Raw genomic sequence first — 60,948 nt, forward strand, 5'->3', positions numbered from 1 at the left:
TTAATATATTAATATAACATATACTTAGTGATATTTTCTCATTTCAAACAAAATATCAATCATTTTTTAAAAAATATTATGACTTATTTTTTCTTTTTGAGCTAAAGTAACGTATTCACTTCACAAATTTATCAAATATAATTCTTAGCACTTGAAAAATTAATCTACTTTATTGTGTAACACTTTAAATTTAATTTTAACATAATAAATTTTACAAAATAAAAATAATAAATTTTTTTATTTAAATATAATTTTCCAACACAAAATTTTATTAAAGTATTTCAAAATAATAAGGGTTTACAAATTTTGATCAAGTAACTAACTGCTACAGGACTGATATGTCTCATTCACACATATTTCAATTACATACATTATTCATATTCACACACGGCACACACAGACCCACATTCATTCACATTACACGGCACATATGCCCATATTCGCCTACATCACACTTAAGCATTAAATTCTCATTAGACTTTACCACAATCAAATCACATTATTCAATCATTAATCAATGGCATGTCATAATATACAATCATCCATAATAGGTTCAACCATCTCATCACACCTCACATTGCATTCAAACACATAATAATTTTCATTAATACATATTTTCTATTCTCTATCTCAGCCACATTGCAGTATCTAGCAAAATGAACGGTAATCAAAACACAATGAGATAGGATAGAGTCCCCCTTACCTCAAATCGAAGATCTAACACAATCTAACGGTAGAAAATATTTTCCACATGAATTTTATCCCTAAAACACATGAGAAACTTCATGAGAAATCAAAGAGAACCCAGAAAACAGAGAAGAGGGACGAAAACTGAAATCTTAACCATTAAAACTCACCTCCAACCGTTCTCAACACGAATCCAACCTTTAATCTAACTCCCGAACGGCTTTTGTGGTAGTTTAATCAATAAGAATGACTTGGAAACAGAGAGAATCAAAAGGAGATGAAGTAAGAAGAGTGGGAATGTGTTTTTCAAACCCTAGACCCTTTAAATACACTTCTGGTCACGATACTCTTGCTACAATGAGACATCTCTTGCTGCAGCAATGTCCTTTGTTGCTACACCGAAAATCTCAGAAGAAACTGCACTATGATTTTCTACAGAATCTCACTACAGCAAGAAACACTTAACCTATTTCAAACAATTCAGAAAGATCAATCTTGATGCACAATTAGCATCCACATCACATTATACAAACTTACACATATTTGCACGTATATTCTCATCACCATTCAATATTCATCATTATCATATCAAAATCATTACACACTCAAGTGCACATTCCAACATCATTCACACACGCATAATAATAATAATAATAATAATAAATATTATAAAATTCAAAGCGTTACATATTGCAATTTTAATTTCATTGGAGTTAAAACTTTTTTTATTATATTAACTCAAATCCAATCTTCAAATTTAAAAATGACTTCAATATGTTTCATATTTTCTTGTTTTGCATGTTAGTTATTCTTTTTGTCAGTAATAACTCAAATATTTGCATGCAATTCTCTAATAAAATTTACTTTATGCTTACCACCTAAATTAACATATTTATTAATCAACAAAATTAAGATATTATAAAGAGTTAATGGATTAAAGCCAGTATAACTTTGAAAAGAGAACAAAAGGTAAAAGAATAAACAATTCTATTATAAAGTTAATATAATATGTGATACATTTTTTTTTCATTTTTTCAAAATTTTAAATTATATTATACCATGAAATAAATAGTATCTTATTAATACTTCAAATTATTTATTTGTTTGTAAATGTATAATACAATAAAATAAAATTTTAGTTTCTAGCTTATTGCATAAAGTTCTTTATAAGTGTGTAAATGAACCGAACTAATTATTGAAAGTTTAAGCTTGGCTTGTGTAAAAAAATGTTTAAATTTAACTCATTAATTTAATCAAGTCAAGTTAAAAACTTGAGCTTGATTTGATTTAAAATTTTGTTTGTTTTTTTTAGACAATTTTTGATTTTTTTAATATGTAACAAATATTTAATGCTAAAACTTAAAGTAAAATGTAATTTTATCTAAATAAAGATGACTTAAAGTTAAAAACAAAACATATCATGAAAATAATAATTTTATTTTTAAAAATTATAATCACTTATTTAAAATATTAACTCTTAAAATTTAAAATTAGGTAAATCATACAAATATACACAATGATCATTATAAACATCAAGTTAATATAATAGATAAAATTATAACTATCTATTTATGCATGTATGGATAAGTTATTTCATAAGTAATTAATGTTAAGCTTACAAAGCATGAGTTTGACTCATTTAAAAAATTAAGTCTATTTTTAGACTTGAGGTTATTTGTTCATTTAAATAAATAAGTTTATCTAAAAATTTAATAAACCAAGCTCAAATGATTCATAAGTAGCTTTACTTATTTATACATTCAGTTCTCCAAAAATTCCTTATAAAAGTAACATATCTATCATTGTTTGAGGTAGTTATAGGATAGTCTCTCTTATCTTCTAATGAGTAAGTAGTCTATTATTATCAATAGCCAAGTATTTTTTTTTATTTTGTTTTGTATTTATATGCTTAAATTAACAAGTATTTTCCTTATTCAATTAGGTGCATTTAGGTAGTCTAATAAAAAGAAAAGTTTCAAGTAATTGCATGAATAAATTCATAAGTGAGTATTGTTGTCTTGAATGTTGACTTGATAAAGCAAGATCATGTTTTAATGGTAATTTGGTGGCATGAAGCTTGAGTTTATGTTACTAATGGTCATAACTCTTAACAGAAATAGACACTTGTACAAGGTATGGTCGGGATACCTTTCCAATTCTTTTCTCAAAAATAATATATAAATCAAGAAACACCTTAATCTAAAATTTCACTAATAAGTGCATTAAGCCTGTGTAAACTACAACTTAAAACTGAATCTAGTCTAGTAACCAATGATAATCAACATTTTTACAATCATAACTCATGATAATTATAAATTTCTCTATACTTATTAACACAATATTAATTTTATTTTTTATGCATAAAATATTATCAGTTCTAAACAAGTCACTTGTTACATTAACCTTATTATATCCATGCTATAAAACACAAATCTAACAACTCAACCAAAGCTAATGTGTGTAAAACCTAAAATTCATCTACCCTAAACCAATAATTGGCAATTGTTAACAATTTATCAACTTTATTATCATAATTCTTGTTTAGATTAGATGCACCACTATTAATTATTAGGTATTGAGGCTTTCTACTTTTCTCTTATATTTCATTTGAATTAAAATAATATTTTTTAGTTCATTGATAATGGAAGTAATGTGAAAAGATTTATTTTGGAGGCAGTTGACATGTTAATGTTTTTACATTTAAAATTTGAATAGAATGTGGTTGTAGGTTGTTAAGTCTAAAACAATTTTTGTTGACGTTTTGATATTGATAAGTTGTCTAAACAAAAAATTAACGGTCTTAAATCTTAAGATGCTAATGTGTTAAATGACTTTGTGAAAGAAAAGCATATAAATAAAGACTGTTTGAAGGAATCTATTTAGATAAAAAAGAAAATATCATCAAAAGATTGAATAAAAGTTTTAGAATATAGTTTAAAGGTGGTAAAAATTATCACAAGTATTGAGAAGTGTTCTAAGATGCAAAGAAGGCCTTTTGAAGTATCAAAAGATCACCTTAAGCAGTGAAACAGACAAAGTTATCAGTGAAAATCTTTTAAATGATACCTTCAAATATAGAAACTTGAATAATAAAAAAGAAATTTCATTATAAAAGATCACATCAAAATTATCAATACAACAATACTCTCATGCGATTTTCTCACCTTCAAATATACGTTTTGGAGAGTTTTATAATCAATATGAGATGATTACAACTTTTGCTTAATTCCAAATTGAAAATTGTACCTCAAAAGATTAAAAAAAAGAAAAATTTAAGATGTTTTCCTGTCATTAGAAGCAAGTTATTTTCTTCAAAATGTTGTGTATTTAAATGTGTGTTGTTGAAACAAATTTCATATTATAAGACCTTACATATCTTAAGCATCTATTTTTAAAAGACATTTGACCTAAATGATTACTACAAAAGATAATTTTAATACTTCATATGATTAGCCTTTTATACTCTAAATGAAAATGGTCAAATGCCAAGGATAAAGTTTTTATAAAAACAATAATAAAGAATAAGTCAAAGTTTGTACATCTTAAAGATTCTGTATCGTATCATTTTAACTATGATTTCTTGTAAAATCTCTCAAGATTATGTTTAGACTCAAGTTTATATTAATAATCTGTGCTCAAATTATTTTTAAAATATTATATTAAAATCTTTTGCACATATTTTAAAATTTAATTTTTTGCAATATTTTATTTTAGAAAATATTAGACAAAAAATTCATTTTGAACTTCCTCTTTTTAAACTCACATCATTTTTCATAACCAATTAAGAGTGATTAAGACTGTTTTGTTTTATGAATTTGATTAGTTTTTATTATTTTTCTTAATTATATTTTGATTTGCAAATCACTTGATGGTTGATTTTTTGTATATAATCTTAAATATATATTAATATCTTCATCAATACATTTTTATATAAGAGAAAATAAGGTAGAAAAATAAATTAAAAAATTACTTTTTTTAAGTCTTCTTTAGTACATTTTTATGATTGTTAGAACTTTGTTGTATCTATTTTTCCTTTGAGAGTGTTTTTTTTTTTTTGTCCTATTATTTTGGTTTGTGAAAATGAGTTATCTCAAGAAGTGAGATGTTTTTGGGTGAGGTACCTGAAAGCTTTGCGAAAAATATTGTAGCGTTGTTTTAAGTGAAAATGTTTGGAATGAAAGCTTAAGGGAGGAATGAGGTTAATTAAGATAAATCAATTTGTATTTCTCTTATTTTTTTCTCTTTAAGTTCGTGCACTATTTATTTCTTTGTACACATTGTATATGTTTATTGTATTAAGTTTTTCTATTCCTGTTGATTTTGTTAAATATTAAGAAAAGGATGATTTCATTCCATCTACAATAGGTTACATGATAGCTTTAACTAATTAGATACATGGATATAAATAAAAGAAGCTAAAATCACATCCTTATACATAAAAAAATAGCAAGACTATATCTCTCTCAATGATATGTACAAATATTTTTTAAAATACATAATTACATAAAAAAATATTATTGATAATTTAGTAGTAATCAATTGATGCTTTGATTAATTTCATACTTAAATGTAATATTGAATACTCCTTTCAAATTGGATAATAGATGTTTGTCATGTCAAACTTGAACCTTATGCTCTCATAGGTGATGTCATGAAAAAAATGTACGTCAATTTGCTGACATGAATGAATGTACTTCAATGAGAAGAGATTTATTTGAGAATTAAGCAAAGGTGAGATAGTTGCATTAATAATTTTGAACTACTAAAATTGAAACATTATTTTTTTATATTTACTTAATAAACTGTTGATCAAGTGTTTTTTTATTATATACAAAAATTAGATTTTTTTTTTTTTATCATTTTTGAAGTGAATCACTTATAAAAATAACTTTACCTTAGTTATTTCACAAGGAAGTATTAAAGTAAGATTAATTTTTTTCTTCTTTTTAAGTGGACCTTCATTAATAGTTCAAATCAAGAGTGAGTGAGTAAAAAAGTCAACCTATAATAATATTTTTCTAAAGAATATTTTCTTAAAGAATTGCTAATGTATGCCTTTTCTTATTAATACAAATAGAGAATGTTTAAGAACATCTAAAATTATTTAAAACACAAATATGAAATCATTTATACAACAATGTGGTTAGATCAATTTAATATTTTTTTTATATAGGAAAACATATATCAACTTAAACCTAACCATTTAAAACTCTTCATATGGAAATCAATTTTAAAACCAGAAAAATGTCATTTTTTTTATCTACTTCTCCATGTATAGAAAGAAGAAGCATGAACATGTAACATATTTGCACCTTTTGTTTTACAATGCTTAATCATTAACTCACACTCTGGATCTAATAAGCCAAATGACACAGTAATTGAAACTACTTTAATCTTTGTGACACTCATAATTATGTCTAACTAAGTTTCCAATCATTGACTCAAACTCCTAATCTAATTAAACTATGTCAAAATATTGTTATAACTAAACCTTTTTCTTTATCACATGCTTAGTGACAAGTTGACTTAGGCTTCCAATGATTAAATTATGCCATCAAGATCTTGCTATTGTTGTTAAATTTTATAAAAAATTATTTAAGCTTTATTACAGGATGAGCATTATGGAGCAGAGCAATTCAAATTTTCATATGATATGTTTATGGAACACGGATGAAGATAAAAAGAAAGCTACTAACAAGTAAGAAACTTAAAAACTTTTTAGTAAAGGATGAAGATAAAATTGTTAGTATTGATCAAGATGTAATAATCTCACAATTTAATGAAATAACTTTTAATTTTGAAGATAATGTTGTTTTAATGATTGCAAAGTTATTATAAAAGTAGTCACTATCTTCTACGCAACTATCAAATTCACTAAGTATAAGTACAATATGTGAGGATTGTTACACTACGCTAAAAATGAATTTTTGGAGCGTTAACTTAGATAGCAATTAGTAAAAACTGCTTTGTAACTATATATTTAAAGAGCGGTTCTTTATTAACCGTTTTCTAAAGTATTTAAAGTTATTTATAAATGAAACACGCTCAAAGCATTTCTTCTTCTTAGTTAACAAAGTTACTCTCTTTTACTGTAAGTTCTATTCGTCTTCTCTACTCTCTTATATTCTTTTCATCTTTTTCTGTTAGTCTGCTCTCTTCGTCTTCCCTCACTAACAATTTTTTTTTTCCACATCTGTAGGTACTTCTTCATTCTCTGTTAGCTTACTCTCTTCATCTTCTCTACGCTAACAATTTGTTTTTCTTCCATATTTGTAGGTACATCTTTATTTTTTGTTAGCTTGCTCTCTTCATATTTTCTGCGCTAACAAATTGGTTTATTTTCACGTCTGTAACTACTTCTTCATTATCTCTTTCTTTCTTCTTTTTGTTAATAGTGAATCATCCATTCTCTCTTTCTTTCTTTTTTCTCTTTATTAACGTTAAAAATCATTCTATTAATTTTTTTTCTGTTTGGTTCATGCAGATAGAGACTGTTTGGTTAACACCAAACGTATAAACTTAAGATTCAATTTTGATTTGTGATAAAAATGAAGAAAACTCACAAAGAAATCAATTCCAAATTTTGATTTAAATGTAATAATAAATTAATTTTACTTTGCAGCAAAAAACTCAAAAAGAAACCAATTTCAAATTTCAGATTCACGGTCTATATTTATACTTTGAAGAGCAGTTTCACATGGAACTGCTCTCCAATCTTAACTTTTGAGAGCGGTTGTTTAACCGCTCTCTTAAATATAACACATCAGATAACGTAAGATTTTAGAACAGTTCTAAACGCTCTCTAATTTAAAATGAAACTGCTCTTAGATCTCTATTTTGGTGTAGTGTTAGCATCATTGTAAAGACCAATGGTGGATAGGGATATGTAATAGAAATCTAATGCCCTTGAACAATCCATTTATGTAAGTGTTGTTTGTTATTCTTATCGTTTGTGGGATGTAGTGGTGAAATTTTAGACATGTGAGGTTCAACTAAGAAGGATAATAATGAGTTTTATGTTTAAGGGTGAGTTGATGGAGTTTTAGAGAAAATATATTAAAAGATACATATTTTTATTTAAGGAAAAAAACTAAAAAACATCTTAACTATTTAATTTGAGGTATTCATCAAATGCATATTAATGAATATATCCTAGTTGAATCATAGCATGATTGTTGGTAAAACCAAATGTATACCCATGCTACATTACATGTGTTATTAAAAGTTTCTTCAAACCATGAAAAATGGACAGGGAGATATGCAATTGATTGTTAGCCTATATCTAACTTGCGGTGATTTAGTCAAATTGAAAACATGATATCTCACGTTCTTGTCATAAGTTCATATTACTTTTCTACTTTATAAATAGAAGGTTCAGAAATAAAGGATGATAGTTTGGGAAGACATAAAATAAAAACTTCTTTTGAGAATAAAGGAAAAGTCAAAACTTCTAAAAGTAGGGATGACAATGGGTAGGATATGGGTAGGGTACTACAGTACCCATCCTCATACCCGCGTTTTAAAAAAATACCCGTACCCGGACCCATACCAGCGTGGGTATGAACATTAATCCCCGTACCCGTACCCTCTGGGTACCCGCATACCCGTCTTGTACCCATTACCCACGTTTGTTTGAAAAAAAATATTTATAAAAAAAAATATGTTTATATAATTTCACATAAGTAGCATAATAGTTGTCGAATAAGGTACAAATATAGATAAAAAACAAATATTCAAAGATCATAAATGTTAAATGTATCTTAATATAATAATTTTCTAAACTAAAATTCTTAGAAACAATAAGTAAAACTAAACACACAAGTTATTTGTCAGTGATAATCCTATCTTGTGTGAGATTTGATTGATTGGTAATGTCAGAACAACAACGAAATAGATCTGTACAATGGTTGTCCTTTCGTGTGGGATCACTTAGTAACCTCTTGTGACGGCATTAACAACTAACTCTAATGAATAACATTTCATAGTTATTAAGTTTTAGTGAGACAGACATTGAGAATGCGAATAGAGTTAGAGTAGAGAAGTTCAATACTAACAATAGAAAGTTGATACATAAAATATTTTTTTTAACTTTTGAATTTGAAATTGTAAGAAAAATAATAGATTTAATTAAAATAATATAATATAATTAATATATATATATATATATATTAATACTAGTATTTTTTAACTCATATACTATACGAAAGTATTTTATCAAAAATATAAATTTTTGAAAAATTATTTTAGTGAATTAAATATTTATAATGTATATAAATTTTAAAAAAAATTTGAATAAAAGATAAATAGTTACAATAAAATTTTATAATAAAGAAATATACATGTATATTAAAAAAATTATACTTTTTTATCTTAAAAAAATTAACAATAATTTTTTATATTTATATCTTTTCAAAAACTTCTTTGAATGTGAATAAATAGTAAGAATAATATTATTTAGATTCAATAGATTATAGTTGTGTTTGTAATACATATGTTGCATAGAAAAATATTATTTTAAATTAAAATATGAAAATAAAATTTAAATATTATTAATAAATAATAAGTTTACGGTAATAGTAGGTGATTGTAAAATTTATAAAATATTTATAATATATTTATTATTTATCATTCACTTTATGATTTAAACATCAATATGATTTTATTAACAAAAATATTTGTGTAAAAAATATTTTATGTGTGTCATATATAAATAATATTTTAAAAAAAAGTCAATCTCATATTAACTATGTAATAATTAAATTGTGTTAACCTAATTAAATGATATAAAATAGTAAATAAATTTTCTATTAAAAATATAAACCAAAATAAATTTTTTAGTTTACTTTATTATTAAATATATTTTTATATTAATCTTATATAACTTCACGTAAGTAATATAATAATACAAAAATTCAATTCATAATTGTAGAATAAAGTTTAAGCATATATATATATATATATATATATATATATATATATATATATATATATATATGCGGGTATGGGGCGGGGTGGGTACTTAGATACCCATACCCGCACCCATCCCCATTAAAATTTGCGGGTTTTTACCCACACCCATACCCGTACCCATATAGCGGGTAAATACCCTACCCATTGTGAGTAAATTTTGCGGGTGCCCATCGGGTATTTTACCCATTGCCATCCCTATCTAAAAGTGATAGAAAAATAAGGTGCGGATAAATCATAAGATTTTTGGAAAATACTCAGGATTGAGATAATCTTTATAATTATTTGATACTGCAAAATTTAAATAGAAGCATGTCTTACTAAAAAAAAACACTATATTAAGAATCTTTTATATGGTAAGAGTGGAATTATATTGTAATTATCTCTTGACATAATGAAATATATTTTAGAGTTTGTCTCGTAATTTTTATCCTAGCATTAGAGGGCTTTTATGTTAAATATCAATGTTCATATCTACAGTAAATACAATTGCATTATAAAATTTAAATTTATTAAATTATAATTATTACTATTAATTTTCTTTTAAATTTTAACTTATACTTTTATTATGCTTAGCTTAACAATTGTGGATATTTTTACCATACCTTTCATCTAAAAAAAAATTCTAGTAGCCAATAAGATTCATTTTCACTTACTGTTAATCAATTTTCACTTAAGGTTTCCAATTTTCAAAGATACCCCATTATTAATGGTTTGTTTTAAAATTAATAATAAATATTCATTATTTAAACTATAATGACTAAAAGCAAGCTTAATATTTACATACTTTAAATATAAGTTCAAATAGTCAAAACTCATTTGAGATTACAATGTTGCTAGAATGAAGATGTAGTCTCCAAGTCTCTCAAATTCTTATGCAGTAAATTGAGACAAAATTCAATGTTATTAACTAGTGTGAAACTGCACCTAATTCATCAAACAATTTTTTTGTTACTTTTTTATTTCTCTATGTATCTTATAAAATAGTTTGAGATTCTTTATTTAATTCATTCTTAACGAGTACTTTAAGAGTTAATTTATGCTTTTATTATTTTTTTCTTCTTACCAAAATTCTTGGTTGAGCGTGTGAAGTATTTTATAAAAAAAAAAACATAAATAATTGAATTTAAATCTTAAACAAGTTGCCCAAAGAATATTACAACAATTTTTTTTTAAAAAATTATATGATATAATGAGAAAAAAATAATTGCAGTTAAATACTGAAAATAATTATTTGATTTTTTTTTTACAACATCTGATATCTGGTCACCATATTAATATTGAATATGCTATAATTTTAAGACATACTAGTAAATTCTACGTTATATTTTTTTATTGATATTTATATTATTTAATTAAGGTGTAAATTATACAATTATAACTTTTCTTTAGATCACAAACTATTGAAGTAATATAAAGATTTTACAATCGTCCTAACAATTCAATTTTTCTTTAGATAAAATTTCAAACACTTTGTTGTTATATTTTGGTATTTTATTTTCATATTTTTTAAAAAAACTAAAAATATATTAAGACGTGCGCACACATATTTGTGCGAGAGAAACATTAACATTATACTAAAATATGCAACTTCACTTAAATTCACCTCTTAAATTTTAAATGTTAGCTCTTGAAACTAACAATTATAAATCAAATTAATCATTTATGTTAAAAGATATTATAATTAAATAAGAGAGTAATAACTTAACAACTCATAAAAGTCTTTTTTGAAACGATGTTATTTTATTACTTTTAAAAAATAATTCATTTTTGTAAATAATGTTTTAAATTTTTTAGGAGTAATGCAATATTTTCTTTCTTTTTTCTTCTATGACATCTTCTATTTCAGCCATTACAATAAAGACATTCATCTCCTAATAACTCCACCAAAACTTTCACAAGTTGCTTCAACATGACATCAACTTCTTACTTCTTCTTATTTCTGCGTGATTCTTTCATCTTCTTCATTTTTATCTCCTTTTTCTCCATTTTTACTGATTCTTAGTTTCTTAAACTAATTTATTTTTTTAAAATATGAGTGCAAAAGTAATGAAAACTACTTATTTTAAATCAATCCAAAGATATTATTTTGGAGATTTTGAATGTCATTATTGCTGCAGAAAGGTGGAACATTACACGTTAGAGGTTATGCAAAGTTGTTGGGAGATTAATTTCATTGTTGAGATAGTCGAAAAAAGGGGAAAAAAAAATACATCATGTAATAAGATGGAAAAGAAGAATGAAAAAAAAAAAAGGAAGAAATGTTACTGCCTAAGAACTTAAAAAAAAAAAGAACTATTTTAAAAAAAATCCTAAAAAAAGACTGTTTTGTTTTAAAAATAAACTTTTATATGTCACTTAACATAATTAATTATCACATTCTTAGACTCTTAGTCAATTTTAACATATTTTAAAATTAAGAATTAAATTAATCGACAATTATTAATCTTAAGGAATAATATTTTAAATTTTAATTTTATTAAATAAATTTAAATAATGTTACATATTTTAAGAATTAAATTAAATATTTACTTTATTTTAAAAATATATAAAAGTAAAAATATTTTATAATATTTTTGTAGTTACGTGATTTTAACAGAATTTAATACAAATAATCAATAAAGTAATAGTTATAACTCATTAGTTAATTTAATACAATTATATTTTACATAATAATATTATTAGTATAAGAGTTAATTTTTATGCAATATACCGGTAAATTATACTTACTTTTACGTCTTTTAATAATTTTTATTAGATAATTTAATTTTAAAATTAATCATTAAAAATTAAAAGTTTAGATTAATATAAAATTATTTGATAGTTTATGTTTATGCATAAAATTTAAGATGGGTATATACAGTTATAATTTAACAAATGAAACGATAAAAATCACCATCTATATAAAATTATTGATGGTGGAAGATACATGTATTAAAACAAATATTTATATTGCAGAATTTTATCTTACATAAGGTTTTATGATGGTGACACATTATTCTTAATCGTAAGATTCTTATAGATAGAAGAATAGTTGGAGGGGTTGATAAAGAGCGTTTATGAGTTTTACTTGTAAGTTGTAACAGTTAACGTTGGAAGGGATGCGATAACTATAAGCGTTGTGAAATTGCATCAAATATGTATGATATATTACTTGCATTAAGTGTGTATCAAGTTGAGTATGAGAACAAGTTGGGTTGAGTTTGTCCAACAACAGTGAATTAGTGACCACATAACGTGATATGTCTTCAATTTGTACCCCCAATTTAGGTGTACTGTACACACCCACTAGTCACAATTATTATTTATTAACTTCTCAAATATCATTTCTATAATTCTAATTTTATTCTCTCAATAAAATAAAAAATTAAGTTTAAAAGGATACATATAAGTTTGTTAACAAGTTTGATCTTTTGAAAATAGTAACTAATTGAAGTAATAAATAATTATTAGACATCTAATGAATATTTATTTTTAAAATAACACAATAATTTTAATCAAAAGATTTTAATTTTTGAAAAATGTTCTCCTATCAATATCAAGTGATCAAATTTATTGGGAAAAAACATTAAATATTCTTTCAATAACACCACTAAAACTGAAAAAGTTAAATAGAATTTAAAGCACGAAAATAGTAGTACTTAGAAAATTAATCTCAATTGACATGGATGTTAACCTGTATTCCCTGTTAGAACTAGGCAATTGTGCATTTATATCCACCTTATCTTTATTCGTATTCTTCATCATTTGTCGACAATATAAATGATATAGTACATGAAATGATGATTATTCTAACATCTAACAAAACTTGGTCATAATTTAAAAAAATTAAATTTGGGTATAATTTTTATATTTTATGTTATTTTTAATAAAAATTTGTAAATTAATATTATAAATTATTAAAAAGAGCTCAATTTTTAATTGAAAACTGAGTAGAACATAATTATAAGGATGTAGTGAAAATCTATCCTTTTAAAAAATTTAAAATTGTTTAAACTGTTCAAAGTTATTTTGACGTTGAACTGATTTTCTTTTTTCTTTTTAATTAATTATCTTATGAGCATGGGAGATTCCATGGTTGGGTACTCCGTAGAGCGAGTGTTCAAATTTAATCTAATATGACTGCTGGCGTGGTAAGGTAGAACTATTCGAGTTCCACTTTTTCAATCTCTGCGACAAAACAATTTACTTCATCAAGTCTATTTGTTAATAAGAACAATTATAATCGATTAAAAATAGTTTAATTTTAATACAAGGTGAATTAATTAAAAATTACCCTGAAGATGATTTTAATGAAAAATACTATGACTAAAGTAAATGTCTTGTTTAAGTGAATTTTTATTTGGTCTCTTTATTTATTTTTATTCAATTTTATCTTCTAAATTTAATTTTAAGCTTTACATCACTTTTATTTTTTTTACTCAATTTCATCATCTAAGGATTTTTTTAAATGAAAAATTTTGTTCCATCGTCTTTCAATTTTTAAAAAAATTAATATAATAGGTTTGAATTTTTTTTTAAATTTTTATGCATTTTATTAAATCAGCATCTATTACTCTTAAATCACTGCAAAAAATCTGTTTACATGCATGTAAATTATTTTCATCAACAACTTTTTCCTTCGTTTAAATGCTTAGTAATTATTGTTAATTCACTGTCATTATCATATCTTGTATATTTATAATTTTTATTGTTAATTATTTTCATTATGAACTTTATTCTACATCAAACACTAAAATATTCTTTAAATAAGTAAAAAATTGAAAGATAAAGCAATGTTAAACCAAAACTTAAGCTAAAAAAAATTTGGACAATTAAATTAAATTGAAAGAAAGTTAAAAAAATAAAAGTAAAATTTAAAACACTAAATTGAATAAAAATGAGTTTAGCTAACCAAATTAAAACTTTACGTAAATTTAATGCAAAATTTTCATTCTTGTATGGTGTAAATGTTTACTTATGTGATTTAGTCGTTAATTTTATTATCATGTAGATGTGTTTATTATCGTGTAGATGAAAGAAACAATTCTAGAATAATGAAAATATTTATCTGATCAATCTGTATATTAATGAAGTTTTGTCTAAAATTTTTATTACATTTCATTTATCTTTCTTCACAAAAATCATGAATTGAAATCTTAATCAAATAAGAATAAAAAAATTATAGAAAAATAAGAATAATAAAATATAAGAATTTCGACCCCACTAATGCTTTATTTTCCAGAAAGGACATGCATTAAATACAATTTGCATGGAAAAATAAAAGTTTCAATCATGCCTGCATAACACAGATAAAAGGTTGGAAGCACGCCTATGCTTTTTTAACCATAAGTACGATAACCTTACTATCAATTAATGCTATTAAAATATATTAAAACAAAAAGTACACGAATTCAAATAAATGACTTGCCGCTGTAGTTGTTATTTTTATGTTCCGACTATATTATAGAAAAATAGAGAAATTATGGTTAGTTTGAAATTGTTTAAGATTTCAATCTAAAAGATTACAACTCAACTAAATAAATAATAATTTGATTTGAATTATAATAATAAACGAAACACAAAGGGTCTGTGAGTAAAATAATTCACTTGAAAAATGTAATAATCAGCATTATTGAGGGATTCAGCTTATAATTTTTCCCCTAACCATATCCAAATTTGGCTCTCTTACTATCTACATTCAAAAGAAAGAATTCAACAATACCTCTGTGTTTAGAGGTCTAAGAGTTTACTATTCCAGTCTTTAGAATATCAATATTAGATATTTGATTTGACAAACTTAGTTTACTCAAAATTAAATTTAATTTTTGCATCAATTTATATATATTTTATCTTAAATTTTTTATATCAATGATACGTAATATCTTTAATATGTTTTTATTATTTATTGATATAGTCTGGCAAAAGGGACTTTATTTTAATAATTACAAAATAATAATGACTAAATATGAACCATTAACATTATAAATAAAAAAATTAAAAATTAGAAGTATTATGAAACATAATTTTTAATTAGTATTAATAAAAATGAGAGGAGATTAAATTATATCAATATAAATAGCATTAAAATTATACAATTTATGAATTTTTATTAAAAATTTTATTCTAAAATAAGTCTTTATATTAAATGCTCCTTTCAAGTAAATTATATCTCTAAAATTTTAAATATTTAATACTTTATTAATATTTGTTAAATTAATGTAATATTTTTTTTTCAAATTTGTAAAAATAATGAAGATTTAGTTAAAGTAATATGTTATTCTTATTTAATAGTTAAATTTAACAAATATTTTTAAATAAATTCATTGATCATAAAATTGTTGATATAATCTACATCAATAGAATTTATCCTTCTTCTTTAAAAATGATTAAGTATTCTCCAACTTGAAACTTTAAAGAGAACTGATGTTTAGCATTCTATTTACTATGAGAGTGAATATTCACAGATTAATTTAACAACAAATTTTCTTGTGTTATACCATTGCGTATATATCTCAAAGAAATAATAATTTATTTTAATTAACAGTTAATGGCTAAATGTTAATGTTAAAATTTTTATTTCTTACCTAAATCCACGTATGTGCCATTTTTAGTGGAATATTTTCCGTTTAATATAATTATAATATGTGCATACGGCTTGTGTGAAATATCATACGATACTTGTGAATGGAAGTATGATAAATGTAAGTATTATAAATGTAAGTTCTTTTTTTGTCGTTTACCATTCTCATTATTGAGTAATACTATTATTTAACATTTTAACACGTTTTTAAATATGAAACGACCTCATGGTCACGAAGCTATTTATATGCCCACTTTAAGTTTTACTTTCTTTCTCAAAATACCCTTTTTTTTTACTTAGCCATATTAATTAATATAGTAGATAAGTAGAATAACAATTTTTTTTAATAATACTAATTTATTGTAAAAAATTATAATACCACATATGTTTTTATTTCTTATACAAAATTTTAAATGAAAAAAAGTAAATACTAGACGTTAAATTCCGTAGAGGTTATTATAAAAGATTATTTTATTCTATCAGAAGTCATTTGTTTATTTGTTATACACAGTTTGTACAATAAGATAATTAGCAATTTGGTTGTAAAAAAAAAAAAAAACCAAATCAATTTGTGATAATTATTGAATAAATAGTTGTTGGTGTACATAATATGCAGCAACATTTATATGGCATTGAAGCAACTTGTAATATTATAAACTTTTTTCTGTATATAATTAATTTGTTTTAGACTCTGTGATTTTTGGCTGTTTAATTATATGTTCGGTGTGTGTATTGTGTAAAGTTTAAGTCAGGCTATAATTGAGCCGTTATATAAGGTTTATTATTTGATAAATATTTTATCTCTTGAGTAAAATCGACGATTCTGTTTTAGTTTATTTATTCATTTTTTTTTCTTTAAAGTGTATCAATCTCATTAGATTCATATATATTCTTGATGTGCATTGTTAATATCAACTGAGGATGCATTGTTCATTTTTATTCATTTTTTATATTAATTTTTTTTCAAAACTTTCACGTAAGTTCACTCAAAATGTACTTTAGCCTTAGACATATGATAGCGTTTTTTTTTTCTCTTGAGATAATATTTTAAGAGAGAGAAATTTCTATTGTCATGAAATGTAATTTATTTATAAGAATTATCTCAAAGTTGATGGTGAGTTTGGTTTATAGAAATATTTTCTACTTGCAGCAATGAATATAAAAAAATATCTTTTTATTGTCATTTTTATATTTTGATATAAATTTTATTATTTTAGTGATGAGGTGTATAAGATGTTTTGATAGGTAGATTTCTATTTTGTGGTTGTGGACTACTACTAATTAAATTATTTTACATTTGGGTGCCAAAATTTTTTCTCTTCAACGTTGATTTTGTGTTTTTGAAATGGTGAAATTTTTAAATTTTTCTCTTTTTATTTTTATTCATTTTCAAAATTTCTTCTTCTTTTTTATTTGTTTATGTAATTTCATATTTTGAGATGGATGAACTATGCCATTCGTTTGGGGCTTTATCTTAGTTGCTTCGAAATAGGTAAGAGCATGCTTATTATTATTATTATTATTTTAAACTAACAGGTTAAATAGTTGTGTTATCATGCTTATTCAAAGTTCTTTTACACATGTTGGCTAGAATAAATATGTGCATATATCCCTTAACTAGTCAATGTTTTCACATTTGATATTCTTTATGCTTTAACTAAAGAAATCTTTTAGATGTGTACAACTTTAATTTGGATAATTAGCGATCTTTTGGGATTAGGTAACTTATATAGGTAGAATATCTATAGTGATTTAATTTGTCGGGCATGTAACTTTGAATTTGAGCTCAATTGACTTTTCTTTTTATGGCAAGCACCCCACCTTCCTCCCAAGAAAATTGAAATAAATGTTGAGGCTTAAAAAATAAAGTCAACAAACAATGATATTAGATTAAAAAAATATTTAGGGTATGTTTGTTTCCTATTTTTAAAAGAGTTCTTAATTTTTTTTTCTAAATATAGTATAAATTTATATTATATTTAGAAAAAATAAATTAAAAACTCTTTTTAAAAAAGAAATTAAACATACCCTTAATATTTTATAGTGAGAGTTGAACTTATTGCATCATAATATTGGTTTAATGCGTATAAAAACTTATTTGTAGTAATGTTTCTCACACATTGTTGATTAAAATTGAAAATTAAAAAGATAGTTTAAAAGAGTATGCAATCTTGTCATATTTTGATAAATTAGTTGATACTATTGAAGTAAATTACTTTACCCAATTTATTATTTTACTTTTTAAATACAAATAGGTTAATGCCACTACAATCATAGGGATTTGATCCTTGAAGTTCAATTTTATGAGTGTGCTCTACGTCATGAACGAAAGATATATGAATAATTATTTTCTTTTAACATTGAAGCTATGCATTTTACATAAGATGATATGGATGATGAACGAATCACATTAGGTTTTACATATAAATGATCCACTTGATGTGAATGATATAAATACGTGAAATTAGAACACTTAATTTATGTTACTTTCGTTACCTTATTTGTAAGAAATAATTATAAACAACTACATTTTATTGCATCATTTTATTTTAATTTTATATTATTATTGTAATATGTTCATTACAACTCTATTGTTATACTAGGGAAAAACACTTGAAAGTATGACACTACTTACTTCAACTAATACATATATGCTTAATCTCAATGAATTAGAGACTCTAGACTAACTTGAATTTTTACTATCCACTAAAGTTTCATTGATTCTACACAACTACTTACAAAAGATAATCAAATTGATTAATGCAATAAAAAAAAACATTCACGATAAGTATAATTAAGATTTTAATTTTTTAAGATATTTTTATTTAGATAATTTCTTGACAAATTAACAAGGAGTTAAAAAGAAACAGAAGTTAAAGTTACATAATGTGTGTGAGCTTTCTTCATGGATAGAAAGTTGAAGTACCTTTTAATTGTATACTTGTATGCTAAAGCTGTTAAAAAGACTAAAAGTAAAATACTACCCAACTTTAAATTAACTCATTCAATTTTGACCCTAAACACTAGTTAGTCCCTAAACTGATTTGTCTAAAATTTATGGTCAAGATGAGGATATCTATAATTAGCTCTAACTAAGAATAAAATACAAAATCAACAGTGGTATGTAGCAAGGCATAATTAAAAAGAGTTTAAAATTTAAAGAACCCTAATCTCCATCTTGTTTGCAATTTTTATTGTAATTATTTTTATAGTTAACGACTTCTGGTAAAATAATAAACATCATCTCGATTGCAATTTTTATTTTCAAATATGATGAACCTAACTCTTTATCTCATTTGCTATTATCCTAATATTGATGAATCTCATTCATGAATCATATTTTCTTTGTGTTTCATAATTAATTATTGTCATTTACTTGTTTATACACAAATTATTTATATGTTGATGTCAATACTTGCAACTCTTCCAATGAATTTGATTGTTCATGTAATTACTCTATTTAAGAGTTTTACACGTACAAACAATTTTTTATTTAAAACTTTAGCTTTAATTTTGATATTAAATTTTGAATAATGTGCCATCAATTTAATTCTTCACAATAGTGACACAAATTATAGAAAATGATTATGTTTTGCATAGGCCATTTATTTAATCATCACTCCATAAATAAATTGGTTCATACAATAAGTAATAATAGCATTTAAACTAATTTGATTTTATCGTATATAATAAGTTATTTATACATATTTCTAATCATCACTTAATAAATAATTTCGTTCATATAGAAGAGGATTATGTTTCCCCAAAACATATTTTGATAGCATTTAAAAGACAATTTTGTATAATTGCAAATTATTGTCTATTCTTTTACATGATTTTACACAATTCCTTCAATTTAGTTGTTGCAGCTAAGATATGTCATTAGGTTTAGTTATATTTATAGGTGAGTTTACAAGATTCTTTGAACAATGTATCACTCTTAAGATTGTTATAATATTTTGAAAGTGTTGAATTTAAAAACATAATTTTGAAGACAACACTCCGGCCGGTAAGTCTTTGGACCTTCTTGACATTTCGAGGACTTGTCGTTTCAATGATGGCTTGGCACTTGTCAGGATTTGCCCGAATCCCCCTTTCTGACAGCATAAACCCCAGGAATTTGCCCACGGCTACTCCAAACGTGCAGTTCTCAGGATTAAACCTCATCCTATGTTACGTAGCTTTGCCGAATACCTCCTTTAAATGAGCGAGATGTTGTTCCAAGGAAATAGATTTGACTACCATGTCGTCGACATAGACTTCCATGCACTTAACTATTTGCTTTTCAAAGATTTTATTCATCAACCTTTGATAATTTATCCCTGCATTCTTCAGATCGAAGGACATTACTCGGTAACAGAAATTTGTTGTGTCTATAATAAATGTTGTCTTCTCCTCATCTCGGGGGTACATCTAGATTTGATTATATCCAGAGTAGGTATCTAAAAAACTGAGTAATTTGTGGCTGGCTGCACCGTCCACTAAGGTGTCAATGTTTGGAAAGGGGTAAGCGTTCTTAGGACATGCCTTGTTAAGGTCTGTGAAGTCAGTGCACATTCGCCATTTGTCGTTGGCCTTTTTTACCATGACTACATTGGCCAAGTAGGTGAAGTATCTTACTTATCGGATAAAGCCAGCCTGTAGTAGTTTACTAGTCTCCTCTTTCACCGCTTTCGCTCTATCACAGCCGACACCCAGGTAAGTGATATGTTCAGGCTTTGGTCCAAGCTGGAAAAGTTGCTTATTTCACTAGGTTCGACCCAACATCTCTTATCAATTCTGGGATCCAGCTCAAAATCCAAGTCCTCTCCTGACTGAAGGGATACAATATTGATATCTCGTCTGTATTAATGGAATGACTTTAGACGCAGACTTGCGAAGTAGCATTCTCTAGTTGTCTTCTGGTCAGCATGAACAGTAACGATTCAGCCTCTCTTAGATGGAAACTTCATAGCTAAGTGAGGAGTGAACACTATGGCTTTCAATTTATTGAGGGATGGTCGGTCGAGTAGTATATTGTAGGAGGTATTCGCATGTACAACCAGGTAGGTGACCTTAATACGTTTACCTTTATATTCTGACCCGAATGAGGTGTATAGGTCGATACAACCACGAGTCTCTACTTGTTCCCTAGAAAAACTGACTAGTGGTTCGTGATATTCTCTGAGTTCCTCCTCTGGTATCCTCAATTGCTTGAATGTATTCCAGTAAAGGATATCGGCCGAACTTCCTTGGTCTATTAGTGTTTTTTGGATGGTGCAATTAAGGATGTCCACACTTATGACCATGAGATCATCTTGTACTGGATCCACTCATTGAAAGTTCTTATCAGTGAATGTAATGGGTGAGATTCGGATTCTACTACTCAGCGATATATTGTTGACAGAGCAAACTTGTCTCAGATGCCTCTTTCTGGTCGAATGGGTGGGTCCTCCACCTGCAAACCCATCCACTATGGTATTAATAACTCTTTTGAGATATTTCTCGCGTTCATCATATTGTTTGACAGGGGGCTCTTTTGACCGACTCTGTTGTTGTTCAAGCTTCTTATCATCGTATCTTCTTGATGATTTGGAGTAATGGTCTTTACCCTTATTGCATGACCGGTGGGGTTTGCTTGCACAAATCCTTTCAGATGACCGTCCTTAATCAGATCTTTGATTTTATCTTTCAGGGATGTGCACTCCTCTATGGTATGGCCCTTATTTCGATGGTATCGGCAAGATTTGGTTTTGTTCGCCCGAGGGGAGTGCTGGCGCGCGTAGGCATGCCCAATATTTCTGTTGCTAAAGCTTGATCAAGTACCCTAGACCGGTTAGTGTTAAGGGTTGTATATGAAGGATACTTAGGCGGCCTCTCAACATCATTCCTTTTATCTTTGTTATCTTGTCGAGACTTGAAAGCATCTCCCTTGTCAACATCTCTTGAGTTGGAACCCTGGTCCATCCGAACTTGACTTCGGTATTCGGCCAACTCCTCCATCTGCATATACTTGGCAGCCTGACTCCTTAATTCGTCTAGGTCCATGGGTAATTTTTTACATATGCTATTAACAAAAGTTCCTGGTGTAAGGGCCGTTGTGAGGTGATGCATGGCCACAACTAGTTCCAAGTTGTGGATTGAAATGGTTACTTTGCCAAAGCGTTCCATGAACGCTCTAAGTGTCTCTCTTTTCTCCTGACGAATATTGACGAGTGCCAGAGATGTCAGGGGGTGAAGTGGGCTTGTGGCGAATATTAAATTAAATCATCTGGTGAGGGTTGCGAAAGAATCAATGGACGAAGGAGGTAGTCTAGTAAACCAACTGAGGGCTGGTCCTCAAAGCGACGTGGGAAATATCCTGCACCATAAGGCATCATTTTCTGTATAGAGACCGACCTGGGTTGTGAAAATATCCAAATGCTTCCCAGGGTCAGTTGTGCCATCATACTTTTCTATTGTTAGACCTCTCCAGCTGTCAGGTAGCTTGGCCTGCAAGATATGATAAGCAAACGAGCTTCGGCTTACTACATTATCTCAATCAGTATGGGTTCCAGGTTGCTGGATCACCCTTGGCTTCTCCTGGAACGCTGAGGACTCTCCCTGTTCCTGGGCGAGAGGTGTAGTTTGAGAAAGTATGAGAGTTCTTATCTCTTCCCTTAGGTTGACATTTTCCCTTCTCAAAGCCAAAAGCTCAATAGCGTCTTTCTCCCACTCCTTCTTCATTTCCATCATCTCTACTTTGAGTTTCCTTAATACTGCAAACAGGCTTTCATCACCCCCTATCTACCAGCATCTCAAGGATTGGCTGGTTAGGTGTGGTATCTTCTTGCTGGCGAGAAGTTCCTCCATGTTGCTTTTGTCCATCTTGTTGGCTCCTTGTTAGTACCATGTTAATTGAAAAAGCGAGGCAATTCGTGCCCCACAGTGGGCACCAAAATGTTTCTGGTGGGGAAACACTAGTCTTCGGGTTTCCGCTCAAATGAGGTGACGTCCTTCTGTATCTTACTGACGTTGCCTGACGTGGGAATGATACCTGCAAAAGACACTCCGACGCTGAAGTCAAGGTTCGGTTCTAAGCAATAAATGTTATTTAATATTCAAAAGTCAACACTTTACTTGTACCTCTTACCTTCCTTTTATAGAAGATATTATGGGCTAATGGGCCTCATGAATCAGCCCTGATTACGACCTTGTATTTAAGGCAGATAATGGTCTGATTAGTACCCTTAATTAAGTTTATTACTTTTAATCCTAGCTGAGAGGGTGTTCGACCTATTTAGACTGAGAGGGTACTCGATTTTCTTTTTCTGTAAGTAAAACCAAATAGTGTCTTATCCGGTACACCTTAATTTAAGAATATCTCTATAGGATATATGTGTCCGACAATACAAGATATATGAGAGTTCTAAGTTCAAAATCAATAACTATTCATGTATTTCACGTACACACAATTATTAGCCTAAATAATATTACTATGATAAATAGTCAAGCTGAAGTTATGTTTTTTTCCCTTTTTATTTGAAAAAAATACTTTGATAGTTAAGTATCATTTCTACGTATAATTATATTTTTTTTTTATCAACAACAATTATAATTTATTAAATTAAGGTACCAGAAGTACCAAATAGTTACAAAAAAGAGAAGGTAATTAAATTATCCTTAAGGTTAGGAGATGGAGTTCTGAATTAGCTGTTGCTTGTGAAGTATGGAAAGATGGAGGAACTCTAAGACACCTTTGGGGAAATGCACCTGGTGCCATAGCTAATCGAGTAGTTCTTGAAGCATGTTTACAAGTACAGAAGGAGGGATGTGATATTGCTCGTGTAGGTAAATAAATTATCCGCGAGGCTAGGAAATGGAGTCATGAATTAGCAGTTTCTTGTAAAGTATGGAAAGACGGAGGAACTCTATGAGACCCTTGGGGAAATGCACCTTGTGCCATAACTATTCAATTAATTCTTAAAGCATGTGTACAAGTTTAGAAGGAGGGACGTGATTTTGCTCGTGAAGGCAATGAAATTATCTGTGAGGCTAGAAAATAGAGTCTTGAATTAGCTGCAGGTAGTAAAGTATGGAAAGGCGAAGCAACTTTAGGACACCCTTGGAAAAATGCACCAATTGCCATAGCTAATCGAGTAGTTCTTGTAGCATGTGTACAAGTTCAGAAGAAGAGACGTGATCTTGCTCGTGAAGGTAATGAAAGAGGCAAGGAAATGTAGTCCTTAATTAGCTGCTGCTTGTGAAGTATAGAAAGGCAGAGGAACTCTAGGACACCTTTGGGAAAATGCACCTGCTGCTATAGCTAATCGAGTAGTTCTTGAAGCATTTGTGCAAGAACAGAAGGAGGGAAGTGATCTTGCTTGTGAAGGAAACGAAATTATCCGTGAGACTAGCAAATGGAATCTTGAATTAGTTGATGCTTAATAAGTATAGAAAGGAGGAGGAATTCTAGGACACCCTTGGAGAAATGCAGCTTGTGTTATAGCTAATCGAGTAGTTCTTGAAGCATGTGTACAAGCACGGAAGAAGGGACGTGATCTTACTTGTGAAGGTAATGAAATTATCAGTGAGGCTAAGAAATAGAGTCTTGAATTAGCTACTACTTGTGAAGTATGAAAAAATGGAGGAACTCTAGGATACCTTTGGAGAAATGCACATTGTGCCAAAGCTAATCTACTAGTTCTTGAAGCATGTGTACAAGCACAGAAGGAGGGAGGTGATTTTGCTCGTGAAGGTATTGAATATATTCGTGAGGCTAGGAAAAGGAGTCTTGAATTAGTTGCTGTTTGTGAATTATAGAAAGACGGAGAAACTCTAGAACACCTTTGGGCAAATGCACCTAGTGCAATAGCTAATCTAATAGTTCTTGAAGCATGTTTACAAGCACGGAAGGAGGGACATGATCTTAATTATGAACGTAATAAAATTATCCTTAAGGCTAGTAAATGGAGTTCTGAATTAGCTGCTACTTGTAAAGTATGGAAAGGCAGAAAAACTCTAGGACACACTTGGGGAAATGCACCTGGTGCCATAACTAATCGAATAGTTCTTAAAGTACGTGTACAAGCATGGAAGGAAGGACGTGATCTTGGTCGTGCAGGTAATGAAATTATCTGTTAGGCTAGGAAATGGAGTCTCGAATTAGTTGCTGCTTGTGAAGTATGAAAAGGCAGAGGAACTGTAGGACCCCTTTGGGGAAATGCACCTAATGTCATAGCTAATCAAGTAGTTCTTGAAGCATGTTTCCAAGCACAAAAGGAGGGACATGATCTTGGTCATGAAGTTAATGAAATTATCCGTGAGGCTAGCAAATAGAGTCTTAAATTTGCTGCTGCTTGTGAAGTATAGAAAGATGGAGGAACTCTAGGATACCTTTGGAAAAATGTACCTACCATAGCTAATCGAGTAGTTCTTGAAGCATGTTTCCAAGCACGGAAGGAGGGACGTGATCTTGGTCGTGAAGGCAATGAAATTATCCATGAGGCTAGCAAATAGAGTCCTGAATTAGCTATTACTTGTGAAGTATGAAAAAATTAACAAGTTGTTTGTTATATTTTATTTTTGGACACTTGTTTTAGAGCACTAGTTGAATAGATATTTGGTATAATTAAATACTTGTAGGATTAGTGATAATTCAAGAAGAAATCAAACAATTTTTTGTAATAAGTTTAAGCTCTATTAAAATTAAGACTTTTGGTTAGGGTAATTGAATGAAAGAAGAAATGAATTTTCTTAAGTCATTCATAATAAATTAACTTGTTATAGTTTTGACAAATTATACTGTAATCTAGAGTTAATTTAGACTTATAAGAATGGAAGAAAATGTTATATTATTTTCTAATGGTTCTTGAAAGTAAAATATACTACTTCATGCTATCCAAATATTGAGGAGTGTTACTACACGCTAACAATGATTAGTAAATTAATAATTATTAATTTATTGTCAGCTTATTATTGAACCTATGATCACACAATAACGAATGTTTTAATATTTGAAAAAAGAAAAATTTTCTTATTTGATAATTAAAATTGTAAAATTTATTTTATCAAATAAACAATATTTCCTTTAAGTTAAATATTATTATATTTTTTACTAACACTAAGAATATTAATCAAAAAATATAATAATAAGACAACAACATAATATAATTTTTATTTGATAACTAAAAAATTTAATTGTTGAAAGTGCATCTATCGGTTCAAGCAATTGACTTGGTTAATAATTCGTTGACAAAAGGAGAAAAAATAAACTACCACTTATAAGATAGTGGAGCAAAAAAAAAGAAAAACTAAAAAATTGATTTTAAACGTGATTCCTGAGGGTCAGTAAAATTGTTGTCATTAGACCTGGTTCAATATAGATGGAAAAACCTATAAATTATATTTATTCACAAGAATGCCCCTGATCAAGGTGGCCAAGAGATAGACAAAGATGCTACACTATTTACAGGGTGTTCAAGAGATCCTAGACTCTCCCCAACCTTAAAATGATTATCCTTCCTATCCCTTCTATGCTATCATATTTCTTTTTATATACAATCTTTTACTAACTACCTCTAACTAGTTTTTTACTAACTACCTCAAACTAATTTAGTTAGTTGACTTCTGAATCCTCTACCCTTCTTTTAATTCTTTTAATATATACTTGCTTTATCAATGATTTGCTATCAATACTTCCTCCCAAAGCATGCACCTTGTGGTGAAAGGTAGGAAACTATTTCTGTAGAATCAACAAAGATTTCCAAGAATTTTCATAGGTTGGTAATTGTTGCCATTTGACTAAAGCTTTCACTTCAACTCGAGAATTATGGCAAAGAGCCAATAAATCTTTTGGTTGTGATTGTTGTTCTCAATCCTCAGTTAGGGCCTCTAGCAATGGTAGAGGTTGATGTGTTGCTGGTACAACCTTTTCAGCTTGTTGACATGAAAAACTAGGTGATTTTTACAAGTGACTGGTAGTTGTAATTTATATGCTACTTCCCTAATATGTTGGATAATAAGAAATATTCCATAAAACTTTGGACTAAGCTTCTCAGTCTGTTTCCTAGCTAATACCCTCAATTTGTTGGGTTGGGCTGTTAAATAAACTCAATCACTCTCCTGAAATACCAACCTTCGTCTTTACTTATCACTACTAGAAACACGCAAAATGCTGATGAATATTATAGACTGTAAATCTAATTTTTTTATTTTTTGGAAAAATTTGTCTTTGTAATTAGCCTACAATTTGGTGCGAAACATCGTAGACAAAATTTACAAACAAAAATTTCTATATGTAGTTTGAAATTGAAGCAATAGTTTTTGAACAGGAGTTACAGATAGAAAAATCCATTTATAATTTAGAAAATTTTTATTGACTCTTCATGTAGCTTGTTACAGACAAAAATAACCATTTTTAGTGGATTTACAAGTGAACATGCAAAACACTTTATTTCGTTAAACCATTTACAGACAAAAATAGAAAATGCATGTTGTAGAGTTACAATTTAGCATTTTATAAATGATTTCAGAAATTTAATTTATAATTTTGTAATTTTTATTATTTTTACAAATTTTGATAATTAGAAATAATGAAAAATAATTATACAAGTAAACAAAAAGTAAAAATAAATAAATATCACAAACGGATTGTAAACAAAAAAATCCGTTCATAACTCCTCCGAATAGAAAGTCAGAAGTCCCACAGCTTCCTTTCCTAATTCCAATCGTGACATTGGTAATACCGCATCTGAGAGAAACCTAGTCTGATTCACGTGGCAAACCTTGTCCGATTCTATTCCTGAAAACAAGCAAAGAGCCTACTCGAGAACAAGGCCCTTCGCACCTAAGACCGCTCAAAAGCAATAGGAAGTAAGTGCCATCTCTTGTTCTTGCTAAGAGGGGATTCCTTGTCCGAAAGTCCCACAGCTGATGAAATAGCAGTCCTCTATCAAGCACCGGCAAACACCAACAACGGTTACTGATTAACGTCCGACAACAGGAAAGAGAGGACGAGCCTATGATATTATACGATAGCACTCGCAAAGGCAATTGGGTGCTTCCTGCTTTAAAGGTCCCTTCCCTTTGGACAGCTTTCAAAGGCTAGATATTCCTTCTGAACCAGTTTTCCTTCGTGCAATAGGGGCTCCTCACACAAGAATGCCTCCATTTGAGAATAAGCTGCTTCAAGTATCCATTGGGTTTACTAGTAAGCATCCTGCGCCAGCAGTTAGAGATCCTCTATGTACATCTAAGGGCTCCTTGCTCATGTTTTCAACATAGATCCAACTTCCGGGTATAAGAAAGAACCAAGACCTTCCTTTTAGTAAAAGATGGGTTTGCTTTTCTACGCTTCGGTTAGAGCAAAGCCTTCTGCCCAGCTCCCCGGTTCGAGGACGGGTCAGTGCAAAGCACTTTGTTGATGATTGCAGGCGTCATGTTAAGGCTTTAGTAAAGGAGCATAGTTTACAGATTTTGATTCTTCTAGAACCGCGAAAGCGGACACCATTCTAAATAGACTTGGGTTGGATAGTAGCTTTAGAGTGGAGGCTGAGGGATTTGAAGGTGGAATATGGCTTCTATGGAAGTAAGCAAAATTTTTCCGTTCTCATCCTCCCTTGCCAAAGGGACGAAAGCTAGCTCACTGCCTCACACCACTCTTAAGAATTGGCACCGCACCCTAACCCTCTGGTCACTTCACTTGGCTTTCATGCCTGACTTGTTGTTATTTATACCCCGGTTTCTAACGGTTCACTTCGCTAGCTGCGGTCCCCTACTTCGGTGACCCTTTCCTTGCGGCTTGGCTTGCTTGCTCGCTAATCATTGGCTTTAGACAGCGATTTCTTGGATGTCTGTAGGATGAGAGTTATTGCTTCATCCGTAGTTCTGCTGATTTAGGAGTAGGTCTTGGCTCTTAAGGCTTTTCTTCTCGATGCTTTGTCCTCTAGTCCCGCTTATTCTAAGTCTATCTAAGTCTATGGTAGAGCTAGAGCCCGGGAAGGTTCTCCATGACAGACGAGAAAGGCTTTTTGGTCCCTTAGTAGTAATAGTAGTGACTCCCAGCCCCTTTCCTTTACAGAAGAACTAAAAAGTGGATTATATTATATTATATTAGTAGCATCCGAGGTTCAAAGCCCTGCTCATAGAAGGGATGGAGACAGCTACTTTTAGAATGAGAGAGGCATGGACCAATGCAATGGTGTCAAAAAAAAAGGCATTTATTTGGTCCAATCCAATCACAGCTTATTCCGCCTACACCTTCTTTGCCGAAAGCCCTTGTCTGTGGCTATCTTCTACATTCTCTGCCATCTTCCGTCATCCCCTTGATCGACTGTCCCTAAAGCAAAGAGCCAATGCCAGCTACTCTTCTAAGCCATAAAGCTATGGGCTAAGCGGGTGTCGAACTCATACCTTCTACGCTCCGTTCCTGGGATTGGCTAATGCCTTTCTCTTTCCTAGAGGATATCCCGGTTCGTGCCACTTTCACGGCGGGATTTTTTTCCATTTTCTTCGCATTCTATTTCGATAAAGGGCTAGGCTAAACCTAAGGATTTCAAACCTTACCTTAGGCTTACGACTGCTTCGAGAGCATCTAGAGCAGGCCATTCCCCTATCTGTGAATTTCTGATTCAACTCGATCAGTCACCTGAGAAAAAGAACACTATTGAAAAATAGTAAGTTAGCAACTCATGAATGGAATAAGAGAATAAAGACGAGCTGGATTGACTTACGGAAAAGCTTGGAAACGAAGTCACTTATCAATCGATAACTATATGCGTTACACAACTTCGATTTTCAACAATGGAATAAAAACCTTATAATTATAAGTCTTTAGACAAAGAATTTCGAATTGAATGAATTCGTATTCGTTACTGTCCAATTTATGTTATTTTTCGAGATTGGTCTGTAAGAACCATCGAGTCTTCGTCTCACTCGTATCAAATCCTAGCTACTCTAATGCTCGTGCAATTTAGCTTCTAAACCTCATGAATTTGTGTTCACATAAACTCATTTGTAATTGAGACATTCAAAAATTTGTCTATATTCATTTATCGACAAAAAAATTATAGATGACTTTAACTCATTTGTAAATCTGTCTATAAATTCATTTGTAATTTTTACTCTTTTTAGAAGTGTATTTGCTTGTACCTTCATCGATAAACTACTCCAGACAGCCTTTGAATGTCACCTGTTATGCCTTCCCAATAAACTACTACAGACAGCCTTTTATATGTTAATAATAATAAAAAAAAAAAAACTAGAATGACCCCTCACAATTGATGTATGAAATTTAGCTAGTAACAAAAAAATACGAGTAGAATTTTTTGGAATAATTAGTCGATTCTTATAATAAAGTCTCCCTTGCCGCAAGGCATAACCTTTATGTGAACTGGGGTCTGTTATTAAATCTTTACACAACTGCTGCAGCTTGAAATCCCTTTGAATTTCACTCTCTAATTTGTCCCACTCATCAACTCCAATAGTGGAGATGGCTGAATAAATCATTTTTCTAGATAATGAGTTATTCTAATTTGATCCACATGTTCAATAGTAACAATGAGTTATTCTAAAAATATATAGGTAAAAGAAAACATGATTATAAGTTAGAGTTGGATAATGCTAACATGGATATTTTATTGACTAGGGAAGAAATTTAAATTAAGATACCATCCAATGTTAACAAGGATCAATGGACATGTTATTTTAACTATTATTTTATTGAGAAAGCAGCAGTAATACTAAATTTAAAGATGAATGATATAACAAAATGTTACTCTATTAAATTTATATGGAGTTAGTTTTAATTAGTTAGGTTTTTACCATCCAATGTTAACACAAATCAATGGGCATGTAATGTTAACTACTGTTTTGTTGAGAAGGCAATAGTAATACTAAAATTAGCAATGAATGATATAACAAAATGTTACTTTCTATTAAGTTTATATGCGAAAAAGATAGAGTAAATTGAAAGAAATTAAAGATTATGTACACCAAAGATTCAAAAGAAACTCTATATTGTAACTCTCTAGAAGAAAGATGACACATTTGTCAGGCAGTTTTTCTTTCAATTACAATAGTTAGTCAACTATTTTTAGTAATTTAGAACATTCATATAAGAATTTGGCAACGCGTTTTCATCTTTTAGTAGTGATAGTTTCTCAAATGATTTTTAAACGTAAGAGAAGATGAGGAGTTTGGAATTTCAATTAAAATAAGCGAGACTAAAAAGAGATAAATATGCAATCAAATTTAGAAATTAAGCATGGAAGAAGAAATACGATGCCCATTTGAAAAGATCATAGTATGAAAAATACTATGCACATTTTAAAAACAAAAAATATACTTATTTTTATTTTTAAAAATAATTTTTTTAAATAAAAATAAACGTGCTCTAAATTATTAATTTTAATTCTGTAACGCTTAATTATTATTAATTTATTTATTATTTGTCCCAATGACTTTCTAGATTAATAAGCATTATAAAGAATTAGTGTCGATAATATTAGAACACAAAATAGTTAGAATTTTTTCAATTGAAAGGCATGTTTTGTTTCAGCTAAATTAAAATGCTGATATTGCTTGATTAATTTGCTTCTCTTATACTTATAAAAAAAAAAAAAGAGATCTGGTGAAAATATCTAATTTTAAAAATACATAACATGTTATAATCAAGCTTGTGGAGGAACATTAATTGTAAATATTAAGCACATACATACGCGCTGTCTCTTAACCATTTATCATATATTTATAAATTGTAATGTGTATATAAAAACATAATAAAATTTAATACGGAATAGTTAATTTATTATTACTTTTCACCTTTTTCCCTCTGTAGTAGAATAATATTATAAATTTGCTATGTAAGCATAGCACAATTCACTTCCCAAATTTCCTAGCAATTTAAATATGACCGAATAAACATGGTCCAATTTTTTGCAATGAAGATTGACACTGTCTCAAAAATTAAATGTAAGGCAGCAACATCATTTAGTGGCAATTTTAATCCCTACAAATTCCTTTCTTTTTTGTTTTGTGATTTTGGATTTTTAAATACAAGAAAAATAAAATTGAAATAATATTTTCATGTATATACATTATAATATATTAAAATTCGTCATATAAATTTTAATAAAGATTTTAAATATCTTTGAGCATAAGCTGCATTACACGGAATGAAATTTTTGATTGAATTTTGTTTAATCTATGAACTCTTTTTCACTTTGGATTATGACTTTTTCTTCGCATGATTGGCTGCATGTTCCTTGAGAATGACTACTCCATTTAAATTGTATAGTAACTTTAAGAGAAAGATCATTTTCTATCTTCCAATCACACTTTCTCTCTCACTGTCCTCAAATTTTTAAAGCAATATATACAGTGATGTGAGAATCCGTAGTTTTTGTCATGGCACCACGCATTCGGCTTTAGGACCAAGTCACTGCCGTATACGTATGTGGCACATTCTTCCCTTAAAAAAAGAATGAACATTATTATTCATTTGGTTATAATTTAATTGCCTATGATTTTCAATTTCAATTCAGTTTCTGTATCTCATAAACCGCATGAATTACTGGTCTTCAGTCCAAGTATTTGACCATATACACATCCTCATACCTTTTCCAACTTCTCACCTTCTAGATACTTTGCCCAATACATGAACCCAAATTTTTAATTTTCTTGTTCATCATTTGATCAAATCAAATAAAGAAAGCTCTCCAATCCTGTTTGAAAGAGTTGAGTCAATGATGTACCATGAAAACTGTTGATATATACTAGTCATATAATTTTATATTTTGATTGAAAAGCCAAAGTATCATCTTATTCTAATTTTATTTTTTTTATTTTTAATATTATATATGAAAGTAATACGTTTTGCATTCAAATACCATTTTATTAATACTGTTAATAGAAAAACTTATACTTTAAATTAAACACTTTGCATGAATCTTTCTAATAGAATAAAGTCTCTGTAGATGGCAGCATTATGGAAAGATCCACGTGCATATTGCGTGCACCTTGTATTAATTTTAATAAGAAATTAGCTGTCATCCTCCACCAACCTAACTATCCAAAATGTCTTTTATGTTCATATTTAATTCAGAGATATTTTTATCAACTTTTTTTTAAAAATAATAAATCCTCGGACACTTGCCTATGTCTCTCTTCTTCTTATGGTTATAGAGTCTACTTGTCTGTTTATAATTAATTTTTTTTATCTTTTATTCACGTAAATATGAAGTAATGTGCTTGGTGTCAATATATGTACACAAAATTATTCTCATCACAAAAAATTATTATTTACCAATATATAATAAAACAAATGTTAATCCTAAACCTAAATAAATTATTAAGATTTAGTATTTTTATTAAATAAAACCTTATACTGATAAAGGCAAATATACTATCGTCAAATATTTTGATCAAACCTAATTATTGTTGAGTTTATTTTAACAGAGCTCTTATTTTTATTTATTTGAGGAATATTACTTTAATTATATAAAAAATTACTAATTGTTAATTTTATCATAATTTAATGATGAAATTGATATTCCGCGGAAACAAATCAATTAAAACTTGGAATGCTCCTAAGAAACCATCCTCATAATAATAAATGGGAAGATATCTTTATCAAATGCAAAAAATAGACAAACTCACGCGCAAAAGAGAAATTGCTCTTATTGTCGACCCTAAAAATTATTTAGAATATAGTATTTTTATTTCAATTGAATCTTGGTTTATGAGGATGCCACGTGGCAGAAGAGGAAGTGATGCGCCACTAGTACCTTGGCCTAACCAACTCAACCACCTCCATTCATAATTCTCTTTTTTCCAAATATCAATAGCTCTCAAGCTTTCCCAAAATGCACAATCCAATTTCCAAATTTACCTAACCCCTTTTTGCATTCTTATACAGCCATAAGAAACACCTATGACAGGGACCCAAACACGAAATAATAATTAATATTATTTTATCATAACTTTTAATAAACATTATATATCTAACTTTATTTTTAATAAAAAATGAATATTTATTAATTTTTTAAAGATTTTTATTTCAATCAATGTTTTTAAGAAACAAAATAAAAGATAAATGCATATTATTATGAATTGTGTTAAAATAAATTAAAATCAGTTTAAAAGTATTAATAGTGATTCATATTATTAGTGCTTTTAGAATGATAATTAGAATTTATCATTCTTTAGTCAATATTTCTGAGGTATTATTTAGCAAAACTCATGATATATATCTTAGATATTAAGTAATATTTTTAAATAAATATTAACTAATATCTTGAAATATTAAAATAAAATTTTATTGAAAAGTATAATAGTATTTTTTTTATAATTTTTAGAATATTCTTATTTTTATTCTTTATAAATTTTTAATTTTTTAAGGAGGCTAAAGGAGTCTTGAAACTTGATTGGGTAAAATGCAAGTAAAATGAGTTACCAGGGGAAACGTTTTTCTTACACAAAACTTTCCCTCAACGTAACATGCAACAGTACATCAGTAATATTAAGCAAGTCCCTAATAAACTTTCTTACGTTCACACGTACCTTTTTTTTTCATACAGGTTAAAAATAAAAGGTATGTATAAAAAATATATTTAAACATATTTATGATTATTATTATTTAAAAAAAAAAAAACAAGTCCCCCTATACAGATTTAAAGTTATTGCATTCTAATTAACTTTTTAAAAATATATTTTTATGATCATATTAACAGCAACATAATTCTATAAGAACACGCATATAAAATGATAAATCTTCCTTTCGTCAACAAAACACAGTAATACTTGTCCTAATAAAAGTGAGTATTCTAAGAAAAGGAACGTTTTGAATTTCTCAATAATAACTTTGGTTAATATCATCTGAAACTTAATTTCAAACCACTATATGAAAATGAAAATGAAGTTGAAACATGTAAATTAATGTTAGTTTATTCTCCTAATCATTAAAAAATATTTTTTAAAAGATTAAATCAGTATAATATGTTTTTAAGAACTATCACATGATACTTTAATGCATAAAATAATAATTGACTCCAATAATAATATGAACAAGTGACAAAAAAATTTTTAATGCACCCATGTGATTTAACACGTTACCCTCATCCTATAAAATAAGAGTGTGAATAAGAAATTTTTTAATATATCTTTTAAAGTAATAATTTATTAAATTTTAGTAAAAATCTTAAAATTATATGTAAGATTTATTAAATATAATAATACATACATAATTTTATAAGTATATTTTAATAACAGTTTAGTGATGTTTTTTAAAAAAATACAGTTATGAAGTTAAAATTATTTAAATATACTTCATATTTAATTAAATTTAAATATAATTTTATAGATATTGTTCAGACGGATATATCAAAGTTTTTTATTTTATATATATATATATATATATATATATATATGAGGGTAAAGCGTCATTCCACAGTGATGCATTATTTTATCCAGAAAAAGCCGTCAGTTAGGCTCACAGTTCGTGTGTGTTCAGCGCCTAACAGAAAACAGCTCACTACGAATTCTGAGTGCAAAATGGTCATTTAGTTAAGTGGGCTCCATGTTTGGTGGCAACCGGGGTTTATCGGTTGTCATAGCAGAACACACTTGGCGCCGACACGAAGACACTCAACGCGCTATTCAAGGACAAGTGTTTGCACGCGCTGGAGACACCACACGAAACCCACGCTCTTTCTCAACCTTGTTAAATATGGAACTCAGCGACGGCATGTGATTGTGATTGCATAGGTCAACAACATCAACGGCTCGTGTTCGATGACTAACTAATCATCACTTTACTTTTCTTTTTAGCCTTAATTGTGTCCTGCTTTTTCTACTTTGCACGGTAAGTGCTTCTAATCTAACAAAATTTTAAATTGATTAAGTTCTTCAATTTTAAAAAAATATATTTAATTTATCCATCAATTATTTTTATTACTAATTTTAAAATTCTCATTTTTATTTAAATATTGAGAATTTAAAGTTAAAATATAAAATAATTTAAAAACATAAAAGTAAGAAATCTAGAAATAAAACCTTAATAAAATTTGATGGATTTATAAGATGTGGAATTATTATTTAAAGAATAATATTTTTATGGTATAATTTTAGTAAAATTTAATGTTTTGGTTGATGAATTTTGAACAAGTAGATATTTTAATTTATTAAAATTTTCAAGTAAAAAATTTAGCTAGAGAAAAGTTGTTGGTGAACTAAATTTACTTAATTTTAAAACTTAAATTACTTAATTAATTCAGAAATTTTGAACACCAAAACCATATGTAAATTTAATTATAGGGACAAATAATAGAATGAATTCCTTTTTTTTTCTATTATTATTAGGCAAATGTTAAACGGTATTTATAGTGTACTAAATAAAAGATTAAAAATAATTTTTTTATGAAAAAAATTAGTAATGTTCTTTATCATCATTTAAATTTTATTGGAATTTATTTTTTAATAAATATTTTGAAGATACTTATTAAGAAGACCGTTATTCTAATACAAATAAAAAAAATGTTTGTACATGAATAGTGTGAAACATCTAACATGAGTTTAATAACTAAGTATATATTCATAAATTAAACAAATATTTTAAGAGAAATAGTTAATTTATATTATTTAAAAATTAAAATAAATAATTAGTTCTCTAAAATTATTTATACATTTAATTTATATTAAGCTTCTATTCTTTGAATTTTTTTATCAGCCTTGTTTAAAATATAATAAGAAATGAAAAATAAAAATATTGAATTAGTATTATTTTTTTTTCACTTAATCTTTTGTTTTTTTTTAATTATATATTTGATGGCACTGGTTGACAATTTTCGGAAAATATTTTTGTGGGGTTGATTTCTTGAAGGTTAATATTGGGTGGGATCGGCCTTGAGTGGAAGTTTGATTGAGATAGGATATTGACCTTAAAAAGGTGTACACGTCCAAGCATGCAACCAAAGCTCACAAGATTTGCAGTGAGAACCGATCATAAATTTACCTTATCAAAAATATTTTATGTACTGTTAGAAGTATATTATGTATATTGAAATATGTTTATACAAAATAAAAATAAGTGAAAGATAAAAACAGTAATATAATATTATATATGTGTTTTTAAAACTCAATATTTATTTCTTATTCAACGATAAAACATGTAAAATTCACGGATGTGTTCTAACTAAAAAGAATGCATGTTCTAACTCCATTCTCAACTGTTTTGAGCTTAAAAAGTAAACATGGCTCGAACAATTACAGGTCAGTAAGAATAAAACATTGTACTCTTCCATTTTTATCAGTAGAGACAAACAAGTCATTGATAGCTGTTAAAATAGCCATCTATTTGGTCATGCCATCATGGAAGAGAAGAACAGAACAAAAATTAGTCCAAGTAATTGTCGAAATAAAACATTGTTATTGGATTAAAGTTGTATAATGTGTAGAATGGTCGCAACACTGCTAGAAAAAAGTCTAGTAATTTGTGGTGGCTCTTTGTGTTGATCAATTTGACGATTGTTGCAAAATTTTAGCAGCCACAAAATGATCTGGCAAGGAAGTAGATAGGGGTGTGCTTTGGTAATGGCGGTTGTGACATTGGTGACGACGAACTAATGGAGAATTGTGAGTGTGATGTTTGTGTTAGGTCATGACTATATTTTATGAATTTGATTTCTTTTACAGAAAGTAAAAGTAAATTTTGATAAATTTACAAACATTAAATATTGCATTAAATTATGTAATATTTTTAAAAAATAATATCTTGGAAGTATTGATTGATAAGTCCCTTGATAAAATTATTGATACCTATTTTAAAAAAATAAATTATTTTCAAATCAAATTGAAAGTTGGATCTTTAGAAGCAACCCAACCGTAAAATACGCCCCAGAAAATACATTTCCGAAAGGCAAAACCCGGTTCCTTAAGATATATGCAATGATAGACCTAGACATAGGTTGGTCCAAATTTAGACCTAACTTAACCAAAACGTACGTGAGTTAAAACAATCTTAATGGTACCCAATAAAATAAAACAAAAAATTGCGGCATTTCGAGGACATTTTATAAGGAAATTGAAAATGTTAATTGTATTTTTAATGTTGTTTTGGATCACATTATTGAATATAAAACTTACTCATTGCTCACTGTTTTTGAGCTATAAAATAATATTGGTCATTATATAAATTATTTTGAACAGTCCTAATTCCAGACACACTTTAACATGTGTAAACAAGAAGCATTTATTGTTAATAATGAAGGGTTTAAAGGTATGTTTACTAAATGTTATTAAACTAGTAAAGTAAAGTAACTAATAAAAGATGGGGTGTTAATTAGGAGATTCTTCCACTTATGTTCCAAATAGCAGGGTGAGGAAACTTCTAACAAAAGAAAATTACTGCGAGGAGAAAAATGCTTTGAAAATCTAAAAAGGAGTGGGGCTTGGAAAAGGTACTCATTTTTGTTAATGTTAAAAAAGCTCATTTGACTTGGTGGGATTTGAGAAGATTCCTGCATATCCTTGTGTGGCCTTATGGATGGTCTAAGGGCCACACTTCAGATTTCTACATTTATAATTTTAAAGACTAAAATAATATTTACTTAATATTAAATACCCATTAGTCATTATTGTGGATTCAGGTTAGTTTCAATTTCTTTTTATGTTAATAAAAGGATTTCTTTTGAGGTCTAAAATAGTCAATAAAAGATAAAGTTAAATCAGACAAGCGAATTCTTTGTTAGGCCAATAGTTTGGCCCAACGAGCATGCAATTACAACTCAACCATTCTGCTAGGTTCCACCACATGGCCATAGGAGAGAAACAGAAACCTCATTGCACTACCTACACTTTACACACATACACAGCACAAGTAAAAAGATATATACACTTGTGTGGAATCTTGTGACCCCAAAAATTCTTTTATAATCATATTATTGCTTCAAATTCGTTAAATTAATCTTACCATTAGTCATGAGACATGTACTAATTCTTCTAAATTAAAAAGTTAAAGAGAATGTAAAAAGCTATATACTCTCTCACCTTGTTGATTTTAAATACATAGACAGTAAATAAATGTCTGAATATTTTGAGCGAATTTAAAATCGAACTAAGTAATAATGAATAACAGGTTGAAGTTCGCCGAAATAGACCCCAATCAAAATATTTTGTGACGTTAGTATGGTCCATTCGTATTCATTCCCCTGGGGTCTCGGTTAGACAACACGGACTTAATGTTCCTTCGAAATTTCCAGAGAAAGAGAGAGAAGGGGGCCTGGGAAGCTTGTTCACAGCAGGTGAGTTAAAGGCAATGTCCTCGACATGACATCTCTTCATGAAAATTATAATTTTTGAATACTATGATATAATTATAAAGTACAATATTTTTGCTTCATCATATCTACATATAGACTCCATTGGGTATTGTCAATATTATATATACACCCAAAACAAGTGGATTTCCAAATGGGTATTGTCCTCGTCTTTACTACTTTCATTTAGAAACAATTTTTTATACTCCATTGTCTATCATTATTTTATGATGAATATCAGGTGATATCAAAACAATGACATTTACATCTTGCACGTTTAAATTGAAATTTAAATATAGAATTAAAAGGCTTTTATAAAAAAAAATTAGAATTTGTTTGCGAAAATACATATAAAAATAAACTTTCTGTTTATAATAACTTTAATCACATAAACTATATTTTTAGCTTATGTTATAAGAATGAAATAATAAAATAATATTAAAAAACAGTTTCATATTTTTAATGGACAAAACTCGTTTGCTAACACGTGCTATGTATAACTTTGTTTCGTCCTCGGATAAAACTCTCTGCATGTACGTTACATGCTAAAATAAAGTGGTTTTGCTCATTATAAATATAATTTTTTAATATAATTTTACTATTTTATCGAGATAAATTACATTTTTTTTACATTTTTTAATATCAGAGTCATATTATTTGTCAACATTATTAGAAAAATAATTGTTTATGTCTAGATTATATTTATTTTTTCATGACTACAGAGATTTTTATTTGGTGAAATGCGCGTCGGTTGTTTCTGGTGCAGGGAAGTTAAGATCACGCGCAACTTGGAGTTCACGGAAAACGTTTCTTGTGTTAGACAACTTTTTCACAGCAGATTTTAGATACGTGTCTGTAATGTTTCATGCGATTTTTTGAGCTGTTAGGTTCACTCGATCGACACATTATTTGGGGTTTCAGAATGTCGCTCACCTTATTTAAATTTCCAACAAGAGAATTACTAAGGGTCATTTAATTTCATAAATATTTTTTATTTTTTAAATTTTAATCATAAAAATACTGTCTTACCTTAAAATTTGTATAAAATAAGTCAAAACAACTTACATTTTTATATTTAGATTAGATATTATTAATTAAATTAAAATAAAAACCTCAAAAAATTTTGTATTTGCATGTATAGGTTTGATCTGTTTAATTTTAATTTCATGCACAAATTCTCATTTATAATTAAATTTATAATACAAACTATGATTTAAAAATTCATTAAATAAATGCTTAATTAAATGGATTGAAACGCAGCCAAAATCTTGAATTAAGGTGGGTATAGATGTGCTCGGTGGTACTTGTTATATAGTACTGAATCGGTGCACATACCTAAATTCTAATTGTGGTGAGGTGTGAAATGTATAATTTATTTTGAACATTTATTGTTTACGGGTGTGTGTGCAAATTGGTGCAGATTTATGTCGAAGCTGCATTTACGATTTTGCGCCTAACCATTAAAGGATGGAGTAAATGATATACTACTCCAACAGGAAACTAGCAGGTGAAGAAGCTTTCTCCGATTTTTCTTTTCTTTTCTTTTATGACCTGAGTGTCAATGGTATATTTGAATTGAACTGCAAAACCTCATGGGGCTTTTGACTAGGAGAGGTGAAAGGATACCTAGGAAAGCAACGTAAGTGTCGTCCCACAAAAACAGAGAGAGACATCGGTTTGAGTGTGTGTGAAAAATTGAAAATGGGATAAGAAATCTGCAATTAGCAATGGAAGAGTTTTTTACTTTTAGTTTTTTTAAAATAATTGTTTAGGGTTTTTTTTTAATTAATGTAAGGTAATAAAAATAGATTAAATATATTTTATTTTTTTAAATTTATTGATTTTCAATTTTAGTTTTTAATTTAATTTATATATTTAAAAGATAACTACAAATATAAAACATTCATAACCCATTTAACTTATTTAAATATATCTTTTTATTTTTATGTTTTAAAAAAATAATTATAATTCTTAATATTTTAAATTAACATGGTTGATAGAAACATATTATCATTTAAAATCGAACTTTGGGACTTAAATATAACTATTTCACATCAATAATTTGTGTCATAAACTCAGTTACTTCATATTAATGATTCGATATCTCGCTTGATAGTAAACTCTTAGAAATTATATTTAGCTACTATAAAGTTTTTGAAATGTTAAACTCCTAATTGGTTAATTATTTTATTCATTTTAACATGATTCTTTCTCTTCAAAGAGTGATATCTGCCTTTGCTATATTCAATGATTTAAATATATACATATATATATATATATATATATTGTTAATTATTTTAAATTTTTAAAATAAACTTAAAAAATCTAATATAAAAATTTTATATTCAAATATTATACATTTGTTTACGGTAAAAATTATAATTGGTAAATAAATAAATTTAAGAACAATTTAGAATTAAATTTTAGATTTTTTTTTGAATTCTTTTAAGTGTGTTGTAATGTAACTATTGTAGTGAAAGCAAAGTAATAAGAAAGAATAAAAGTAGAAATGATAGAACAATCGTGATAATAAAAGTAGAAATTACAGAAACAAACTAGAAATGAAATTGAATTGCATGAAATAAATTGTAAAAACGTAGACGTATAACTTCAACAGTGAACTAAAACAACAGTGAATTTTCTAGTAGTTGGTGTCTGGCTTGATACAAAATTTCAGTGTGCAGAAAATTTTAGGTGCAGTGTCTAATGCAAAAAGTTATCCTCCTGTAAATATAAAGATTGGTATTATTCATAGACAGATAAATTTCAATCGCTCTCCTCCTTCCGTAGGTCTCTTGATAACTGCTTTCTGCATGTATTTGCCTTCAATCGATGCTGTCCATTATTCATAACCGCTCATGATCACACTTTCTCCGTAACTGTTATCACCCATGATTAACATTTTGTATCTCTGACCTTCAACTTGGTAACTGCTATTAATTGTTACTTTGATAGTTGCTTCAAGTCTTATAATTTTTTCAATATGTTTCTTTACCTTTTGAGCTCTACCCTGTCTTCTTGAACTTAGAATAATTCTTCTGTCAAATTTTTTTCGACAAATTTTTTAAAAGAAATCTAAGTTTCACATTATCTCTTTGACTTAAAATGATTCCTTTATCAATCTTAGTTTAAAAAATTTTTCAATTAGGTTTTGGATTTTTTTGACTTTGGACTCAAAATTTCTAAAATTTCTCAAAATTGATTCTCTTCTTTTTAAGGCGCTCAAAATGTGAACCAAACTGTGACTCTATCTTGACCAAATGGGGTAACTTGCTTTTCGATAAGATTAAAGCTCTTGCCAGTTTTCATGAAAACATAACAAAAAACATTTCTCAAAACCAGGAGTATTCTTTAGTTTTAGTTAGAAAGATGTGTTCATACTATTGATCTTTGAGGTATGTTTTTACTCGAGAAGGCATGGTCCTTTTTCTAATATAAAAGTCTAATAGCAACTTTTGAAACTTAAAAAATTCTTTTTTCTTCCAACAATATCAATATTATATTTATGATATTATACTTTATATTAAGTAAAGTTGGCATATAAATATAAAATCTATAACCTAAAAGGTCTCAAACCTAAGAGGAGGTGAATTGGTTTTTAATTTTTTTTAATAAACTTTAAAAACATTTGAAAACAAATCTTCAAATACATGGTAGATAATGCTTAAAGATATTGACAACTAACAAAAATAAATAAATAAAATAACAGAATAAACATATATATGGAATGCAAATAATGTAAATGGTTTAAAAAAGAAAGAAAGTAAGTACATAGAGTAATATATCTTAGTTTAGCCACTAACAACTTGTTGCTTATGATTAGTCTTCGAATTTGTACTATTTTTTTTTCACTATATCAATCAACCGAATAATATACTTTCTGCAAAGTTGTGAGATATCTCTCACTCAGTTACAATGAAAAATTCTAAGAATGTTTCACTCCAGTATCTAAAAGGGCCTTCACATTCTCAATACAATAAGTCTCACAATTAAATAAAAAAAAAAACTCTAAGAAATAAGATGCTACAACGGACTGAAAGCTTTGTATAAATCACTCAAGAAACATGAGAATGAAAGATAATTTTGGTAAATTCTAATATTTGTTTTTTGTTCTATGTTGGAAACCTGAGAAAATGAAGTTTTCATGTGATATATAGCCCACGATTATGATAAGAAAGAACATAAAATCATAATTAAAACTTAATAATCAGTAAAAATCATCTAATCAATGAATTCAATCATCTTATCTACTAAATAGATTTTTTTAATCTATTGAAAATTGCACTTGATAAAAAAAATAATAAACAAAATTTTTTTATTATAAAATATAGTATTTAATAATTTTTTATTTATTGTGCCTGTGTTAGAAAAATGTATGAAATTAGGATGATAATTGATTGTAACTAATCCAAAAATGTTTCCAGAAATAAGAAGCAGATTAATCGGTTGAAATACGATGCTCATAGATTATAAATGACTTTAAAATCAATCTAATTGATTATTTTATATTATATACTTCATTAAATTTGGTTCCTGTGAATAATTTCTTTTTGTTATTTGTTTAAAAATATATTATAATATATTTTTTAATTTTTCATATAATGTTTTATATTTGTACAGATACTAAGGGTAATCGCCCCTAACACCTCCCCCCTCTCTTCTCTTTTTTATGATTATCAAGTTGTGCAACTAGCATTTTATTGGGCATTTTAATCTTAATATATCACGAGTCAGTAGTCATGGAATATATTCACTTTATATGCATCACAAGATAGATTTATTTGTTTTGAGGATCCCCTTATATTCTTGTTTGCAAGCTATTGTCCATTGGTATGCTTTGGATTATGTTCCAATTCAAATATCTTGTTAATTTTCTACATATATAGGATTTGGCATCATCGCATTCAAGAGAAAGAAAAAAAAAACATATAAAAGAGGTTCTGCACTTTTTTGGATTCTTATCTCAATTATTCCCTTTCAAATAGTTCTGAAGTTTTAGAATAGCTAATGAAAATTAAGATGAAGTCTAGGGTACTTATTTTGCAAAGACCTTTTTTTGAGTCCTCATTATTGAGAAGCCTGAGAATAAGGTGCAAACAATTGGGTATTTGTGGAACATGTATTCATTCTAACTCTCTCATTGTCTGACACATATGGGATACTTTTTATCCTAATATTTATTTATTTTTTTGAAGACTAGATGCTAGTTATTTTAATCCCTAGGTTATCATTTCTCACATCATAGCTCCACTTACATATAAACGAGGCTCAGGCTCAATTTTTTGATACACACGATAATTTTTAAATTCATAATGATTTCCATAATCATAAGAATATTAATTAATTTTAGGTTTAAAAATTTAATAATTTAAAAAAATACATCAAATCATTAAAAATTGAATCTATAAAAATCTTAAATATTTATTATTTTTAAAATTTCCTTTTATGTTAAAATTTTCTTTTTTTCCTGTAGATTTCTGCTTTAATTACTTTTAATTTAAAATTTTCTTTTCTTTCAAATCTTAACAAATTAATTTATCCCAAATTTTAGTGACCTATTTGAATTATTTATGTATAATTATTTCATAATTTTAAACACTTTATTTTAATTTATATATTTTCAAAATTTTACTTATATTAAAAAGAAATACTCACACAATATTAAAGAAAAGGTGCTAGTATAAGCTAAATTTCTAAATTTTTGGTCAACTCTAGAATGCCTACATAGTAATTTTTTTTTATTGAAACACATTTACCTTTTTCCTTATTAAGTGATTTTATTCTTTTTTTCTGTTCTGGTTATTAACATGATTGTGAGACTTTTTCATTTAATATCAAAGCATATCGTCTTCAGTTTTAATGAAAACTTTAATATTATATGTCGACCTTACGTACTGTATAGCATATATAGGGTATTAAAGTTAACTAAGTTACCTAATAACAGAGATTTTTGCATTCACATAACTCAACTCATGCCTTTGCCATCAAAATTAATCTCTTCAACATGAATGCCTTCTTATATGTACTTCAATAGGTGAACATGGTAGATTTGTAAAAGATATTAACCAATCTTCATTGAGTAAGCTTTGATGGTATGCAGGCTCCTCTAGCTTCAATTAATCTTTCAAGTTAGGCAAGGAGTGCATTTTTTTTATAGGGATATTAATCTCGTATATGATGCTGGATCGAAACTATAATGTTGTATTTCAAATAAATAATATTACACTTGAGAGTTGAAATTTAATCTATTTTTCAGTACATAATGTTTTAAATATAATCTATCAATACGTATAATTCTATCGTTTACTTATTATAATTTTAACAGAGTGAAGTACTACTTTGAGAATATATAATACCAAGGTTTATTTGGACAGACGCGAGAATGTATGAGTGAGGGGAAGCCAAAGAAAAATAAAGTAGGGGGGGGGGTGGTTAAGGGTTATATGTCCATGTACCTTGTATTCAAAATTTTCTTATTGACTTGACTTCTTTTTTTTTTTTTTTTGTAATCAAGTTTTGGCCCCTTTTGAATAAATTATTGTTCTTTGGTTTTTCTAAAAGAAGAGATTCTTAAAAATGGTCTAAAACATATAAGGGTATTTTTTTTCTTTTCCCAATTTGTAAGTTTGCTTGCCTACTATGAAAGGAGATTAGAGAGAAGGATCTTGTGGTAGAACTTGCTTTGTACAATTGACAACAAATCAATCAAATAATCAGCATCTCAGGCCAATTCAGGTAAGCGTTTTGTTTTATTCTACTTCAGCTGGCGTGTTAAGTTTATGACTTCATATATCTAAATACTACATATGGTATCAAAGCCATAATCATTTAGATTCAAGACATATGTTCAATAATTTGAGAATTATAAGAACTTTTCATGCACAGCTATTTTTCATGGCAGTCCCAACGTTGATATTGATCCTTCTTTTGTCATGTTACGTGGCTTATATGTTTGGTTAGTGGGTGATATAGCAGTTCTTATATATGATATTGCATATGATTATTTAATTTTAATTTTAATTTTATTCTATTTGTATATTGGGTGGAAAAAATAATTTTTTTATATATTTCTTTTATCTTTAAAAGTCCGCACACAAAAAAAAAAGAAAAAAAAAACACTTGTACTTTTTTGTTGTTTGATACTTTTTGCTTGCTTCCACAAACTAAAAACATAATTATAAAGCTCCTTCGAGCATATAATTTTCTAAATTTTTTATACGTCCAAAGATCTGTTACTTGTTATAATTTAAAAATCATAGTAAATTTTTACATGAATAAATTCTTCTTTTTAAAAATTTTCGATATAAAACTTGAACCAATAAACTTAATCCTACACACATATTCAAAAACTACAGTTAAAAAGTAAAGGGAGAACTAAAAATTGTCGAGGAAACATTTTGGGGTGGTATATAGGGTAGGCTTGTTCTAATGGTCAGCTCCTAATGGAGCAGCAAGGAATTTTCTTGGACCTAACTGCAAAATATAATCGCCATGTATATTGACTTGAAAAAGATAGAACTTACGTGTATTTAGGGGGTGATATTGGGCAGGTTTTTAGAGATGCTATAAAATATAAATAAAAGTTGCAATGAAAAAAAAAAGAAGAGTTTTTGTGTTTGTGTGAAGAAGAAATAGAAAAAAAAAGGAACTTATAATTAATTGGATTAGAAGCTTCTCTACTTTTAAAATGCTTTATTTGTCCCTTTTCCTAGTCTATCATCCAAACACTGACTTTTCAATTTTGAAGAAAATTTTCTTTCATTTTTTTATTGTTTGAAAACTTTGTGATTTCTACTCCATCTTTAGTCTCACCTACCAACACATAATCGCGGAACTAAAACATGAATTTGTGATAGGTAACGCCGTTGGCAACTCATAGTGGCATTGGCTTGAGTCTGCAACAGCTGAAATAAATAACTGAGGTATGCAAGACCAAATGTTCGAAGGACAAAGTCTTACCTATTCAAGATAGAACTATTGTAGATGATTCTTTTTTAGTATTTAAGACTGCTGCATTCTTAAGACTTAAACTTAAAATAGTTTCATGTTAGGTTATATTTTATGTGGCGAGCAGTCTTAATTGTTGCTTGATTTGAAAAATGATTATAGAGATTTAGCTTAAAATATTATTAAAAAATTTAGCTTCATTTTCTGAGGTATTATTTTTAACATTAATTTTAAAGTGTCTTTTCTAATATAAATAAAAGTGGGGTCAAACTCTACTTGACACTGAGAATTATATATACATAAGTAGAAGAAATGAATTTTCAGTAATGTATAAATAATTAACTTGTATTGTTGGGATATTTTTGTGAAAGAGATTCCGATATTCTCCACTTTTAGGTAGAAGTTCAACATCTTAAAAATTTGGGCCTGCATTTGTTTTTATTGTGTTTAGATTGATGTGGGTCATTGCAGACAGTGCAAGAAAAAGGATGAGTACAATGCCCCTTTGAGTCAAAGTGCTCTGAACCAGGTAAGAAAAATCGTCTAATTTATTTTAAATTTATAAGATCAATTTTTATATTTTTAATAAGAAAATGTAATTTAAATTAATTTACACTCAATTTTTTTAATCATATTTGATGATTTAAAATTAATTTGATCAAAATCAATTTTACTTGGTTTTAAATCAAACATGCACTTTCCATCAAACATTCACATTGATATAGTATGGTACTGTCTCTCTGCACCCTTCTAAATTAAAAGCTTGCTCGACTCCAAAAGGAAAGGAGCCAAAAAGAAGATGAAGTGGGTCTATAGATAATTGGAATCCACAGCTGGAATTCTCATAAACCATCATTACTTTTTCTTTTTTTTTAATCGTAATGTTATAAACCATCCTTAAATTTTGTTTGTGAGAACAAATGCTACAATGTATGATAAAATTTAAAGGCAAAATAATGTCCTTTCTTTTGCATATCTTCACGAAGACAAAACAAAAGATAAGCCTAAAAAAGAAAAAAAGTATCTTCCCCTTTTTTTTTCTCCTCAGCTCTCTACTTTTAGAAGGGGAAATTGGGAATCAAAATTACCAATTTCACAAACTTCAGTGACATGTAACTCAACTAACCACATTTGCCTATGAACATGATGTTATGAGTAGTTGTACAAAATATAGAAGGTTTTCTTTTTGGTGAACAAAAAAGAAGGGTTGGGCTGAGTTTGTGTGACCCGAATCGACAAAAGCACCACCTTTCGAACTTTGAATTCTGCTCTTGACCAAAAAATAAGAAATTCAATTGGACTAAATTTATAAAGGCCTTTGTCTTGACAGTCCAATCATACTGACCAAAAACAAAAAAGTGGCAGGCCCAAGAGACCCACTTGTTTAGGTTACTAATAAAAGCTCTACTTCTTACTCATATGGTGAGCTTTTTTATTTATTTAATGTAAGATATTTTTGTTCTTTTTTTCATTATTTTTTTTCTTTTCCACTAGACCGTACCTTCCTTTCTTACTTTTACTCTATTGTCTCTTATGTCCTTCTCTATTACATTTTTTTCCCCTGCAACGAGCCACTAAAGCATGTTGTAATTTCATCTCTATTGCATAACACTACCATGCAGTATCACTGTTTGCCATTATCTATGACATAACTCGGGCTGTTATTGGGCTCTATTAATTCGGAAGGAGTGAAATAAGAAGAGATAAATAAAGTCTGTTTTTTCATTTTTTTTACTCTCAAGTTTCATTTGCAAAGAGAAAGTTGTGTTTTCTTAAGAATAGCTTTTTTTCAATTTTGTTGTGTTCTATAATTTTAAATTTGCTAAATTTTATTTGAATTTAAACTTGTGTACTTATATGTATATTGTTTATATTGTTGCAATACTTTTGTAGTTGTTTGGGACACAATCTAATTATTAATGTAATTTATGATTATTGTTTTAAGTCTTAAACTCGAGTAAATTCTAAAAAAAGTCTAAATAAAAAGTATTAAAAAATAAAAAGAGCACATATTTCTTTAAAGAAGAAGAGATGGGTATGAGGCACACACAATGCAAGACTGAAACATTAGAAGTGAAATTATATATTTTCAAAAAAAAATAATATATAATCAAAGTCATTCATTACAAAGGTGCATAACTTAAAATTTTCACACTTAATAGAGAGTGTTCAACTTTTTGCAAAAATTAATGTGCTAGTTTCAACATGTAATAAAATGGATGGGTTAACCGTTCAAGAGAGATACTTGCTTCATTCTCATATTAATATATTTTAGTTAAAACCTACAAAATATCACTTTAATTTATCGAATCGAAAGTGCTCTTACTTTATATTTATATAATAAATATAAGTTATTGTTTATATTCATGTTATTGATTATAAATAAGATCACCCATGTGTAGGTAAAACATCAAGTCTACGAGTATCTTTGTTCAATAACACTATTCAGCTAATTAATAATTATCTTAAAAAAAATACTTGTAGGTTGATTAATGTATTTTCCTTGCAATTTTTCAATTCTTACAAGCCCAGTGTTCGTGTCTCTAATGCCCTTGACATTTGGCATAAGTAATCTTTCTATGTGACAATGTTCGAGTCTCTCCTCAAGGGTATTGTTTGCATGGCCATTGTTTTCTTTAGAGAAGAGTTTGCCAGCATCTTTATCAACAATGTAGATACGATGCAAGCTGTTAGTGATTTAGCATACCTTCTTGGTCCAACAATGATTATTAGTATTGTTTTAATAAGTGATTATTTGCTTAATTCACTACACTAGAAATTGACTTTTAAAGTGTTAACTTAAATAGCGGTTAGTAAAAATTGCTTTGTATAAAATAATAAGAGAGCGGTTCTGCTCTAACCGCTCTTAGAAGTGCACTTTAAAAAGCTGTTAACGCGAAACTGCTCTTTAATGTGTACTTGGAGAACAGGTGATAAATAACTGGTCTTTAAAGTGCACTTGGAGAGCAGTTGTTAAATAAATACTCTCAGAAGTGCAACACTTGGAGAGCAATTGTTAAATAAATACTCTCAGAAGTGCAATACTCTCAGAAGTGTACTTTGGAGAATAGTTCTGCACTAACAACTCTCCAAAGTGGTATTTCAAAATAAACCATAACCCTATCGTCATCCCTATTTTTGGGCCTACTACTCTTACTTTCAAAATTTCTTATATTCACTGTGTTTTTAGAAGCTTTTTGTACCACCATCTGCGCTAGTGATACGAAGGTATATTCATCATCGTTTTTGTATTTTGTTGAGTATGTTTAGAAATAAAAAACTTGAAAATAACCTCTGTTCACTGAAAGACACCTATTTTATTTATGTTTAATAGTTACAAATGTCTTCCTCTCCTTCGTTCCTGGGTTGAGGTGATTTGCGATGAAATTAGTTGAACTACAATATTGCTTCAAGATGTTAGTTTATTTATACTGTTTTTTACTATCGCTGCCTAAGAATATTATATGGTCTATATGAGGTGTAGTGGAGTGGGGGAGAAGCAGACAAAAACATGCTTTTTCATAACTGGGAAAAGGAATTTTATGACATAGTGGGAAAGGAAAACATATTGGAGGTCATACGACGATATTGGTTAAGTGCCTCTAGGATCAACTTTTACATTAGGTAATTATTTTTTCCATTTGTGTAATTATAGTAAGTAGATATACTTTATGTTCACTTCCTTATTTAATGCATTTCAATTTTTCTTTTGCACTACAAGATATTTGTGTGAAGCTTATTTGCATAGGACAAATAAGGTAAGTAAATTTTCATTTATATCTCCATATGAAATGGATGAAAAGCTTAACTCGAACCCACATCAACATATAGCTGAAACATTGAAACATCGGTGAAGATCACTTGGTTTTTGCATCTTACAATGTTGGGTAAGTCATTCTTATGAGCATTCATATTTGTTTTATTAAGTTTGTAATCTCAAACATATAATTTTGATATTGATAGGAAACATTAGCTCTTAATTGCTATCAACACCTCTGATGAAACAATATATTATATGGATTCTCTACGCAAACTACTAAAGAATAGAACACATATGCAGAACCTGTTCAATAAGTAAGTATGCATGCATTTCAATAGTCTATCTTGCATAAGTGACTGTTGAAACGTAACTTATTTGATTCATATACTATTATTAGTGCCCTTGTCACATATTGAGCAGAGAGGTAAGTGCAGCCCTCTAGGAAAGAGATGAATCAAACAAGACCGGTTATTGTACAAATATATATATGATATAAAAACTCTTTTACTTTAAACTTATAACACTATATATAAATCTTTGTTAATTCTAGTTTTTATGTTTTTTTCCTCCATATAGTGTCCAAAACAATCAAATAACGATGACTGTACATTTTATGTGTGTCTCTTTATTGGAGATGCTTTGCACCATGGCCAAACTATAATTCCATATAATGTAAGAGGATCGTTTCTATTTCTTAATATTAAGTCTCTGCCATTTAGTTTAAATTTAACTTAACTAATCTTTGTGTTTTGTTGTTTTGTCTGCAATATTTTCCAGATTTCCAGATCCCAATATTTCCTGATGAGAGAATTCATCAAGTGCAAAATGAATAGTATGTATATATGTACCATAGATATTTAAAGGACATATTAAAAATAATAGATTCTTAGTGCATTTTTTTCAGAGCATTTGTGATTTTTGTAACTTACCTAAGGCAACAAGTGTATAGATTATTTTTGTCCTAGTGTTTCTGTGTAATTGTTTAATGCACATGTAGATGCATTTTTGTTGTATTGTTCTTTTAGTTTGAGATATTCTTATATATGCTGATTGGATTTGTGCTTTTATATTGTGGAATGCTTTTATATTTTGCTATATCAGAGGCTCTGTTTTTATACATGTTTATTTTGTTTGCACTATTTAATACAAATCATAATTTTCCTTTCTTGGAAAATTTTGGCTCAAGGTCTATAGGGAGGCACAATGTTTGCCAGTATTCTTCAGATTTTGGTCCTTGTACTGGTTAAGCTAGAAATTTTTTTTATAATATAAAAAGATAAGAGTTAACAAGACAACTTTATTATTATCGCAAGTTAATTTTGGATTCGGATACTTTGTAGTTTTAGCAAGAATTAGAACTATAGTTTACAGTCTAAAGTTGCTTAAATAAATTTTATTTTGTTTAAACGAATTTAATTAAAAAATAATTTTTTTAAACTAAAAAAATTTGCTTAAATAAATTTAATAAAAAAGTAATTTTTTCTTGAGCTAGCAAGTTTACTTAAGTCAAAATTGAGAAAAATTTTATCTTTTTTTTTTTTTTTAAAAAACTACATAATAATGATAAGGATTATAGAAACGATGATTTTAAGAAATTAGTTGAGAAATAATGTAGTTACATATTCTAAAACTCTTAAGTTTTTGTGATATGACTATAAAGTGTGACCATATTATCTTATATAAAAGTTTCTCAAATTTTCTTTAGTTTAAAGAGAAAGAAGATGAAATTTTAAATTTTTTTATAATTTTATCTTAAGCAAAATTTACTTTTTCACCAATTAGATTAAGCTAATTATTTTAACTTAATCAAAAATTACTTTTTTTACCAAATTAGCTTAAGCAAACTATTTTTGTTTAAGCAAATTTAGACTTCATGCTATCGTTCCTACTTAAACTACATAGGATCCAAATTTGTTAATTTTCTTCCCAAACCATATAAAATATATGTACGAAGATTTAATAAAAAGTCCAAACATAAAATATTATATGTGAGTAAATTTTTAAATTAATCTTTTAGATATCAATGATTATACATATTAGTTTCTTATTTTTTAAAATTACTTTGTAATACATAGCAGTGTATAATGTAATTAAGTCTTAGATATTAACGTATGATTGATAGCTGTTAATTTTTATTGATATGTCATCTTAAATGACATTTAAGATGCTAAAAAAAACATTATTTTATATAAGATTAATGATTAATTAATTTGACTGATTTTTGTAACATTCTCTCCTCCCTCTATTTCGACGTTCCTAGTCATTACCTCCTCTCTAACTTTGTCTAACTGTTATGAGCTTGCAAAGTCTATGCTAAAGTTGCTAATTCCATCTTGAACTCCCATATCTTACCTTTATCATTGGCCACACTATAGATGTTGATATATTCCCACTATGAATAGAACACAAATATTCCCTGACACTCACTACAAACAAAACACACACAATCCAGTTGTGAACTGTAGTAGATCTTCTACTTCATTGAATGTGAACTCATTCACTATTGTTCACTTTGTTGAAATCATCACTGAACCACCTCATCCTAATTCAAAATGTCATGTACTCTTAAATTTCTACATTTGTAGACATCTTTACAATCACATCCCAATTTAAGGTTGAAATTATTGAAGAATATAATGGTTACTGTTGCGACAACAAGTTAATAGTAGTAACTTTATCTTTTGATTGAGTAAAGAGAAGAGGGAAAAAGAGAAAGAAGATGTGATGAGAATTTTGCACAAACATTAATTAGTCTTAATTTTATTTGAACCGAAGTCGTTTTATCATTCTTATTCCATGAATATTCAGATATTAGTTAGCAATAGCATTTCTCTCCACCTCTTTTTTTTTCTATTATTATTATTTTCAATATATTGTGTAATTTATATGGAATGTGATCGCTAATCTTATCCGAATCATGAGCTCTAGTAACCTTGAAAAGTCCATGATAGAAAATGTTAATATATGAGAGTGAGAAGCCACTGTCAAAGCATGATGTAGATATTTAGGTCCTCAACGAACGATGTTCACAAATATGCACATTTTTTTATTTGGTGTTGCCACCAGAATAAGACAGGACGCCAAAAAGTTTAGAAAGCCAAAAAATGAAGTCGCCAATAAATATTTATAACATGAGCAACAATGAATAATCATATAAATAATATTGTAAATTATTATATGAATTTTGAAAAGTTTCTGTGAAGTTTTTTTGTAAATCAAGTTTAGTTATTTGTGTCTCTTAAATTTGAGTCTTTGTTTTTAAATGAGTACATGATTAAAAGTTATTATCATCCTTATTATTTCATTTGATTTTTCTTACATCGAATATCAATTTTTTTAATTTTCATTCCTTTTAAATGTAATATCTTTATTTTAATGTTAAATTTTAATATATTGCATCAAATTGGATACATTCTTTTAACATAACTAGTAACTTTTTCCTACACTAGATTAAATTATTTTTTTAAATAATTGAAAATATATTATACAATTATTTTAAATTTAATAAAATTTATAAATTTTTAAAAAATATATTTTATAGTCATTAATAATAAAAATAATAAATTTTAAAAATAAAATTATGTAAAATATGAAATTTAAAAATAAATATATTTAAAAATAATTATACAATAAAAATTAATTTTAATGTAAACTATAAAAATAAAATAAAAAATTGAAATAACTGAAACTCAAACAAATTGAAAATAATTATTTTTATTGAACAAAATTTTAGATCTCATTTTAAAAATCATCTTATTTAAATAGAATTTATATGTATATATGTGTGTATATATATATATATATATATATATATATATAAATTTATTTAGAAAATTAATATATCACTCATATTTATAAAATCATATATTAATAAAATTATAATACTTAAACATTATTTTTTAGAGATATATTTTTTTAGTGATAATGAGTATATTTTTTAAATTAGTTAATTTTTTTATATCATATATTTTTTAATTTTTATATTAAAAATAAAGTTATTTAAATAATGTAAAAAAAATTATTTACCACTTTTTATTTAAGTTAAAGATAAAAATTATAAAATTTCAATTATCAAATTCAATCTAAATTATTTGATTGGATCACGTGATTTTTTTTTATCTAAAAATTTGTCTAATTGAATTGGTTCGGGGATGGGTCCTTAGATTTGTTTCTATATCTACTATTGACACTTGACAGAGAAAGCACGGTACGGTTTGTCTTGTAGTTTGTGTTGTTTTTGTTTTGTAAGTTACTTTGTGCATTGTGATACGAAAATTATCTTTTGGGCTGGGCTTTGGCTATTTTAAATAATATATCATCAATTAAAACACACTGAGATGATAAAGTATTAATTAATATTTAACTTATATAAAATTTTAGGAAAATTTTAAATTAAATAGTTAGATTAATAAAATTTATTTTGAATAAAAATATTTGGAAGTGTAGTTTTAATAAATTTGTAAATCCAGATAATTTAGTCATTTCATCCCAACTTTACTAAACTTGTCGGTGCACAATAATTACATGGATAAATTTATATTCACTCTCTGAAATTTAACAAAATTTTGGTCAATACTCCATTTTTTGATATCCTTACTCATAACTGTATAAGAAATTAGGTATAACTTATGTAATCGAGAAATGTATACGAGGTTATGTTATTACATAAGTTAAAAGAGAGTTTGTGTAGAGTGAACAAATGAAGAGAATTGGATAAAATTTCGTTAAATCTCATGCGATGTGAGTGTAATTTGCCCAAATTACAACCCTTCTTCCAATCCAACTTCTGTGGTAAAAATTGCTTAACAATCTGCACTGCACTACAAAAATATCAGTTGAGATTCTTCAATTTGCTTGATTTTTTCCGGTACCCACCAGGAAATCCACGTTTTCAAGAGAATGATTTTGTGAAATTCTTGTAACAAAAGGTATAATAAATACAGAAGAAGAAAAAAAAACAAAGAAAAATGACATATAATGCAACCGTGTGCTTTATATATGTGTGTGATTGAAAGCCTATAACAAACTTGAGTCCCTGAAAACAGAGTGTCGAGGGAAGTGCTTCGCAAATGGAAACACCATTAGTGATAAAAAAGTTTACTTCAGAATCTGACTACTTGCCAGTGAAAAGCTTCAATGATGTTAAATTTGTTTGGTGGACAGAAACAGTGAAGATATTGAGGATAGCATTCCCAGCGGCACTGTCTCAACTATTTCAGTTCCTCACAAACTCTTCAATTTCCATCTTTGCTGGTCATCTTGGAGACATTGAGTTCTCTTCTATCTCTATTTACCAAGGTGTCATCAATTCCATATATATCAACTTGATGGTTAGCACCTACCTCACCTCTCTTATTCATAAAAAACTTGGTCTTTCTCTTTTGATTACTAAACACAGAACAATGAGGTTACCAAACCCCTTAATAAGTAATTTTGTTGTCCATTTACCCACCCACAAGACAATTAACACTAGCAAGAAAGAGTAAGTGTACATTTTGATTATTTATTTTCTAATATGTGAAAAAATTAATTGGCATTTTAGACCATATAAATGAACTAATTCTTCTTCTTCTGCTGCTGCTGCTTATTATTATTAAATAGGTACTTTCTTGATTTCTTTTATTATCTAATTTTCATGTGTTGCAGCTTGGTATGTCATCTACACTAGCAACACTTTGTGGGCAAGCTTTTGGAGCAGGGAATATTCAACGTAGTTGTGTTTATGTTCAAAGGTCATGGATTATACTTGTTGCCACTTGTGTAATCCTCGTGCCTGTTTGTGTATATGCTACTCCAATCTTGAAGTTGTTTGGGCAAGAGAGAGAAATAGCTGATACTGCTGGCAAATATTCTATACAAGTAATTCCCTATATGTTTTCCTTTGCTATAACTTATCCCATACAAAGATTTCTTCAGGCCCAGAGCAAGGTTAAGGTTATTGCGTGCATAGCATCTGTGGTTTTGGTGATACAAAATGTGTTGCTTTACATCTTCATCCATGTATTTGGGTGGGGTACAACTGGCCTAGCCATGGCAAGTAATATCATAGGGTGGGGGAATGCTGTGGCTTTGGTTATCTATGTCATTGGTTGGTGCAAAGAAGAATGGAGTGGATTTTCTTGGATTGCATTTAAGGATTTGTGGAGCTTTGCCAAGTTAAGCCTTGCCTCATCTGTTATGATTTGCTTAGAGCAATGGTTTATTACTATCATTATGGTTCTTGCTGGACAACTTGATAATCCTGTCATTGCTGTTGGTTCCTATTCTATTTGGTAAGATAATTGAGTTTATGTCATTTCTGTCTCTATTATTTTCATTTTCCACTAATAAAGTATTTATATTTCTTGGCTTTCCTAATATACTTACTTTTGCATTTTAGCTTCAATGTCTTGGGTTGGTTCTTCACGTTATTCGTTGGAATAAGTACAGCCATAAGGTGAGTGACTATAATTTAAACTCGTGCAGAAGCAGAACCAGGTGTCGGTAAACAAAACCCTAGCCTTCTGAATTTAATTTGGGGACCAGAATTTTGGTTCTGTATTGCAGCAATATTTAAAGCATTAGTTTATTCTATTTTTTTTAATAAGAAATAAATATCATTATTTTTTAATTATAAATATAAAAATTCATTTTTAAATTTATTAATTATTTATATATATTTTTATTTTTTAATAGATATATCCGTATAAGTTATCAATTTGACTATTTATTATTATCTGCATTTTTAAAATACAATGTAAATTACAATTAAAATTTGAAATTATTAAAAATTATTTAAAAATTTCTATAGGATACAGATTAATTTAACCTATTGATTAAAAAAGAAATTGAATATAAGAGGTTGATTATATATTTTTTTAAAGTTTTATACTGATTATTGATTCTATGCCTTTCAAGTGTTCGTGTCTCTAATACACTTGGCATGTCACATCCAAGAGCAGCTAAATACTCTTTCTGTGACAATTTTTCAGTCACTCTTCCTTGGTATTGTTTTCATGACTGTTATTTTCTTGAGTAAAGAAGACTTCCCCACCATCTTTACCAACAGTGAAGATATGATACGAGCTGCGGCTGATTTAGGATACCTTCTTGGAATATCCATGGTTATTTATAGTGTTTCACAAGTAATGTCAGGTGATTATTTGCTTTTGGATATTTGAAAAGTTCATTCTATAACTTGTATATACTGTTTGATTAGAGAGAACGGGAGGGAAAACCAGGAGACTGAAATCCCATATACATAATAATAATAATAATAATTTCATTTGTTTCATTATTCTTTTCTCCTCTTTTGAACTAAATAAGACAACTCCACTATTTTATCACTTAAATTTACAAATATGATTCATTTTTTAGTTCTTAATGCAAACAAAATATATAGAAAAAAATAAAGCGAAAAAATTATAACATTTTATAAATTCAAGAGCAAAGCAAAACTTCAGAGATTAAAGTAATGGTTTTTTTTTTTTTTTTTTTTTTTTTGTTTATACCATTAATGCCATTTTAACGTTACATTTGCATAGGTGTGGCCATTGGAAGTGGATGGCAAGTTATGGTTGGTTACATAAACCTTGCTTGCTATTACATTGTTGGACTCCCAATTGGAATTTTCTTTGGTTTCAAGCAGCATTTAGGGGTCAAGGTAAGAGTCTTGTCATATAGGAAATGTTTCTTCAAAGTGAATGACAGCCTATATTTGAAATATTTACTCTGAAATTTGTCGTTGTATGAATTTATCTTTCATGCAAATTCACACATAAGTGGTTTTTTTATGGCATAGGGTCTTTGGGGAGGCACAATGTGCGGCAATATTATTCAAATTTTAGTCCTCTTACTGATTATTTGGAAGACCAACTGGACCAAGGAGGTAAGCTACTAGGAATTTTCTCTATAAGCAGCTATTTCTGAGCACCCAAATCCTAATTATGTTTTTGCAATGATGATCTGTATGCTAAATTATCCATAGCAATGCTTGATTTGTATGTATGCTAGTTATTCTCATTTCTCATATTTAAATAATCTATATACTCTTATTCTTTTACATATACCTATTTAAAAAATATTCTAAAAAATGAAGGGAATAATTAGAAGTTGTCCTCTAAAATTGTTTTAAAAATATTTGAGTTATTCTACCAAATTAAACAAAGTTTTCATTTTTAACACGCATCAACAAGCGACATGTGATTTTGTTTAAAACTTATGCATAAGCAAAAGAAGGGATTCGAGACAAATCTGTCACACGCTCTTGATAAAATTTTTGGACACCATGAAATATATGCCTAGTGAATACAATTTCATTAGCTGAAAATGTTTTTTAAACTTGTGAAGCCAGGGAAATGTTGTTAGTTTTCTATATAATTAAAAAATCCTCTAGTGTAAAACCTTTATATTCTGCAATTTAATACACTTATTTCACTTGAGTGTTTTTTGCTGGCACGTCTCTTTCATTTTCAATATGAAGTGCAAATATGAGGATCTACGATTGCAGGTGGAGCAAACAGCTCTTCGCATGCGAATATGGAGCGTTAACAACCTCCACAGGGAGGTCACAAACAATGTTATGTAAGAAATAATTGATTTTGGGACAGGGATGTATACTTTATTGTTCAATTTTCACCTCACATTTATTTCATTGTAATGTAATTTCATAAAATAATTAAGAGTCTGTTAATTTTGTCCTGATAAGCAGTTAATAATAGAAAAATTTTATTAAAATTTTATTTTTAATATTTTTATAACTTCAATAAAATAATTGTATAATTTTTTTATAATTTTTTTTTTATTTGTGAAGGCTTAAACTCAGTTCTAAAAATTAAGGTTAACAAAACTCAGAATTTAAATAATGTTTAGTTACTTTTAAATATAATTAATTGTCTTTAAATTTATATTTGAGCTAATATAGTAAATTATACATGTTAAGATGTCTTGTGTTACCAGGAAATGGAGTCAAAATATATTTTTTATAAGAATAAGAATAACTTTCTTTAGAGCATGTATACAAATGTTTAATATGCAAAATTGAGAGAAAAAAAAGTATATTAAGATGTAACACATCGATCAAAAATAAAATAAGAAAAAATGCACACTAAATTTTATTATAAATTAACTTTAAGATAAGAGTTTTTAAATATAAATTATATCACTTTAAACTCACTTTTAAGTAAATCAGTTTTACAAAATTAGGTTTATTTAAACGTAACTACAATTATATGTAACAACAAATATTATTTTTTATTATTTATTAAATTATATGGATTTCAAAAATATAACTTACATAAAAATAAACACTTACAAATATCTCTTTTCTAATAATTCAAGAAACATTTTTCTTTGGCAGGTGGACTTTTCGAATACGATCCCCGTATTTGCGCCCTAAGGCTCTCATTAAATACATAATAAATGCAGAGAGAGAAAACATGTGCAACGATTTGGAGGGAAATTTATTTAAAAGATGTTAATTTAAAAATAAATTCTTAAATTAGGATTTTTTTAAACATATTTCTAGTCTGGTGTAAAATTTGACTAGGACATTACCTGTTTCATACTTGTATGTATGACAGCTTATTTTTTTGATATACTATCAGTGGTTAGGGATGGAAATAGGCCAGGCTGCCTGTGGCCTGACCTGGTTTAGGCCTGACTTGATTTGTCCTTTTTAATAAACAAACCAGGCTCATGCCTTTTTTAAGACATGTTTAAGTAAACAAGCCAAGCCTGAGCTGTTTATAAAGCCTGTTAAGCCTGACAGGCCGACC

General features: G+C 28.0%; 1 pseudogene; it reads left to right on the forward strand.

Annotated features, from left to right (window-relative positions):
* Positions 1 to 56,210: 56,210 nt before the first annotated feature.
* On the forward strand, positions 56,211 to 59,809 carry LOC113867771 (annotated as a pseudogene).
* Positions 59,810 to 60,948: the final 1,139 nt, after the last annotated feature.

Source organism: Abrus precatorius, unplaced genomic scaffold (genome assembly GCF_003935025.1).
Source record: "Abrus precatorius isolate BTA unplaced genomic scaffold, Abrus_2018 Scaffold5, whole genome shotgun sequence".
In the NCBI taxonomy this organism is placed as follows: domain Eukaryota; kingdom Viridiplantae; phylum Streptophyta; class Magnoliopsida; order Fabales; family Fabaceae; genus Abrus; species Abrus precatorius.